Source organism: Nicotiana tomentosiformis, chromosome 6 (assembly GCF_000390325.3).
Source record: "Nicotiana tomentosiformis chromosome 6, ASM39032v3, whole genome shotgun sequence".
Classification (NCBI taxonomy): domain Eukaryota; kingdom Viridiplantae; phylum Streptophyta; class Magnoliopsida; order Solanales; family Solanaceae; genus Nicotiana; species Nicotiana tomentosiformis.
In genome coordinates this window covers 10531191-10603279 of record NC_090817.1, presented here as the reverse complement: position 1 = coordinate 10603279, position 72089 = coordinate 10531191, and the positions used below count along the sequence as shown (strand labels likewise).

The following is a 72089-nucleotide window of genomic DNA, read 5'->3' as shown; positions in this document are numbered from 1 at the left end:
TGGAATATACCTGTCCAAGAAGATATGGGTGAACATGTCCCAAGTCATGGGAGGAGAATCTGCTGGTCTGCCAAGAGCATAAGACTGCCACCATCTACGGGCTCTACCCTCTAGCTAAAAAGTAGCGAAATCAACCCCATGGGATTCCAATATCCTCATGTTGTACAGTCTATCCTTGCAACGATCAATGAAATCCTGTGGATCCTCATGTCGCTCACCCCCGAAGACAGGAGGATGTAGTCTAGTCCATTTGTCCAATAGTTTCTGAGGATCCGCAGATATAGCTGGCCTAGGCTCAGGTATAGCTGCTGCCACTGGCTGGACTCCACCCATAGGTAGTGCACCCTAGGTCTGATATACAACAACTACTTGTCCATGAGCCTGCGCAGTAGGGGTCTGTGCTCCCCCGCCCGCCTGAGATGTGGCTGGGTCTATCGGAAATAAACCGACATGAGTCATATTATCCACGAATCGCAGTATACGACCCATGACATCCTGAAACCCCGCTGCAGATGTAAAGTCCACCGGAGCTGGCTCTGCCACAGGCACCTCACCCTGCTCCTCAATAATGGGATTCTCTGCTGGATCCACTGGTGGCATAACCGGAATAGTCCTGGGACGTCCTCGCCCTCTACCACGGGCTGGAGCCCTCCCTCGTCCTCTAGCAACTGGGGGAGTAGCTCTTCCCTGGTCTGGAAACTCATTAGAGCGTGTTCTCACCATCTGTGAGAGAATAAGAGAAGGATATTTAGTACTACATCAATTGCACGATAAAATATGAAGAAAGGTAGTTTCCTAATACCATATAACCTCTCGAAGATAAGTACAGACGTCTCTGTACCGATCCACAAAACTCTATTAGGTCTACTCATAACTTGTGAGACTTACGTGAACCTAGTGCTCTGATACCATGTTGTCACGACCCAATTTCACCTATAGTTCGTGATGGCGCCCAACACTACAGTTAGGTAAGCCAACTAATAAGTCATACGTACATTGGTTAAACTTTTATTCCAAGAAAATAATAAAATACCAACTTCTACCAATGTGTGTGTGCCAAGACCCGGTGTCACAAGTGCATGAACATCTAGTAGATTATACAAAACTCCAAATACTGTCTGAAATGAAATAGACGGAAAATAAATATAAGAAGAGACACTGGTAGCTGCAGAACGGCTCAGAGAGGCAGCTCACCACTATGCCTCGGGATGACGTAGGTATGTGATGATAGGTCCTCCACTAGCACCTGTCTCAGATCCTTCACAAAAAGTGCAGCAAGTGTAGTATGAGTACGTAAACAACGTGTACCCAGTAAGCATCAAGACTAATCTCGAAGTGGTAGAGACGAGATGGCCGACTTTGACACTCACTATAGGTCAATAATAATAACTGAAATATATCTAGAATATTTAAATCAGCATGATTTACAGAATTTACAATAATTTGTTTAATCAGCAGAGATAATCAAATTCCTTCAAATGTAACAAATCTCAATATATTAATTAAATTCCTTCAATTTAGAAAAATTTCAATTTATCAATTTAAATCTCATTTATAGGAGTAACAATTAATTTCATAAACAAGCAAGAATAATAATTCATTAAATTCCAAAAATTTTCCAATTTATTAATTAGTTTCTCAAGCTGAAATAAATTATTAAAGTATCGTGTAATTATTATTATGAAGCACGATTTCTGCCGAGGACGTACGACCCGATACAGAGTGTCGTGTACACTGCCGAGAGACGTGCGGCACGATCCATATATGCATCTATCCTGCCAAGGCGTTCGGCCCGCTCCACAAGAAAGGAGGACATTTTTTTATGTGCCTCCGGAAGGACAGTATGTTTATTATATGATAAATTTGGGAGGAGAACAATTTCTTTTGACAATTAATTGATTTAAATAGAAATCAAGCCTATGAGATTTTCATCCTTTAATATCTTTATCAAACAATTCACAATATATTCATATATATATATATATATATATATATATATATATATATATATATATATCAATTAATATTAATTAATCAAAGAATACAATTTACACAAGTAATACATGCTATGAGTCCTAAACTACCCGGACTTTAGCATTAATAGTAGCTACGCACGGACTCTCGTCACCTCGTGCGTACGTAGCCCCTACAATTAGCAACAATTATTTAATCTTAATCACCTATGAGGTAATTTCTCCCTCACAAGATTAGACAAGAGACTTACCTCGTCTTGCTCCAATTTAATCCACTATAAGGCCTTTTCCACGATTATCCAATCCCGTCTAGCTCGAATCTAGCCAAAATAATTCGATACAATCACTAAATATTATACGAATCAATTCTATAAGAAAATACTACATTTTAAAGAAAAGATCCGAAATTAATTAAAATTTCGCCAGCGGGGCCCACATCTCGGGATCCAGCGAAAGTTATGAAATCCGACAACCCATTCAATTACGAGTCCAACCATACCAGTTTCACTCAAATCCGACTCCGAATCGATACCGAAATCTCAAAAATTCGTTTCTATGAGATTTCTAAACTTTTTCCAAATTTCAATCTCAAAACACTAATTAAATTGTGAAAACAATGATATATTCGTGTATATTGATCAAATCCGAGTTAGAATCACTTACCCCAAATGTCTTTCCTTGAAAATCTGTCAAAAGTCGCCTCTGCTCAAGATCAAGTTTGTTAAAAATGGCAAATGGGTTGAATGCCTCTGTTTTGCTTTATAACTTACAGATCTGCCCAGTTCGATCTTGGGAGCTCGATCGGTCCAGTTCGATCTCGGGAGCTCGTTCTTGGGAGCTCGATCTGTCCAGTTCGATCTTGGAAGGTCGATCTTGGGAGCTCGATCTCGAAAGCTCGTTCTTGGGAGCTCGATCTCGGGAGCTCAATTTCGGGAGCTCGATCTCGGGAGCTCGATTTTGACAGGGGTTTGATTTTTGTCAGGCAGCTCGATTTTGACAGGCAGTCCGATTTTGACATCATTTCCAGTAGAAAAATTGCAGCAGCTTTTGCAGCAGCTAAGTCCTACTTTTGATCCGTTAACCATCTGAAACTACCCGAGGCCCTCGGGACCTCAACCCAAAACACCAACAAGTCCTAAAACATCATACAAACTTATTTGAAACCTCAAATCACATCAAACAACGCTAAAATCATGAATCATGCTCCAATTTAAGCTTAATGAAACTTAGAATTTTTAACTTCTACATTCGATGTCGGAACCCATCAAATCAACTCCGATTGACCTCAAATTTTACAAAAAAGTCATAAATTACATAATGGAGCTATAAAAAATTTCGGAACTGGATTCCGACTCCGGTATCAAAAAGTCAACTCCTCGGTCAAACTTTCAAACTTTAAATTCCTATTTTAGCCATTTCAAGCCTAATTTCACTACGGACTTCCAAATAAAATTCTGATCACGTTCCTAAGTCCAAAATCACCATACGGAGCTGTTGGAATCATCAAAATTCTATTCCGGGATCGTTTTTTCAAAATGTTGACCGAAGTCAAACTTAGCACTTTAAGGCCAACTTAAGGAACCAAGTGTTCCAGTTTCACCTCAAACACTTCCAAATCCCGAACCAACCATCTCCGCAAGTCATAAATCATTAAAAGCACCTACAAAAAGTTTTATTTTAGGAAACGGGGTTCTAAAAGTTAAAATGACCGATTGGGTCATTACAGTCGTGGTTAACCTTGACTTGAGGGAATAGAACCCTTAAATGATTTGTTATGTGAATTGCATGTGAACGACGTATAGGCGAGGTGACGAGTGTCTATACGTCGTCAAAGTAATTGTTTGCCTGCTTACTTGAAAAATCATAAATTATTTTAAATCATAAATTAATTATTATAATAATTATTTCTCTCATATTTTTTGTCAAATATTAATTCTTGAATTCTTGCATTAATTGTTACGTGCTATTTGAATTATGTGTTTTAATTATTATTTAACATTTAGCATATTAAATATTAAACAGCTTATTTTCTCTGTGATTTTCATAATAATTTGCTATTTGACATTGTTTGTTTCATAATTAAATCATAATTATTGCATGTTTATTGTCTTATAATTTTATATCAATTGTTGTAATTATTTGGGAAATTTCTTCTATAAAAATTGGTAAATGAATATGTTGGAGGAGCGGGTTGCACGCCGCAACATAATTGATTATAATGAATATATTGGAGGATCGGGTTGCACGCCGCAACAGACTTATTAAAAGTCCATATTGGAGGATCGGGTTGCACTCCACAATAGACTTATTAAAAGTCCATATTGGAGGATCGGGTTGCACGCCGCAACAGACTTATTAAAAGTCCATATTGGAGGATCGGGTTGCACTCCACAATAGACTTATTAAAAGTCCATATTGGAGGATCGGGTTGCACGCCGCAACAGACTTATTAAAAGTCCATATTAGAGGATCGGGTTGCACTCCACAATAGACTTATTAAAAGTCCATATTGGAGGATCGGGTTGCACGCCGCAACAGACTTATTAAAAGTCCATATTGGAGGATCGGGTTATACGCCGCAACAGACTTATTAAAAGTCCATATTGGAGGATCGGGTTGCACGCCACAACAGACTTATTAAAAGTCCATATTGGAGGATCGGGTTGCACGCCGCAACAGACTTATTTAAAATGAATATATTGGAGGCGCGGGTTGCACGCCGCAACAGAACCGAATGTGAATATATTGTGAGAGCGGGTTGCACGCTGCAACATAACTGAATGTGAATATATTGTGAGAGCGGGTTGCACGTTGCAACAAAATTGATAGAAATGATAATTGATTATGACTGTTGCGTTGGCTTCAATTATAATAAATGAGTTACCTGATTTAATTGTATTCTTTGTGGTTATTATTAATACTGCGTACAGGTTAATGTAAGTGAACCGCCTTAGCCTCGTCACTACTTCGTCGAGGTTAGGCTCAGCACTTACCAGTACATGGGGTCAGTTGTACTTATACTACACTCTGCACTTTTTGTGCAGATTTTGGAGTTGGTCCCAGCGGCGTACCGTAGACTTGCTCGAATTTCAGCTATTCAAAGGAGACTTGAGGTATAACTGCACGACGTTCGCAGTTTTGAAGTCCCCATCTACTTTACTTTAGCTGTGTGTTTATTTCCAGACAGCTTTATTTTATTCAAACCTTTATTTGTATTTATTCTAGAAGCTCGTGCACTTGTGACACCAATTCTGAGATGGTATTTAGATACCGTTGTTTTTATGGATTATTTACTATATTTCAAACTTTGCTTCCGCATTTGTTTCTTTGGTTATTAATAATTTAAAAATTGTTTAAAAATCGGTTAATATTATTCTAACGTTGGCTTGCCTAGCAAGTGAAATGTTAGGCGCTATCACGGTCCGAATGTGGGAAATTCGGATCGTGACAATTAAACATCTTAACTCTCTAAAATAAACACTTTTGACTTCCAATCAATTTTGGACAAAAATACTAATAGCCTCAACTACTTTTGTTTAGGCGATGTTCGATTGGTAGGATTGAGAAAAGTAATCTCTAAGTAATATTTATTAGTATTCATTTATTGCTTGGGGTCTGGATTTTCTTCTTTTCTTAATAAATAAAAACATGCATTAGTCATGCTTAAATTTATGTATGATTTCATGCATGATATAAGTAAAATAATAATATGAGTACTAATAATAAATAGAATAAAAAAGCTTAAATGATAAAATAATCCCCAAATATTAATTTATTTCATTATATCTACCATATATATATATATATATATATATATATATATATATATTTCATTTTGTTGTACTTAATGTTTGATCCAGTGCGTGTAGTTAATACATACTCAACAAAATAGAATTCTTTAGAATATTTAGTCTTACTAGTCTTAAAGTACACATGTTGCGTGTGAATCTATAATAATGGAGATAAATTTTTTAAATCAAATATATTATTTTAAACAATGTATTTTAAAGTATAAAATTAAATTTAAAAGTATAAGCTCATGAAAATGATGAATATATTATCTGAAATGACTAATGATGAGTCAGTGTTCTATAACAAATTACTAAAAAATATTGATTAAATAAATTAAAGTATAAATACTATCTCCTTCAAGTTTCATTCGACTTCTCAATAAAAAAAAAGTCAAACTATTCAATTTTCATCTTAAGTTTAAAATAAAGTTTTTATTTATAAAATTTAGATATTATAAAATTAATGTTTCTATAATTACAAGTATTTAAAAGAAGCAATTGAAAAATCTTAGCGAAACACTATCAAATTCGTCATTTTTTAAAACTATAAAGTGCATAAAATAAGAATTAGTAAGAAATAAATAAACATTATAAAGTTTAAATTTCATTCCCCCCTCATTGTGGACGAAAGAACTTATTGGTAGATAACAAATAAATTAAAATTTCATAAAACTCAATTTAAATTAATAAAGGCAAGGTCAATTAATAATACGCAAATAAATTAATGTTTTAGCTTTCAAGGGGTTAGAATATCCATAATATTACAAAATTAAATAATTACAAAATATAATCGTTTGTATGATGCATTATATGAAAAATGAATCAAAACTCAAATTTGGTAGAATGATTTACAAAAATAATAGTTTTAGTTACATCAAGAAGCTGGATGCTAAATATAATAAAGTGAACGACAGTTATTAGAGTATGAAGGAGAAAATAAAATAATTTAACCTCTATCCAATAAATATGTATCAGAGAACTACCTCAAACTTACAAAAGCATTTCAATTTAGTTAGCGTTTAAGCTCAATAATCAATATCATAAAAACTATCTACATTAAGGGCCAACAAAGTAGTCGTCAAGTAAGCATAATCCACATAGATGAAGATGTAAAGGAAAGCGAGAGAAGTAACTAATTCAAATAATAAACAATAACCTATGTATACTTAAAAAACTAAACAAAAACCTTATCAGAAAGAAACCATTATATACCCTAAGGGGTACGTTTGGTTAAAAATATTAGGAAAACAATCTTTTTAACATTTGTATTGTGTTTATACTTTGTTTTGTTATCACTATAGTTAGTATGCATGTATCATTTGTTAGAATAATCATAGAATTATGTTTTAAACCTCAATGAATATGGTATTACAATACAATGATGGATTATTTAAACTTGGATAAAATAATCCAAATGACAAAATTGTTTTCTTTCAAAGATTTTTCTTTAAACCTTTGACTTTGAACATTTCCATGCTATAATTGATCCCCCCCTCCCCCCTCCCCCCTATTTTCTCAGTATTAATTGCGTATCAATAATAAAAGGGAAGTGAGTTAGCTAATATAAGTTGATTTGCTCTTTATCAATTTAGACATGAAAGTGGAGTTTGTTCATATTAATTAATAATCTATCTTCAAGTTTTCACACCAACCACTTCCTCAATATTCTTTTGAACATTTATGCTATAGTAGGTTTTAGCTATTTTTTTCTTAACTCTTATTCCAAATCTCTCTCTATATATATAGTGAAGTCCCGAAAGAAAATGTTTTGCTTCTTTTTCACTTATTACTAATTTATTAACACAATATAATTTCTAAAGTCGGAAGGAAAAAATATATTTTTCTTTATATTATTAAACTTTAACGTAATGCTTAAGTGAAGTTATGGAGAGAGAAGAAGGTTAGAACAAGAGACTTTTGATGATGCAAGTATCTTTAAGTCTTTTACAAATTTTTACATATATATTGTATTCTTTGCTTGTGTATTGTGCTTAAGAATTTTTGCATTCCTTTTTCTTGGAAAAGTTACTAAGAACCACAATTTTGTTTTGTCAGTTTTCTACTTAAATTATTCTGTGTCCCCGAAAACCTCCTGAACTATATTGTCCTTCATATTAAAACCCCCTCATTGCATTCTTCGAGGTGCATCTAGTACACACTCCTAATTGTCTAAAAAATATGCTATCTAGCACTATACGTGGCTATTTAACTCAACCTAAAACCAGCATAAACCATCATCTTTTTGTCAGTTACCTACTTAAACTATCCGGTGTCCCCAAAATCTCCCTAAACTATATTCCCCTACATATTAAAATCTCATGTTGGACTTTAATGGTACGCATGTCTAATTATATTAACTTATAGTTTGTACAAAGTTTTTATATAGTTTACTCATGATGTATTACTATCGAATGATTGATTAATTCTAGGAGTTTTGGCCAAAATAATATCTAATATACTGTGTTAATTTTAGGTTTAATTGTGGTTGTGCTTTATGCTAGACTCCAATTGATAAGTCATTATTTATATTCACTCTGTAGCACCGTTAAAATATAAATAAAGCCATATAGTGTTGTATTTCTTAAAAGTCATCTTATATTACATAAAAAAAATTACACAAAATAAAATTTTGCAAATAAAAAATTAATTGCCCAGCAATTACATTCTCTAATTCCATGGTAGATAAAGAAGGTTTAAGAAATTCAACTTTGTTCTTTACAAAGTGTTGAGTTTAATAAGAAGATTTAAATTGGTATTCTTTCAACAATATGTGTAAGACATGAAAGAAGACTAAAACAAGAAAGAGAAGAGAATAAATAATTTCAGAGGAAACAAGAGAGGGAGAAATTTTTCTAGAGGAAACCCATATGGATAACTGAAGAAAAAAGGTTAAAATTGAAGAAGAAGGTGAAAAACAAAGAAGAGAGGTGAAAAATAAGAAAAAATGGTAAAATGTGAGGAAGAAATATGGATATAACTGAAATAAGATGAATATTTATTAAAAAAATAAATTTGAAAGAGGGTTAGACTAATTAACTATTATTTTCTGTTAGGTGGGCCATTTTGATGGTTTTGTTTCGGCTACCATGCGCTCCCAAGCGAGTATCTACACATGTTTTGCCAGGTCAGTGACGAGGTTTTTTTAATATGAGCGACAATATTGTTCAGAAGGATCTTGGGGACACCGAATAGTTTAAATAAAAAACTGACAAAAATATAATAGTTTAAGGGGGATTTTTAGAGCATTAACTCTTGAACATGCGAGGCATCTAATTTTCCGTTTATGAATTGTAGACGTGCTTTGCAATTACAACCCAAAATTTTGTAATAGTTTCACGGGACAATACATAAAGTTTAACACAATTTTGTTTATATAAGGTACAAATTTAATTGATTTAAAGTTCTAAATATTTGGAGTTACTACATAGTAGTTCAAATATGGAAAATTTTAGTAGCAACATTTCTAATTGATTTTAAAATTTTAAATATTGAAAATATAATATTAAAGTTCTAAATATTGATTTTAAAGTTCTAAATGACTATGACTATTTTGTCCAATGTGAACTATATTTTTAAAGGGTAAAAAAGGCAAACGACATATCGCTAAGTGCCTTTGTGCTTTTAATATAGTACAAATAGATATAGATAGATAGATAGATATAGATAGATAATCCAATTTTTTTTGCCATTTATCTATTTTTCTGAAAAAACTATTTAGCAAATGACTCTCTTTTTTGTTTCTCTTGCAATTTGTAGACCTTTTGGAATACAGTTTAAAGATTCCTTTTTGAAAATCTTATGAGAAATTCATGGATCAGTTCAGATTCTCTCTTAATCACTGTTATAGAGAGGAAAATCAAGTCGCAGACAAGCTTGCATTTATCAGTCACTCTATCCCTCATTCCCAATTGTTTCAAGTGTTTTTTGACCTTCCTCCTCAAGTCAAGGGTTTCATGAACATGGATAGATGGGACTTGCCGGTATTTCGAAAGACTAGACTAAAGAGAACATGCATTACCTTTGATCCTCCTTGACCATGCAGTCTTGAACAGTAGGGATATATTTCCTGATAGTACTTTTTTTGAATAGGTTGGATCTCCTTCTTTCAAGCACATAGCTTGTGTAATGCTTCACATATGTATTTACTTCTCATTTGTAAAAAGTTGGCATTTGCTGTCTTACAAGGGTGATCTAGGGAGTTAGCTAGTTTATCTATACTCCCTCGGCTCAATGTATTGGAGATGAATGAAATGCGCAGTTTATTAAAAAACAAAAGAGAAATAATTAAACCACATTCTAAAATTATGCAAGTTATTGTTGTAAAGTTGTGCAATATGAGGACTTTCTGCATATGGCCCACGTTTCTTCTCCTAAGGCCCAAATTTCAACTCCGAAGCCCAGCACAGTTTCAGGCCTTAACAGCTCCACATTTATAATCCTTACTAATCTCCAAAAGCCCTAACCCTAGTATTTCTAACCTTCGCAGCTCCAAACACTCCAAATTTCTACGGCGACCGGCGACTCCCAAATCAGCCATGGGTAAGCTTAGTTGTTCTTCACTATTTCTCTCTTCATTTGCAATTTATTAAGGATTAATTTTGTAGCTTGGATTTATTGATTGTAGGTAAGGTACACGGATCATTAGCTCGTGCCGGGAAAGTGAGAGGGCAAACTCCTAAGGTTGCTAAGCAAGATAAGAAGAAGAAGCCACGCGGACGCGCTCACAAGCGCATGCAATACAACAGGCGATTTGTTACTGCCGGTACACATATGTTTTCGTTCTTTAATATCACTTTATGGATATAAATACTGTTTTCGTCTCTAACTATATTTGTAATTGAAAAAGTTAATACTCCCCTTGTTTCAATTTAGATGACACATTTTTTTATTGAGAGTCAATCTAACTAAACTTTAAAGCTAAATTGGATTAGTTCAACTCAGTATTTTAAAATTGCAATGTAGGTATTCAAAAACTATATGAAAAGTACTGTAAATTGCAACTTTCCTCGTGTCAATATGATAAAAAAATACATTTTAAAATGTTGGTCAAATTCATACAGTTTGACTCTTGATAAGCGATCATCTAAATTTAAATGGATGGAGTAATATATTTAAGCGTGCACAGTCCTAGTAATTTTGTCCCCAATGTAGTTTAGTTTCTCTGGTTTCATTTGCTTACGTAAATGTATATGAAATAGGTTAACATGAGTATATATTAGTAGGTACACACACGTCCATTAGTATGCAAATCATAAAACAGAATAAAACTGTTGATAACTGTAGATAAAGTGACAAATAATGATGCACAGAAAGTATGTATGTGTCAAATGTACAAATTTTATGTATGTCAGTAAGCACTTACTCGCACATGGTTTTCACATCACACCAGTAATAACATAACATGTGTATTCTGCATGCTCTTTTATCATCTAACCATGGTCAATAACACCTCGTTTATTACTTAACAATGATAGAATATTGTATTGGTGTGGTGCGGGTGAGATTTTACCATACACTGCTCATATTGATGTATGAACGTGCTAGTGAAATTTAACATAACATGTGATGCATACTCTTTAGTCATCTAACCATGGTCAATTAATGTCCATTTTCACCTCATTTATTACTTAACAATGATAAAGTAGTGTATTAGTGAGGTGTGTGGGGTTTTACATAAACTGCTCATGTTGGTGTATGGATGTGCTATTGAAATTTAACATACTTTAAATCTCCCCAATACCCATTAGCTTTTGTTCAGAATCCTGAATCTATGATCGTAAGCATTCTAGACAAGTTTTGGGGTTGTCAGATTTGATAAAGCATCTGTGGTGTAAATTGAGCTTGTCTATTTTTCTGTTCAGCATTTTATGATCTTAACACAGTAGATCTATTTCATTTCTATTAAAAGAAACAAGTGAATTAATTGTTCAAATATAACAGATTTTGCTAGTTTAAGTACCAGTGCAATGTGATATTTCTGGTGTGGTTACTTTTATTTGTTAGTGGTATATCCCTGTTTGATTGCTTGTATCTATGCTTCATTTTGCAAATGAACTTTTTTGAATCTTCTCTTTTGGACATTTAAATTATATTCTCACTGAATTCTGCTTCCGTCTCTGAGCCGAGGGTCTCCGGAAACAGCCTCTCTATCCCTCCGGGGTAGGGGTAAGGTCTGTGTACACTCTACCCTCCCCAGACCCCACTAGTGGGATTCTACTGTGTTATTATACTGAATTCTGCTTCTGTCTGCTTGCAGTGGTTGGTTTCGGGAAGAAACGAGGGCCTAACTCCTCAGAGAAGTAGATGAGGACGTCCATTGTGGTTTTTCAAGAATTTTGTCACCTTGTTTTGTTTGTAAATTTTAATTTTGGGACCTGATAATCGGAAAACTAGTTTATGACTTGTTTTTGCAGGACCAATGAATGTTTGGTGTTTTGAAAGAATTTGAATTTCAGCCATGCTATCTTTTATTGATTATATCATCTTATTCATGACTTGAATGTTGTGTTATAGCTATTGGGTTGCCACTTCTGATTCATAGGGAGTGATTCCCTTGATACTTGCCCTCTTGACTTGATGTGTGTTTCCTTACAGAGGTTGTGGCTCCTAGCAATGTTTTTTTTAGTTCAGTGAAGTAATTCTGAAATGCTGGATTGGGCTTCATTTGGAATCCTATTAACCACAATTTGTGCTTTAGAATTTCTTCTTCAGAATATCATTGCTATGCAATCTGACGCGCCTGCTGCCTTTGGTAAAGATAAACAAATCAAGCTAAATGTTTTCTTTCTATTATTGTTATACTGGTCGATATGCCAATTACCACACAACAAAGTAAAAACAATTCTGAAGTTACGTTAGTGAGAGTATCTTATACTAAGATTATGCCAAGGTACACATGAAGTCGGTGATGTAGTGCGAAATAACTTCCTTAAAAATTTATTTAGTTGATAATTTGCTTGATACCTTAGACTTCTTGAATCACATTTGCAAGAATTTATGTTGCACAAACGCTTATATGTTGACTTGGATTAGGGAAAGAGATGACTTCTTCAAACATTAAAAGCTAGAAGTTGATTTGATTAGATGTCGAAGTTATAGATGATAGTGCTCTCTCTCAGATGGGGCTAAAGAGAGAGTAGTATATTTAGTAGACCAAGTTCATATTACCAAGGCAAAGGAGGGCATCATGTCTTCCTACGCTTACCGTTGGAGGCATATTATAAATAAAGGATAACTTTACCAAACAGGCACAACATTCTATGTCAATTATACTGGCCTTGGCCATCATCACTTGTAATCTAATGGTGCGGCAGAGGTCTCTCAAAGGCTATCCCCATTCTTCCTTCCCCTATTCAACCAAAAAAGGAAAGAAACCAATAACTAATTATAGATGTCTTGGACTTGTTCTAGCCAACTATAGGGATCAACGCGATGAATTTTAACCAGCAACGAGCACACTTTTCAATCACATGTAACTAACTCTCTTCTAAGTGAAAGGAACTCTGATGGGATTCTGAAGAACATACCATACAACCATTTAGTACAAGTTCAACAAACTTCATATTGTCTTCAAATGCAACAGTGTTTTTAGGTGATCGCGAAGCCAGAAATTTTCGTCAGGATGTTCAAACTGGAAATAAGTGAAAAATAATTTCCGACAAAAGGTGTTCAGTATATGTTATACACCTCTAAAAGCTAATATTTTATCTACATCCATAGTGTACTTTTCGACGAAGGTGGTTATTGACCACCCTTCGGATAATGTAGCTTTCCCCCTGGTAATGGAGATGTTTCACCCTTTGCCATCAATAGCATAACAATACACTATGCAGGAAAGACAATTTATAAACAAAAACGACTAGTTTGCAGTTCAATTGTCTCTACGGGTAATGACAATGAAATCTAGAGAAAAACTTTTAACCTTACATAAGCAATGGAATTTCATATCAATCATATTTGGAAAAAGAAAAATACACCTCGCGCCAATAACGCCATTTGAGCGTTCCTTTTTGGAAGATCAACCAAACCAGCTCCAACACCTAACACCAACTTGAATTTAGAGCGAGTTTGCATATTAAGTAAAAGAAAAAGAAAAACCTATTCCGCTCAGCTGTGTCTAAAACCTATACCTGTTTCTGTAGCAGAAGTTCTTCTCGGTCCACGAGGTTATTACACTCTTTGGGGACCTTACAACTCGTCATGAACGTTTCGGTCGTGTGTCGTTGTTTTTAACTGACGTTCAAGAAGGTAAGTCGTGGCTAACGATGCATGTAAAGCAGCACCATATGGAAGTGCATCTTCATTGACTCTGTAGAAAGGGTTGTGACCTGACTCGAATCGTCCTTTAGTTTCATCCACCATTCCAAGTAAGTAGAAGTATCCAGGAAAAGCCTCAGCAAAGAATGAAAAATCTTCTGTGCCCATAGTGGGTTTCTTTTCTATGATCTTGTCGTTGCCCAGCATCTGTGCAGCTACATCTCGAAAATGTTCATGCAAAGCTTTATTATTTACTGTCACCGGGTAAAACGGCCTATTTTTGGTATCAAAGTCAACTGTTGCGTTGCACCTTTGTACGGCAGCTTGTCTTGTGATAACCTGTTAATTGTTTCCAGGAGAATTTCACTCAACAAATCGGGTTTTCCCATTCATTATGTTCTAGCATTTTTTTTGTGTGCGAAACATCCTTCAGCAATAATATGGTACTTTGGGCAATCAAATATACTAATATTAAAGATATACCTCTACGATTCTCTGTTTAAGTTGCGTGAAACTTTCTTTTGAGAATGCCCTGAAAGTTCCACCGATTGTGACAGAGTCAGGTATAACGTTAAATGCACCACCACCTTTGAACATACCAACCGTAACAACCTGCAAAATCATGCCTCTTTAGGGTAATCGGTGGATAAGTTGTAAAGGCCAAGGTGATCTCTTTGGAGAATGAAAAAGGCATGGTAATATTTGAAATAAATGGGCAATAACTTGTCAATTTGAAGGATGCGGATTGGTAAAGCAATTTTTCACACAATAAACTGGGAAGTCTTGACATTTTTCGTTCTTGACATGCCCCAAATTGTACTATTTGCCATGTATTTGAACATGACAAATGCATATGAATACAAAATTTATGCAAATGTTACCATTCCAAATATTCAAATGCACTGCAGATGTTCTAACTTCGAAAGGGGAGGCACCGCTTTGCCTGAACAATAGAACATTTTGCAAAATGGGAAGCAAAACTTCTACATAAATGCCAATCAGAGTGTATTCGGCTAATTTTTTACTACGACAACAAAGATAGGAAAGGAATTATGAACTTTCTTCAAATCAGCAGCAGTAAGAGCATACAAATAAGCTGCATAAATTTGTAAAATTGCTAGAACACGTGTTGGATTCACATATACTAGAGAAGGGGGAGAGAGAGCACCTGTGAATCCAAGGGATTGGCTTCCCGTGAAACAAGATGTTGCAAACTAACTATAATGTTAGAAGCTGCTAAGATTGGATCTATAGTGTGCTGAGGAATTGCGGCATGACCACCTTTCCCCTTTATTACCGCCTCAAAGAAGCCACTGCCAGCCATGATAGGGCCAGAATTGGCGGTAACAGTGCCAATAGGACAAGTGGCAGAAATATGCAGACCAAAGATGGCATCAACATTATCAAGTATCCCAGATTCAAGCATTTTCTTTGCTCCTCCACCTCCCTCCTCAGCTGGCTGAAAAACCAAAAGAATAGTTCCCTGCCATCAAAAAGTTCGGTCAATCCCTGACTCCTAACTCAACAATTTTTTCGATAACATCCATGATTATTCATATATGCTGATCCAACAGTGTAATCCCGGAACACAAAAAAACATGATTAACTACGGTCTACATTTTCCGATGAACAAAGGAGTTCGTGGTCCACTTAAAAGGACAGTTCAGTTTGAAATGCCACAGCAACAAGAGGGCTAAACCAATCGAATGAAGAAATTAAGGGCCAGAATGACCCTTACTAAATAACACAATATATGATGTATAGCTTCTTTTATATTTAAGAAACTATAAGGTAATTGAGGGCAACTACTGCTCTTTTGTTAGTCGAGCAGCTTACCCTCATTCCACTTATGCAGTCCCCTTTCACAAACTTGTACAGCCAACTCTACTATCACAGAAATAAAGAAATGGGGAACAATTTGGCACAAAATGTATGTAGGTGTGAAAGGACCAACTAAAATCGTGAGGGTCCAGGTTTCCTGTATCATAAAAAATAATTTGCCCAACAATGTATTTGACCCCTTTATGTTATTGGTTCCAAATTCCTTATTCGTGGCCACACAAAGCTAAGTTGTTAAGCCATAATCTTAGTATATCAGGAACCTACATAAATAACTACTCAAGTTGTAACCCTTAGTTCAGAATCTAGAACTAGAGATGTCAACTCTCGTAGTTTAGAGATTATAAATAAAAAAGATATGCCGCTCACAATACCATCTTTCTATTAAATAAGCATAGCTAAATAATCTCTTACCCCTATTTAGGTCTGTAAGCACACAAACAATTGTTTGTCCTAAAACTTACCTACTGAACTTACGCAATGTATCCACCTGAATCATGACATTGTTGGGTGTGTGTGAACATAGTCTCACATGGAAAATAGAAAAGAAAAATAAGCTACTTATAAGCGGTAATATACAACAAAATTTCCAATATAAGATAACTCCACAATCCTTAGAAATGTTACTTCATAAGAAGGACGGTAAATCCCTAGAAGTTTCTGTGAAACAAAAGGGTTTGGCGTACGAGCACCTGCCTTCGCACATTACGCAACACAACTATAAGAGTCTCTCGTGTCAAACTATCAATCTCCTCTATTCAAGCCAGAGATAATAAAAAAATTATAGCTTATTATATGGCTAGTCGCTTGTGGTTTAGAGAAAAGAACAAAAAACAAAAGGGGGTATTAAAATATTGATATGTATAGAAGGCATTTTAGAGGTAGTTACTTAAGTCAGGTGGAAATTAACATATAAGAATGATTATTCTTTACAAAGAACAATCATCTAAGGAAAAAGAAAGAGTCTCTAATCAATCCCAAGTAACCGCTACTCTATAAACAGAAAACAAGCCGAAAAAAGAATATCGACATTTTCCTTTCTAGCTGCACAATCACTAACGACTGCTAGAATTAGCCAGCAAATAGCAAATAGAATGACGACATAACACTCTTGAATCCAAGCTAATGGAGAGAACTACAGTATGAACCTGTAACTCAGTGCTCCGCTCTTGAAGAATTTTTGCAGCACCAAGAAGCATAGCAATGTGAGCATCATGTCCACACGCATGCATCTTGCCCGGTATTTTACTCTTGTGCTCCCATTCCACTTCCTCCTGCACGTGTAACACAAATAAATGACTCAATTTGCTCCATTTTATAAGACATTCTTTCCTTTTTAGTTTGTTCCAAAAAGAATTACACCTTCTATATCTATAAACGCTTTAACTTCAAACTTACTAATTTTCCCTTAATAAGATGCTCTTACAACCATAGAAATGCCATAACATGTTTAAAACTACAAGTTTTAAAGACACTTTTGGTATGTGTCACAACCACAAGTATTTCTTTCTTTTTAAATCTGTGCCTAGTAAAACAATATCATATAGGATGAAGCAGACGGAGCACATGTTAAAGTTGTGCATCTATAATCAGTGGCGGAGCAACATGTATTCAAGAATTGCATTGTGTAGCTAGGTAAAAAAATTTGTTTTATGATTTATATAGGATATATTGACTACTCTTGGCTTCTTCGGGGTTTACTTCTTTATATTTCGATCCCTCCTGATGAAAATTCTAGCTCCGCCGCTCTCTATAATTTCCCCCTCCCTTCAGGAAAAAAAAAAGGAAAAGCAAAAAATTGCATATCACTACAAACTTCTACCACAAATTATCAATAGATAAAATAAAGGCAGTACCTCATATTATCATTTGCCTAGACTATCTATAATTGACAATAAAGGAATAAATAAATGCATAATTGGTATAAAAACCTGCAAAGGAAGAGCATCCATATCAGCTCTAAGAGCTACAAAAGGTGATTTTCCAGTACCAATAAAACCAACTACACCAGTAACAGCTACAGGGTACTCGTAATAAATTCCCATTTTATCAAGCTCATTTCTGATAAGTTTACTAGTCTCAAATTCCTCAAACCCCAACTCAGGATTTTCATGTATAGTCCTCCTAATTTTCACCATCCAATCAAAAAGGTCTGTTCTTTTTGCCAAATTCAAGAAATTGGTTGAAATATTGGCCAACTCCTCTTTGTTCAATAAAGAATCTGATAAGGTGGGAGTTGCTAAATATGTGCATAGACTGAAAAAGGCAAGAACCCATTTCAAGAAACCCATGAAATGATTATTTGGATGAGTTTGAAAAATGTTGAGTTTCTTGAAATTGAGGGGCTTTGTCTAAGTTCGTTGAGATTACTTTCTGTGTGTTGGAAAAAGAATCTAGGAGTACTTTTGCCCCTTTTTACTTGCTATTTTGGGATTGAGAATCAGAATCTTGCCTTAAAGTTAAAATGAGAACTTTTATTTAATTTATTTAATTTTTGAGAGGTGCTAACGACCACACTAATGTGGCCCAACCGTGGTCACACGGGTGAAATTACATCAACGACCTCCTAATTATTTAGCCCTACAATTTTTCCTCCAAAACAAAAAATTAAATATGGAGAGGCTCTTCCTATTCCCAAGCATTGAGCTGCATGAAATCATCCTTGTTCACATACGGAGGAAGTAAAGTCTTTACATCATATTATATTTTCATTGTATTTTATGTGTATAGCAAATTATTGTATTTCCTTAAAAAATAATAATATGGTATACAATTTAGTAGGAGGAAGAAAATTTGAATTCACCAGATATAGTAGTATCAATACTTCCTCCTTATCAAACTAAGTCAAAGTGGACACTTCCTCCTTATCTAAAAATGAATTCAAACCAAGAAAATTTGACGGTGCAAGAAAATATGAATCCAATTGAACATAACACAAATACAACAACAACCATGAATATGAACCAAGACAATAGGTTTGATCGAGTTAGGGACGAGTTGTACAGATCTTTAAGGATGACATCGGACGACAATTTGTTGAATGAATATGAATGGGTCGATGTTGATTCTCGCGGCAGTTTCAACAATGCTGTGCACTTAGATGATGATGATGAAGAACCCGATGTAGAATATTATGGAGAAGCTGACGAAGATGAGGGGCAGATTTTAGGAAATGAGTTAGAGTTATATGCTGTTGATCAGGAAATTGAGAATGATTTCACTGAAGATAATGTGGTTGTAGGTCCAATCTCCAGAATGCGATATAGAGATAAAGATTCGTTGTTTGCAATCTACAAAGAACATGCACGATTGAAAGGATTCTCCGTCGTCAAAAGAAATTCCAACAAGAAGGGTGGTGACACTGCCAAGTACATAACTTACTGTTGTGATAAGGCTAGGATTCACAAAACTAAGTTTACCACCAAGAGTAACAATTATAAAGCTAGGCTCACTACTGTTTTGGATGATTCTGTTGTTGCCCCGTCTCTAAAGTCGTTCACGGTCACAATCATGATTTGCTCCCTTCCATATCGCGCATGATGGCCGGACAACGGTCCGTTTGTGATTCTTTGAAGAGGGATCTTGTAGCTCACGATCGATATGGCATTAGACCCTCCAAGAATATTAGACTTGCTGAGGTTCAACGTGGTGGATCGCAAAATTTGGGTTGCACTCCAAAAGATTGTAGAAATTTTATTTTAAAGAGTAGGATTTTTGAAATGAAAGAAAGGGGATGCACAGTCATTGCTCAATTTTTTTCGTGAAATGAAGATAAATGATATGGAAATTTTCTATTCAATAGATGTTGACAATATTGATAGGCTGCAAAATGTGATATGGGTGCATTTACACTGTAAGGTGGCATATGAGCAATTCCATGATGCGATATGATTTGATACGACGTACCTTGTGAATCGATATAATATGCCACGTGCTACATTTGTTGGCATCAATCACCATAGACAATCCATCTTACTGGGAAGTGCTCTCATGTCTCATGAAGATATCGATATTTATAAATTGGTTTTTAGAACTTGGCTTTAGGCCATGAGAAATATTCATCCAGATGCGTTCATAACTGACTAGTGTCCGAGTATTAAGCCAGCCATTACTGAAGTGATGCCACATACAATACATAAGTATTGTATTTTCAAAGTTGCCTCTTTACTTAAGTGGTGTTCGTCCTTCTAAAATTGCACGTGGAGAATTTAAATCCATGGTCCTTGATAGCATTACTGTTGAAGTTTTGAGAGAAAATGGACAGAATATATTGCAAAGTATAATTTGCATACAAGAAATTGGTTCAACAAGCTTTACTCTGAGAAGGAAAAATGGGTTCCTGTATACCTTGATGTGTATTTTTGGGCTGGTATGCTATCTACGCAAAGAAGTGAGGGGATGCATGCATTATTTGATGGATATATTACCCGTCAAAGCACTCTTAGGATGTTTGTTCACCAATATGAGTTAGCTATAAGAGCTAAGCATGAGAAAGAGTTGAAAGCGGAATATAGGTCAAAGGGCTTTCAAATTGTGTGTGAGTCATTGTTCAAGTGGGAGGAGCAGGTAATTCAGTGTTATACGCGTACAATGTATGAATTTAAAAGACACAACTAAGGAAATTATATCATTGTGAAGTCAACAGCCTCGACGATCATCAAGTTGTCCCTGGTGTTGAGAAATTCATCGTTTGTGATTATTCAGTTGTACAAAAAAATGGTAAAAATCCAGTAGAGTACACTGTTGAATATATACCTATCGGCAATTATTTTAGTTGCAGCTGCAAATGGTTCGAGTCTAGAGGGATACTTTGTTGCCATATACTCAAGATCTTGTCGTATAAGAAGATTGAAAAAAATTATGAAAGGTATATACTGACTTATTAGGCCACACTTGAATCGGTTCCATCAAGTTGGTTACCCAAACATGATTCTCGAGTACAAGACATACAAGAGCATGTTGAAGTATTTTGATATGGCTTGTGATATAGCACTGGGCACTAGCGTGAAGGTTCAATATGTTAAGCATAAATTGAAGATGTTGGTGCATGATCTTCAAAACTGGGACGACAAAATGATCGTGCCAAACCCCGACCAGGATGACTCAGATGAAACTTAAGGCACAACTCTACGAGATCCTCAGTACACTCGTTCACGTGGCAGGCCACGTTTAAATCGATTTAGAGGAAGAATTGAATACTATTTTACAAGTTCACAGCCGCGTGGTGTCTTTGGAGCTAGTAATGGTGGAAGAACTGGTGTTAGAGGGGGTGACATGGGTGGTGGCAGGATTGGTGGCAGTGGTAGCTGTAATCGTGGTGGTAGAGGTAGCGGTAGAAGTAGTGGACGCATGGGTAGGGGTAATGGGAAAGGCAGAGGTACAAACATTGAGCATGATGGTTCCCTAGGTGTGAATGAGGTATAATTTTGCAACTACATTTGATTTATTACTTAAACATATCATTTTTTTCTTATAGTGTTTGTTTGATTTTAATTGAAACAAATTGACGCCACACAATCGCAGTCAAGCTTGTTTGATCTCAATGCTGAACGAGACTTGAAACTATAATATTTGATAAAGAATATTGCTGAAACTTGGAGTTCTCAATACGCCTAATTGCATTATTATTTTATTTGGTCCAGGACTTTTTGCTTTTGAAGAAATTTTGCTTGTTTTGCATAAACTTAGTTGTTTAAATGTTACGACCCAAAATCCCAACCTGTCGTGATGACACCTATCTCTATACTAGGCAAGCTCATAATCTCAATAAATCAAAACTTCTCTTTAAGGTTGAAAATATAATATTTAAATACAATACAAACACTCCCCAAAACCTGGTGTCACTGAGTACATGAGCATCTAATATGAATACAAGTCTGAAAAATATAGTCTATAATAGTCTGAGTCCAAATACAGTGAACAAAGATATAGAGAAGGAAAGACAAGGTCTGCGGAACACGACAACTACATCAAAATCTCCTGAAAATCAAACGCGCGAAAGGATCAACACCCGCTATGTCCGGAAATACCTGGATATGCACACGAAGTGCAGGGTGTAGTATGAGTACAACCAACTCAACAAGTAACAATAATAAATAAGGAACTGAAGATAACGATCTACATAGTTATGGTTCATTTCCAGTAATTCCAGCAAAGAATAGACATGCTATCAAATCTGGCAGTTTAATGTCAAATCAATTTTTATACAGTTCATGTTCATGTAATCCGTATATCAACAATCTTTCAGATATTTCACAACAATGACAGATAAAAACTAAGTGCAACAACAAATGGAAATCAAGTACAACCTCTTAGGATAACAATCACTCACTGGGCTCCCATCCCTCATCACTCTCTGGGCTCCCAGCCCTCATCACTCACTCTCAATGGGTACCCGCGCTCACTGGGGGTGTACAGACTTCGGAGGGGCTCCTACAGCCCAAATGCTATAATTTGCACGGACAACTCACGTGCTGCACGGACAACTCACGTGCTGCACGGACAACTCACGTGCCATAATATAAATATCTGAATCCACATGGCCAACTCACGTGCCATAGTATAATATAAGGATCCACACGACCAACTCACGTGCTGCACGGCCAACTCACGTGCTATAGTATAATATAAGGATCTGCATGGCCAACTCACATGCTGCACGGCCAACTCACATGCTGCACGGACAACTCACGTGCTATGGTATCAATATCTCACAATCAGGCGCTCAACCTCACTCAGTCATAAATCTCTCCAGTCTCTCGGGCTCTCAATAATCATGAAATCAGCCCAAACAACAATAATATGATGTATCAATAATAATAACAGAGACTGAGATAAAATGTGCAAGTAAAAACTGAGACTGAGTACATATAGTATTTAGCAGGCAATTAAACAAGTACGCAACCTCTGTGGGTCCCAACAGTACTATCACATAGCCTTAGTATGATTTGTAACATGATTTACAGTCAGATTTTATCAACACATAGAGAGAATATAACTAACAACAAATTATTCAACTTTACAGTTTCCCAGGACGGACCAAGTCACAATCCCTTCGGTGTATGCCCACACGCCCGTCACCTAGCATGTGCGTCACCTCCAAAATAATCACATGATATCAAAATCCGGGGTTTCATACCCTCAGGACCAGATTTAAAACTGTTACTTACCTCAAGTCGTGAAATTCTTTATTCTGCTATGCCCTTGCCTCGTGAATTGGTCTCCAAACGCCTCGAATGTAGCCATAAATAATTCGTTTCACTCAATAAAATTCATTGGAATTAATTCCATAAGAAAATAATAATTTTCCATCAAAACCCGAAAATTAGCTCAAAATTCGCATGTAGGGCCCACATCTCGGAACTCGACAAAAGTTATAAAATCCGAAAGCCCATGCCACCACGAGTCTAACCATACCAATTTTACCAAAATCCGACCCCAACTCGACCCTCAAATCTTCAATTTAAACCTAGAGGGTTTTCAAACTTTTCCAAGTCAATTCACCAATTAAATGATAAAAACAACCATAAATTCGAGTAATTTAACCAATAATGAGTTAAGAACACTTACTCGTTGTTTCCTCTGAAAATCACCCAAAACTCGCCCCAATCCGAGCTCCAAATCGTCAAAAATGGTCCCATTTTCCGAACTTAAACTTTTTGTCCAGACCTCTTTTCTTCGCGAACGCGACAGGTCCCTCGCGTTCGCGAAGCACAAAATGTGCTGCCCAATATTTGCTCTTCGCGAACGCAAGACACTGCTCGCGAACACGATGCTTTAGAGATCCCTTCTTCGCGAACACGATGCTTTAGAGATCCCTTCTTCGCGAACGCGAGCTCCCCTTCGCGAACGCGAAGGCAAAAACCCATGCCCATTATTTTTCCCTTCGCGAACGCGATACCCAAACGCGAACGCGATGCACAACCCATCTCCTCTTCGCGAACGCGAGACCCCATCACGAACGCGAAGAGTAAATCTTGCCTGCCTGAAATTCCTCTTCGCGAACGCGAGGGCCCACTCGCGAACGCAAAAGAGAAAAATCGAAAAATGCAGCAACATATATCAGCAATCCCACCAAGGCCACAAATGATCCGTTAACCATCTCAAACTCACCCGAGCACCTCGGGACCTCAACCAAATATACCAACAAGTCCTAACACATCATACAGACTTAGTCGAACCCTCAAATCACCTCAAACAATGCTAAAACCATGAATTACACCCCAATTCAAGCCTAATGAACTTTGAAATTTCTAATTTCTACAAACGACCCAGGAACCTAATAAATCACGTCCGATTTATCTCAAATTTTGCGCACAAGTCATAAATGACATAATAGAGGTACTCAAATTTTCAGAATCGGATTTCGACCCCGATATCAAAAAGTCAACCCCCCGGTCAAACTTCCCAAAAAATCAACTTTCGGCATCTCAAGCCTAATTCCACTACGGACCTCCACATAATATTTCGGACATGCTCTTAAGCCCAAAATCACCATACAGAGCTATTGGAATTATCAGAATTCGAATCCGAGGTCATTTACACATAGGTCCATATATGGTCCACTTTTCTAACTTAATTATGTTTTTCAATTATGAGACTAAGTGTCTCATTTCACTCCGAATTCCTTCTGGACCCGAACCAACTAATCCGGTAAGTCTTAAAATGACTGTGAAGCATAAATTGAGCAGTAAATGAGGGAACGGGGTTGTAATACTCAAAATGACCTGTCGGATCGTTACATTCTCCCCCACTTAAACATACGTTCGTCCTAACATGCCAAGAGTTATTCTTAACCTTCAAATCTCTATTCCACCTTACCACGCACATACTCGGGGGTGATCTCATGTCCCCTATTCTATATAGGCCTGACCACACAACATAACTGAAAATCATTAATTTAACCTTAGCCCAAAAACCATGGAGCCAAATTTCTAACATCCAGAATTCTTTTCAAGGCTCGAACCTCACATCTACTCACTGTATAAGCCTGAACAAGCTGTATCCATCCATAACCATAATCCTCTCTTAAGCCGACTTTCAATATTATCCTCCCGAATATACCATAATCAAGCCTGATAGTACCCATTCTAGGTCCAATGACCTTATATTATTAAACACAACTATCCTACAGACACGCCACATCAATATAACTCAAGCCACAACTACGCAATCTGTGTACCTAAATATGGGAGGTGTCTCAAGGAAGAGAATCGTATTGCAAGTTCAACAAGCACCACCACAACCGCAATGTTACAACCAACTCCTCAAATTTCGTGAAGAGGATAACCGTAGGTACATGTGCACAATTGTAGAGGAAGGAAATTAATAGATCGGATAAATTATTATAGAAATAGAATTTCCACACACGGCACGGACAACTCACGTGCCAATAATATGAATTGCATGGCATGGTCACAGGCCTCCAATCCCAGCATATCATACATGAGAAATTAAACAAGTACACTTGTATATGATAATGAAATAAGATTCTCATTCACCTGGATTGGTAGAATTAGCACGCCATAGTGTAAGCACGTGCAAAGTCTGCTATCACACTTCAAATCAGAATTTTTTAAATGCAGAATTAGTAACTATCCCGTTTATTTAGGGGGCCATCTTCTTTGTAACCTCAAGTATAGCCCAGATGGTTCTCAACAAAGGTACGAATATATGATACATTATAACTTTATGCTTAACAGTCAACTCTAGGCATATAATAGCCTCAACATTCTTCCGAGTATGAATACTTGCTCTATTGACCGCACATGGGCTCAAACCTCACATATATGCGCACTCATAGCGCATAGCTAACACAAATAATTAACGCAACTAGTGCCTACACCAAGTTTTAAATAAAATAGTTACCTCAAATAGGGTCGCAACCCCAAAATAATATACTTCTGAGAACTCCAGTCTCCAAATTCATCGAACACATGAATCACCGTAACTGATCCTAACTCCAGCACTAAAATGACTAACACATCTTCCATTCACGATAATCCCATGAGGAATACTTTCATAATTCTTCTGTGCCACATAGCAATAATTCAAATATCAGTAGTCTATCAACCAGGTGAGTACTGCAATACCGATGAACATCCATAAGTCAAAACACAACGCGCCTTCTGAAATGCGCACTCTTATCAGGAATTACCGAGCAATTATAACATTAATCGAAATATTTGAAACTGACCATGTTGTCCAACATTCGTTACCTTCTTTTCAAGACTGAACTGTCACGTTGTACATGTAAATCCAAATCCCGCACAGCACACCACATCTATTATGCCATCATGTGACAAGCACAAGAATCCCATTATCAACTCTGAGTCACCAGCAAATTACATACCTGGTTAATTAGAAACCTTCCTCTTGCTTCCTTCTAGGAGGAAAATCACAATACACAACACATTTCCCATACCAGTAGAAAATATCCAGTTCAAACCATGGTAGAAACCATCAAGAATACTTTGAAATCTATCTGCACATAACAAAGCTATTAGAACTAAATTCCTCTAACTTGACCAAACCACGTAGGTCACCAAACCCAAGAATATTACCACCAAAACATCTGTAGAGTCTCACCATATCATAATTACCTCTATAAATACCACAACCGAAACACCCATTCTAAAAATAACTTATACGAATTTAAAAATTATTCCTCTTTCCTTTCTTATACTGAAATATAGAATCCTTAGTCAAACAGAATTACCGCACGTCCTGATACCATCCAATGTAAGTAATTGATTCTAGTGATATACAAGTTCGAAAAGTTTTCAATTTCCACATATACGTTTTGAATCCATTAGAACCCTCTCGAGAGTCATCCACTCTGCTCAAATCTAATTTACTCCGCCCCAAATGGGCCGAAATACATGTGCTCCTTTAGCACAATCAACACTCAAATAAGTAACCCTGCCTTATCACGACCAATCAAATTCATACTTCGTGTGCACTACATCCTTCAAAATAACATCATGTTTTTATAAAGTGCAATGTATCCCGTATCCAGGACCCGAGTCATCCTCGATCTCCTCCTCTGCAAGTCATAACTAAACCACAAATATGCCTCGTACCAAAACTAAAATTTAGCACATAACCATGAAATCAGATTGTCAATAGCAGGCTCCCCCACTTAGCCTTAAGCACTATTATATAAAATTAGAACTCGTAAAGATTTCTCCTTCTCAATTACCAAGATCTCGCACCGTTAACCCGCCAAATTTCTCGAAGTCTTTTGTTAAGTTTTTCATGAATATTTTGAATCGCCAGCCACAGTCACACACTCGACCTCTTACCGAGTAGTAAGTAATATTCCTCGCAGAAGCTTCATCAACATCACGCCACCTCTAACTGCTCATAAGAGATAACCCACCTGTGGAATTCTTTATCGACATCTCTCAATGACACTGCACTAGGTTCAACGACCACACAATCAGTAAATTCTCCCGAGCTCATGCTCGCCCACCATTTGTATAAGTATGAACTTTCCCTTTTGACATCAACTGGAAGTTCAACAATACCTTCTAAATTCAAGTCATATTGCGCCTGAAACGATAATCAAATCTTCACATCCCTCTTCATTTCAAACAAACTCATTTCTGCCATATTCAATCTTTCTCCATATAGTAACCATCATTCCAAATACAGTATGTAGACCAAAATCACATTCTATCGCGATTCCAAACCGTTTTACTCTTTCACAAGGTCCGCGACTACCCTACCACAGAATCCATAAGCTAATCTGCCACTCTTCCTTCGGTTAACCATTTCCTTTAAGCAACTTCTCAAACTCCACTTCCCCTACTTGATCTGCTAGTATTTCAACCACCGTAAAACGCTTCCCGTTATGTCTTCCCTCATACTTTGCTGCCCAACTGTTGCATCAAATCAAAATACATCTCTGTCGCACTTGAACTAATAAATTGTTACCGACTCTAAGCCTCTACTAAGATCATATCTATCGAGCAATCATTATTAGAAATACCCATTCGATTCTGAACCTCTACAGAAAACAATCTCCAGCAACCGCCCCGCATGCACCATTTCATAACACCCTGCCCCGAAGGAAAAATCCAAGAAGACCGTAACACCGGAGGACCATAATGCGTTCAAACAAGGACGGCAATACAACATCACAATGAAAATTCGACCATGCTCGCAAATACCAATTTTTATAACTTTAACAACCAACTTAGACATCTATAGTTTGACTGCCTTTCCTCCGCTTGAATTAATTGCTGAGCCCCTTAATCATGTACTGATAAATCCTCTCTTCGATCCATTCACCGCCTCAACACATAATGAGCACCTTACCATTACACCAATATTGTGCGATAACAACGCATAGCCATCGTAGCAACCCGTGCACAGTCTCAAAATCATGTACTGAGATGGAATAAAAGAACATTCAAATCGTCTTAACACATCCCGCAAGTACATCATACTCATCACAAAGCCATTCCATCGTTCATCGAGCCATAAATTCCACTCGTAGGGACATTACCGGACATATGAGTCCAAATGTACAGGTTACAACTGAATGTATCGAGCCTAAGTTGCGGTCTAAACCTGGCCTCAAGTCCTCCAGACTGGCCCATCATCAAAACACGAAATATACATCTCAAACATTGTTCGTAGAATCACACCCTGGCGATGCACAAAGGAATACAAAGAATTATGTTTCCAGCTGAATTGATTCCGCACGATAGAATACAAGAAGGGAAATTTTCCTAAGTGTTCTGTAGCCTCTCAAAGATAAGTACAGACATCTCTGTACCGATCTACAAGACTCTACTAAATATGCTCATGACTCGTGAGACCTATGTCACCTAAAGCTCTGATACCAACTTGTCACGAACCAAAATCCCAACCTGTCGTAATGGCGCCTATCTAGATACTAGGCAAGCCGATAATGTCAATAAACCAAAACTTCTCTTTAAGGTTGAAAATATAATATTTAAATACAATACAAACACTCCCCAAAACTTGGTGTCACTGAGTACATGAGCATCTAATATGAATACAAGTCTAGAAAATATAGTCTATAATAGTCTGTGACCAAATACAGTGAACAAAGAGATAGAGAAGGAGAGACAAGGTCTGCGGAACACGGCAGCTACCCTAAAATCACCTGAAAATCAACCGCGCGAAAGGATCAACATCCGCTTTGTCCGGGAACACCTGGATCTGCACACGAAGTACAGGGTGCAATATGAGTACAACCAACTTAGCAAGTAACAATAATAAATAAGGAAATGAAGATAGTAACGACCTACACAATTATGGTTCATTTCCAGTAATTCCAGCAAAGAATATATATGCTATCAAATCTGGCACTTTAATGTCAAATCAATTTTTACACAGTTCCTGTTCATGTAATCCGTATATCAACAATCTTCCAAAGATTTCACAACAATGACAGATAGCAACTAAGTGCAACAAAAAATAGAAATCAAGTACAACCTCTTAGGACAACAATCACTCACTAGGCTCCCATCCCTCATCACTCCCTGTGCTCCCAGCCCTCATCACTCACTCTCAAAGGGTACCCGCGCTCACTGGAGATGTACAGACTCCAGAAGGACTCCTACAGCCCAAGCGCTATAATCTGCACGGACAACTCACGTACTGTACGGACAACTCACATTCCATAATTTAAATATCTGGATCCACACGGCCAACTCATGTGCTGCACAGCCAACTCACGTGCCATAGTATAATATAAGGATCCGCACGACCAACTCACGTGCTGCACGTCCAACTCACGTGCTATAGTATAATATAAGGATCTGCACGGCCAACTCACGTGCTGCACGGACAACTCACGTGCTATGGTATCAATATCTCACAATCAGGCGCACATCCTCACTCAGTCATAAATCTCTCTAGTCTCTCGAGCTCTCAATAATCATGAAATCAGCCCAAACAACAATAATATGATGTATCAATAATAATAACAGAGACTGAGATAAAATGTGCAAGTAAAAACTGAGACTGAGTACATATAGCATTTAGCAGGCAATTAAACAAGTACGCAACCTCTGTGGGTCCCAACAATACTATCACATAGCCTTAGTATGATTTGTAACATGATTTACAGTCAGATTTTATCAACACATAGAGAGAATATAACTAACAACAAATTATTTAACTTTACAGTTTCCCGGGACAGACCAAGTCACAATCCCTTCGGTGTACGCCCACACGCCCGTCACCTAGCATGTGCGTCACCTCCAAAATAATCACATGATACCAAAATCCGGGGTTTCATAACCTCAGGACCAGATTTAAAACTGTTACTTACCTCAAGTCGTGAAATTCTTTATTCTGCTATGCCCTTGCCTCGTGAATTGGTCTCCAAACACCTCGAATGTAGCCATAAATAATTCGTTTCAGTCAATAAAATGCATTGGAATTCATTCCGTAAGAAATTAATAATATTCCATAAAAATCCGAAAATTAGCTCAAAAATCGCCTGTGGGGCCCACATCTCGGAACTCGACAAAAGTTACAAAGTTCGGAAGCCATGCAACCACGAGTCTAACCATACTAATTTTACCAAAATCTGACCCCAACTCGACCCTCAAATCTTCAATTTAAACTAAGAGAGTTTTCAAACTTTTCCAACTCAAATCACCAATTAAATGATAAAAACAACCATGGATTCAGGTAATTTAACCAATAATAAGTTAAGAACACTTACTCGTTGTTTCCTATGAAAATCACCCAAAACTCGCCTAAATCCGAGCTCCAAATTGTTAAAAATGAAAAATGGCTTAAACTTTCTGTCCAGACCTCTCTTCTTCGCGAACGCGACAGGTCCCTCGCGTTCACGAAGCACAAAATGTGCTGCCCAACATTTGCTCTTCACGAATGCGAGACACTGCTCGCGAACGCGATGCTTTAGATAGCCCTTCTTCGCGAACGCGAAGGCAAAAACCCATGCACACTATTTTTCCCTTTGCGAACGCGATACCCAAATGCGAACGCGATGTACAACCCCGATCCTCTTTGCGAACACGAGACCCCATCGCGAACATGAAGAGTAAATCCTGCTTGCCTGAAATTCCTCTTCGCGAACGCGAGGGCCCACTCGCGAACGCGAAAGAGAAAATCTGAAAAATACAGCAATAGATATCTACAATCCCACCAAGGCCACAAATGATCCGCTAACCATCCCAAACTCACCTGAACCCCTCGAGACCTCAACCAAATATATTAAAAAGTCCTAACACATCATACGGACTTAATCGAACCCTCAAACAATGGTAAAACCATGAATTACACCCCAATTCAAGCCTAATAAACTTGAAATTTCTAATTTCTACAAACGACTCAGGAACCTACCAAATCACGACTGATTTACCTAAAATTTTGCGCACAATTCATAAATGCCATAACATAAGTACTCAAATTTTCAGAATCGGATTTCGACCCCGATATCAAAAAGTTAACCCCCAGTCAAACTTCCTAAAAATTCAACTTTCGGCATTTCAAGCCTAATTCCACTACGGACCTCCACATAATATTCCGAACACGCTCCTAAGCCCAAAATCACCATACAGAGCTATTGGAATTATCAGAATTCGAATATGGGGTTGTTTACACATAGGTCAATATCCGGTCCACTTTTCTAACTTAATTGTTTTTTTCAATTATGAGACTAAGTGTCTCATTTCACTCCGAATTCCTTCCGGACCCAAACCAACTAACCCCGTAAGTCTTAAAACGACTGTGAAGCATAAATTGAGCAGTAAATGGGGGAACATGGCTATACTACTCAAAACTACCGGTCGGGTCGTTACATTAATGATTTATGAAACTTATTCATTACTTAGTTTGTTTTAATAGTTCAATCAAAATGAATTTTCCAACGTTTATGCTTTATGGATGGAATATTAGCTATTGCAAAGTGTTGCTATCTCTCTCCATGGATTTGGATTAGTTACTTTGTATTCTAACTTCAATATAACTATGAATCGCAACGATGTAATTAACATTAGCGTAGTATACAACCTTAGTCAATTAACTTATATTGTTGCTATGAATAACTAATGGCCGATACGTATGACCTTAATAAATGAAATTATATATTGGCTATTACATAAACGATCAATATAACTATGAATCGCAACGATGTAATTAATATAGGTTATATGACTAGAACCTTAGTCAATGTATCTATATGGTTACTATTAATACCTACTTATTATTATGGTTTGAATTAAATAATTTTACAATTGAGGTCAAAATGAACATTACACATGGACTATGAATAACTAGTGGCCGATATGTATGCCCTTAATGAATGAAATTATATATTGGCTATTACATAAACGATCAATATAACTATGAATCGTAACGATGTTATTAATATTAACGTAGTATATGACTACAACCTTAGTCAATGGACTTATATTGTTGCTATGAATAACTAGTGGCCGATACGTATGACATTATAGCTATTATATAAACTGTCAATATAACCATCACAACCCAAAATCTACTATAGGTCGTGATAGCGCCTAACGCTACCGCCAGGCAAGCCAACGTTAATTTATCAATTTATTTACTCATTTTATTAATTTCAAGATCATAATCTTCATTACTTAAATAGTATAGAATGTAATTTCCAGGGTAAAAGGATAATAACTACGTGAACTTCAATAACGAACAACCAGTACGAACCCGCAAAATTCGGTGTCACAAATGCATGCGCATTTTCTAAGGAGTACAATAATAATACAACACCTGTCCCAAATGTAGTAAGACAGAATAAAATAAATAGTACAATGGGGACTCAGTGGACTGTGATACATAGCCTGGAGTGTAGCTCACATAAATTCCCCTCAACAGGTGCGCCTACGCACCAGGGTGATCATCAAATGAACCTGTTAGATCCTACACATTTAGTGCAGAAGTGCATCATGAGTACGTAAATCAATGCGTACCTAGTAAATATCTAGCCTAACCCCAGAGAAGTAGTGACGAGGGGTCGACGTCGACACTTACTAAAGGTCCAATAAAACAATGTAATAAAACATAAGCAGATATGAGGCATACAACAATGATGGGGTAAATCTGTAAGTTATATAATCTTCCAATTTCTTCTTTCAAAGCATGAATTTCTAAATCGTGTATTCTACCTTAACAACATAGAAAAATGTCATGAGTCATTATCAAATAAATAAGGAATACCATATAAAATGCCGGGCACCAGTGGAGAGATTAGCTCGTGAATATTCGGACTACTAGCGATATAATGGACGATTCTGCCGAGGTCGTTCGACCCGATCCAGAATAATGTGTACATTGCCGAGAGTCGAGCGGCATGAACCATAGATGCATCTATATATTGCCGAGGCATTCAGTCCGCTCTACAAGAAAAAGGAAGAAAGCTACCGAATTATGAGACACATGTTTACAATACCGTACATGAGTACAAAATGGATTTAATCTTTACCATTTCTCAAATAACTCGCCAACAACTCAAAGTGTTAAGGCTTGGACTAGTATACATATATTTATTTCTAAATCAATTTCATTTATAATTTCAATTAATTAGTGTTAAACCGCAATGACTCTTCCGGAATCCAGTTACACAACAAGGCCATTTGAATCAAACACCTCCTAAATGAATCAAGTTATGGTGGCTGTCAAGCCCGCCCGTCCAACCACAAACCACATGTATGACTTCACACGCCGAAAGAACAAATCATTGCCACAATCATGACGACTCAACCATTACTAACTGACCCAACTTATTTTAATGTACTCTTGACCTGACTTAGAAATATAATAGTTCCATTCACAATATAACGAACTCAATCTGCACTCATCCCGAGTGACCCGAATCGTGAGACCACATAGTCTCAATACCCATGAATCATCTCATAGCCTTTTCAAGCACACAATAGCACCTCTAACTGGTACACCCATTTTGCAAGACCTTCCATGAATCCGAAGCTATTTCTTACTTTACTCCAATACTGCACCGCATACATGATGATAACATAGAAAATTCCAAGTCTCATTCGTAATCCACTGCAAAAACTCGATCCTTAACCACACAACGGACCCGAAATCCTTAGGCAATGCACTTTAGTTCTTGAACCTACTAGGACCATTGTTGAGAGTCACCCACTTTGACCTGATCCCGAATCTAACCAACTTCAACGCTCTGCGAGAACCTGAACAACCTCTCAAAGAAGCAACCAGCTGAATTCTTTTCCTTGTACATCACATCCACAAATCATACACTCTAATTCTTCCCAAAACCTGCACATGAATCTATAGGGCGGAATATAGCACACATTTTTCAATTTCTCTGCTCAAATTACCCTTGATGTTTCCCTTTCTTAGTCAAAAATAATCCACCAACGCACCGATAATCAGAATCTACATAAGTCGACAACTACGCGATCTAATCGTAGATGGTGGGGCTCCCCCACTTAGCTTTAAGCTAACATCACATAATGTAGAGCCCACAACGATTCATCCTTCTCATTTACCATAATCCCGCACTGTTAACCCGCCAAATTTCTCGAAGTCTTTTGTTAAGCTTTTCATGAACATTCCAAATCATCAGTCACAGTCACACACTCGACCTCTTACCGAGTAGCAAGTAATATTCTTCGGAGAAGCTTCATAAACATCACGCAACCGCTAACCTGATCACAGGAGATAACCCACATGTGGAATTCCTTATCGACATCTTCTAACGACGCTGCACTAGGTACAACTACCACGTAATCAGTAAATTCTCCCGAGGTCATGCTTGCTCACCAACTGTATAATATAACACCTGTCCCGAATATAGTAAGACATAATAAAATAAACAGTATAATGTGGACTCGATGGACTGCAATGCATAGCCAGGAGTGTAGCTCACATAAATTCCTGACAACAGGTGCGCTTACGCGCCAAAGTGATCATCAAATAAACCTGTCAGATCCTGCACATTTAGTGCAGAAGTGCAACATGAGTACGTAAATAAATGCGTACACAGTAAGTATCTAGCCTAACCCTGGAGAAGTAGTGATGAGGGGTCGATATCGACACTTACTAAAGGTCTAATAAAACAATGTAATAAAACATAAGCAGAAATGAGGCATACAATAATGATGGTCTAAATCTATAAGTTACATAATCTTTCAATTTCTTATTTCAATGCATGAATTTCTAAAGCTTGTATTCTACCTTAACAGTTCAGAAAAATGTCAAGTGTCATTATCAAATAAATAAGGAATACCATATAAAATGCCGAGCATCAGTGGAGAGATTAGATCGTGAATATTCAGACTACTAGCAATATAACGGATGATTTTGCCGAGGTCGTTCATCCCGATCTAGAATAATGTGTACACTACCGAGGGTTGAGCGACATGAAATATAGATGCATCTATATACTGCCGAGGCATTCGACCCGCTCAACAAGAAAATGAAGGAAACTACCGAATTACGAGATACATGTTTACAATACCGTACATGACTACAAAATGGATATAATCTTTACCGTTTCTCAAATAACTCGCCAACAACTCAAAGTGTTAAGGCTTGGCCTAGTATACATATATTTATTTCTAAATCAATTTCATTTATAACTTCAATTAATTAAGCCAGCAGAATGAGTTCAAATAATTCAAACATTTTATGATAAGATCCTAAGTCTACCCGGACATAAACATGCTTTAGCTACGTACTGACTCTTGTCACCTCGTGCGTAAGTAGCACCAAAAACTAGTAGCACATAACAATAAATATCACCTAGGGGTGGTTTCCCCCTCACAAGGTTAGACATGAGACTTATGTCGCTATGAAATTCCATAACCGGCTCCAAAGCCTCTCTAAAACCTCAAACCAAAGCCCGTCGATCCAAAACTATTCAAACAACGTGCAAACCAATCAAAAATATACCCTAATACCCATAATTAATCAATTTAAATAATTCCCAACTCCGCTCAAAAGCCAACAAAGACAACCCTCGGGCCCACGTGCCCGGATTCTGAAAATTTTTGAAGATAAACTTTATCCATAACACCACGAACTAAAATATATAATTTATTCCTTATTCTATGTCTAATTTCATGGTCAAAATTCAAAATACCAAATTTTAGGTTTTCTACCAAAATCCCAAATTTCTACCAATTTCTATGTTTAAACCCATATATAAACCATGTATTTAACTTATAATAGGTGGGAATCACGTACCTTGTGACACTTTATAAAAATTACCCCTTGAAACCCTCCAAAATCTCCCCAACAAAGTAAAAATAAGAGACAATGGGCCAAATCCCGCTTTTTAAAAGAACCTCTCTGCCCAGACGACTTCTCGCATCTGCAGAAAAGTAGCCGCTCTTGTGGCTCTGCTTCTGCGGAAACTTCCTCGCTCCTACGGAAGACCACTGTTAGCAGTCCATCGCACCTGCGAAAATTCTTCCGCTCCTGCACAACTATAGGTGCGACACAACCTAGCGCATCTACGCAAATTCCCGCACCTGCGACCCTGACCTCGCTTCTGTGCACACGCAGGTGCGCCGCTCGCCTCCGCTTCTGCGACTTCATGCCATGGCTTCCCAATCCACTTCTACGAGCCTCACCTTACTTCTGCGTGGTCGCTTCTGCGACCAAACTTCCGCAGAAGTGATCACACATTCACACCAACTGCTGCCCAGCTTCAATATCTCATAAGTCCAAAATAAATCCGTTAACCGTCCGAAATCCACACTCGGCCCTCGGGACCTTAACCAAATATACCAATACGTTCCATAAATCTATACGAACTTAGTCGAAGCCTTAAACCACGTCAAACAACATCAAAACCATAAATCTCGCCTCGAATCAAACTTATAAATTTTCAAATTTCTAAATTCTATATCCCGTGCCGAAACGTATCAAATTAATCCGGAATGACTTCAAACTTCGCATACGAGTCACAAATGACATAACAAAGCTATTTCAAGGCTCAGAACCGCAAACAGACATCGATAACACCAAACACCACTTTAAACCAAACTTATAATATTTTTAAACCTTCAAAATGCCAGCCTTCCATAATAAGTACCGAAGTGCTCCCGGGTGATCCGATACTCAACCCGAACACACGCCCAAGTCCGAAATCATCATACGAACCTATTGGAATCTTCAAATCCCAATTCCGAGGTTGTTTACTCAAAAGTCAAACCTTAGTTAATTCTTCTAACTTAAAGCTTCCAAAAATAGAATTTTCTTTCCAAATCAATCCCGAACTTCCCAAAATTCAAATTCCCATCACACGTACAATTCATAATACTTGAAGTAAAGCTACTCAAGGCCTCAAACTGCTGAATAATATGCTAGAGCTCAAAATGACCGTTCGAGTCGTTACAATAACTATGAAGCGCAACAATATAATTAACATAAGTTATATGGCTACAACCTTAGTCAATGGATTTATATGGTAACTATGAATAATTAATGGCTGATACGTATGATGTTAATGAATGAAATTATATATTATCTATTAAATAAATGGTCAATATAACTATGAAGCGCAACGATATAATTAACATAGGTTATATGACTACAACCTTAGTCTATGGATTTATATGCTTACTATTAATATCTACTTATTATTATGGTTAGAATTAAATAATTTAATAATTGATGTCAAAATGAACATTACATAGGGACACTTAATTCATTAATATTTCATAATTAAATTGCTAATTAGGTCCCAAATCTAACAACTGATGTCAAAATTAACATTACAAGGGGACTAAATATGCAAAATACACATTTTAATTAGGTTCCAAATATGCATTTTACTAAACTTTATAGTCAAATATGCCTTTTTGAACGGTTGGCCGTGTATATATACACATTCACCCACACAACCCTAAAGACATAAACACACACTCTTACCCAAACCCTAGAAAGCCAACTATGGACTCTTCTCCCAGCTCTACCAAACAATCCCTATCTTACTCCTCTTCTGGTGATAACAAGGAAGGGCATAATCCAACATTTGAAGTGCTTATGAAAGATTCATATATCAGTCACGACTATCTGGTAAATGAGTTTTTTTTATAAATAATTAAACCAAACCTCCGGCAGTGTGGCTTTTTTATGGAGGATTTGGGCTAAATGAGTTTCTTACTATTATTTTTGATGCCTTAACTCCAGATAAAATATATGCATCAATATGTGTTTGATGCCTCCGGTAGTGTGGCTTTGTGTTTTATAGTTTAGAATTAAAAATTATTACTAATGGTTTTTTCTTCTATTTGCAGCATATTCCAAAACGAATCTACGAGCATCTTCCTAAAACAAATAACACCGCGCTTCTTCAATATGGTGGCAAAATGTGATTTGTAGGATTGACCATTGGTGAACGAAGAAGGCTCAAAGAAGGCTGAAAAAGTTTTATGGTGGAGAATGATATCAAGCGAGGTTGGGTCGTTAAATTTGAGTTGGTTGAAATTGCACATTGTTTGTTGTCTTCAAAGTGAAAGTGAATGGACAAGGAACTTTTGAAGATCCGATTAAAATTAATTAGTTTCTAGGTTATGTTTGTGTTGATTTTTCCCTCTTTAGCTTTTATTTTTAAGTTCATCCAGTTATGGTATGTGTACTTTTATTTTCTATAGAACTATGAATGATATTAAATTTCTATCTTTATCCAGCTCGTGTTTTTTTTGTTATAACTGTATCTTTTTTTTTCTTCAAATTTTATATCATTTCTAAAGACTAAAACAGGATCTTGAATTCGAAAGAGTTAGGAAGAGTAAATACGAGGTGTAAATACTTCATTGAGAAGTTAAATTGTTGATATGTGAATAGTTTTTTTGGTAAATAGGATTCAATATCTACATGGGGATTCAAAAATTATAGTTATCAATACAATTTTGGTAATCTAAATAGTTAATACAATTCAACTAACATCATTAATTTCGAAAACAACTCTATTCAAACCAAACCAGATAGTCGCACTAGTAATAGGTTGTTCGTTCACTGACAAGATTCTTTAGGCTAACTAAAATGGAGGATTATTAGGCTAACTGGAATGTAAATAATTTGAGTGGTTAAATTATTAGGCTAATTAAGATTCTTTTTTCAGTGGTCTTACTATATCCCAAGATCGTGATTATTAGAATGGACCTTTCTATGCAAAATATATCTATATTTCATAATCGAAATTGCTACTTAGGATTCAAATTTAGGATGAAAAATGATGGAATTAGCATTAAAACACTATTTAATTAGCACTCAAACAATGGGATACAAAGCTATCAAGATTGAACGAAGAAAAAACTAAAGAGGGAAAATTAGCATTCAAAATTTTTGAGGAGGGTGTTTGAAATATGTTTTTGGACTGGGTTGGCCCCATATATATAGTCTCATATACTCAAACCTTAAAGACCTAAAACACACTCACCTACAAACCCTAACTATTGACGCCTTTCCCTCTACCAAACGAGCCCTATCTTACTCTTCTACTAGTGATACTAAAGAAGAGAATCATCCAACATTTGAAGTGGTTATGACTGATTCATACATCAACTATGACGATATGGTAAATTATTATGTCCTTTAAACTTTATTTCCTTGAATTTTACAATAACTTCTTGAGTTAATCCTAACAGATTTTTTTATATGTAAAATTCTTTTGTTTCTTAAACTGTCACGACCCAAAATCCAACTAGTCGTGATCGCACTTAACCCGACCCACTAGGTAATCCAATTAACAACTATCCAATTCTAATGAAATTTAATAAGACAAATACGTAAAGAAAATATCTGAATCTTATACATTTCCCAAGGACTGGTAGTACAAATCATGAGCTTCTATGATTAGAATTTACAAAGCTGGTATGAAATAAATACATCATCTATCCGAAATGTACATAAATAATTTTTTATAAATCTAAGGCTACCATGAATAAGAGGCAGCTACAACCGGAACACAAGTACGTCTTCACATCCAAATCCCGTCGATCACAACAATATCATCATCCGACATCTGCACACAAGGTGCAGAAGTGTAGTATGAGTATAACCGACCCCATGTACTCAATAAGTAATAAACCTAACCTTATGTTGAAAGTAGTGACGAGGTGGGATGAGGGTCAGAGTCCAACACCAATAGCCAACAATAGTTCATAACAACATAATGAAAGTAATAAAAGACGTAACTCAGAGATAAAATGCTTAGCTCGTCCACAGTTCCAGAAAATAGGTCTACTTTTCAAATATATCAGTGAAAACCCAAATCCTTTACCGAAATTGCCAAAAATATGAGTAAGTTTGAAAACTGTAATTTTTCCCAAAGGTTTCAACAGGTAAATGTTTTATTTTCAAATGGCATGAGGAAAATACATCTCTATACCTATATATATATCAATATGTGTGAGAAGTCATGAATGTTGTGATACCGTATAGCATGAGGAAAATGCATCTTTATGCCTGTATGCCAAGTGTGCATGTCAAATGCAATTTATCTCAGGGATGATCTCATGTACACACACTCTCAGAATACTCAATCTCAGTGTCTCACACTTTCCACTCATCATGCTCAAGAACTCAACACGCTCAGTCACTCAGAATTGTATATGGCCAATCCAGCCAAGAGAAGATCCATCCCAAATATATATAGCAATTGGCAGTCAGTCACTTAGTACTGTATAAGGCCAATCTAGCCCGGGGAAGATCCATCCCTCAATATAAATCAACTGTACTCACTGGGGTTGTGTACAAACTCCGGAGGGGCTCCTTCAGCTCAAGCGCCATAGTAAGCCAGATCCAAGCATAAATCACTTTAACATGCTGTCCGCCCCTTTTTCCCGCGAAAGCGGATTTCGACATGTGACAACTCTTTTAAATGGGTATTAAAAGAGAAGATTCGCCACCTAATGATTTTTAAGGTACGTTAGGGCACCTATTTGCAAATAACTCTAATTTAACTGGTCTGTGCTACCAAAGATCAGGTAAGGGCTCAAATTACCTCATAGAGAAGGTGTTAGGCACTCTTCGAGGTCCACGCCTATGGGTCCCGACCTAACTTTAAACTATGTGGATTATGTAGTTAGACTAGGTGAGCAAATAAATAAAAGGAAATTTTGAAGTCGGAAAGTCTTATTATAACTCATGAGAATCGATACAAAATCTTAATGACTACAAGGATACAACTACATTGATCAATGTTAAATGACTAAGTGTAAATAACGAGTTCATAAAGAAAGGAGGGAGGGGTCCAAATTTTTTTTGCCTAAAGGAACACCCCGTGCAACATAAATAATACTTCGTAACTCCCTTCAGGTAGGGGTTGCTCATATTATTCAGCGGGCACAGACTATCATCTCTTGCTACCCGATTACTATGTTAAAGTTGTTTACCTAAAGGCGCTCTAATTCAATTCTAGGTCCTACCCTATGCGTGCACTGCCCGTCCCATACCTAGTCAAGGAGCCTTTGGACCTCTATTAGGGTGGTTCTACCCTTCACTTAGGATGCTCAAAATGATAAAACTACCGCACATTCAAAAACACGTAGGACTACACATAAGTACAATTAAAGTCTCAAATTAACCTCCACACATAAACAACAAATGCACGCGAGTAGTTAGGAAGTAGACAATTTCAGACGCAGTAGAGTCATTAAGTCCTATAGGCATAGTTTCAATGTGATTCTGATTTCCAGCGTTGTACAGGCAGCGTTGCTTCTTTAAACTAATGAATTTTCAGATAAAAGGCGTCGCAAGTCCTATAGGCATAATTTCTAATTATTTGCGCAATAAGACAGTGGATCGATCTCAGAATTCTGAATTACCAGTGCTGATTTTATAGATATACTTCTTAGGCATGTGACATCATCCTATTTGCATGATTTCTAGTAGTTGAGGACTATTCTTGATTTTATAACACTTTACTCCTATAGGCATGTCATCTAGGCGGGGCAGTGTAATGAACACAACATAAGTAGTTGATTAAAAGATTAAGATCCTAGAGTCATGATATCTAGATGGGCAGTGCACTAAAAATAATAGAAGCAATAGACCGATTGATTATTTGAAGTCTTATAGGCATGGTTTCTAGGTTAACAAAGCATGTGTTATACATCCTATAGGCATGCTGTCTAAATGTATAGTAATAATATGGAAATCAAATATAGAAAATACTAACATGTTTGAGATAGTGTGCGAGTATTAGACAAATTAGGTGAGGTGTGTGCGATTCTTATAGACATGATTTCTACTAGCTTGCAAAAGTAGAGAAAGTTAAACAAGGTAGCAAATAAAACATGTAGACCCTATAGGCATGTTCTCTATTAGTGTGCAACACACTAAACGAAATCATATAAGGCATGTTGAGCGAAATAACAAATAGAACACATAGACCCTATAAGCATATTTTCTACCCTTTTAGGAATATAAGTGTAAATATTACATAAGGAACAACAACATGCCCAACAGTAGGCCCAAAAGAAGATAACCCAGTGCTGCCTGGGCCTTCAACAAACTCATTCTTTGCACTATCAGCAAACCCGGACCCAGACTCGACTCAAGTATCAGAGTATGCCAATTACAAGATTCAAGCTCATATATAGACCCATACCAGGCAGAAGTGGAGGATTCATCCACCCAGTAGTGGCAGATGAACAACATAGCCAAACAACTACTCACTGAATTAGTTAAGAAAACTTTAAGTCCACTTACTCAGTTCTTAAGACTATAGCTATCAACATCTATAAGCCAAAGGCACATAGATAAGATAGCATTAAAGTGGAAGGCGCATGAGACATATATGAGACAAGTTCATATTTGTATTTCCAAAAATGTTTGAAGTGACAATATTGAGCAACATGAGCTAGCAAGCCACTCCACATAGAGTTTCAAAGTAAAGCATGATTCAGGACCAACCTAAAGAACTTCAAATGACAATCCAGCATAATCATAGGTAGGAAGCAAGTAGAGTACAAATTTCACATAAAGGTTTTAACATGATGGTCTAATGAGGATATGGTTACAAATAACATAACAACAGTCTAGTGGCATAGTTTGGCCAACATGTCATTTGGTTGAACATGAAACGCAACATGATGAGCATTGATCATAGCACAAATATTCCAAGAAACTTATGGTATGTAAAAGAACATATCAACTATACATTAACATGACAAATAAACATTAAGACTCATATCAATCGATCACACGTAAGGGAAGGGGTGGAACATTTATCGTAGAAGTCTTGGGCAATGCTAAAGACTACATGATTGACAAGTTAAGGAATATAATCATTAGAGTTGCAGATAGCAGAGAAACATATTTAGGCTAGATATTAAGACAATGTTATAACATGGGATGGCCAGGGATCAATTGGTAAGGTAACAGTAAATTACACATAAACAGTTCAGAAGAAAGAGACTTATTAAGGCAAATTCTAGGCAGGTATTAATTCCATAAGAGTTTTAGTACAAATGTTCAAAGTGAGGTATGAGAAAGGTTTCGATACTAATCGGTCAATGTAGGAATTTAAGCATATATAAACACGACAACATCAAACAAATATTAGGCCAGACTTCTTCCAAATTGAGTAAACATGAATGAACATATGCAAACTTAAACAAGTTCTGATGAAGGATTGCAGAAGAAATTCAAAGCAAGGTTGCCCCAGTATCATATTGGCTTAGAAAGGTCCACATAACATAGATGTTCAGAAGCATGAACACAAACATGGAAGAAATATAGTTGCGAGGGTTTGAACACTTACTAGTTTGCAGATTTAACAACAAAATATAGGAGAATCACCAAGTTCTAATAGCAAAGTAAGAACAATAACAAAAAATCTAAACCCTAGTGCGTCAGAGTTCACAGGAGCTTCGAACGATCCCCGAGCAGTTCTCGCACTAGGGAGGTAGATAGAGAGGATTCTGGTGGCCTTGGCTTTCAGTCGGCCACGCACCCATGTTTCAGAATAATATAGAATAAGTGAGAGTAAGAGAATAACAGTGATTCAGGTTCCTCTCAAGGGAATCATGGGATGGGGTTTATATAGTAGTAGAAATTGAATGACCAAACATGAAAAATAGTCAATCAAGCACAAATAAGGAAAGAAAATATCACATGCAATCACTAATAGAACCAGTGAAGGAAAAATCGGAGTTCAAACCCTAATCGGAATCGACCTCAGGGAAAATTGTTCGCAGACCCTAATCATGACAGAATCAACGGAGATATGCCCCAAACAAGAAGAAATTTACTCTTTTCGAGTGTATAGAACCGCAATCACATCCATAATCATAGAATCAGAGCCAAATCTATGAGAATCGAGATTGCCATAAGTATAAAGGTATCAAAAGTTACCATAAGTGAATGATAATAGCAGAAAAGGTAAGTAGGATCCACATCTAACGCGTATGGGAAATGGGAAAAAGGGTCTTTTGGATTAGTTAGAGTTCGGTCTCTGAAGGAGAAAGAGCAGGTGAGGGCGGTTGTGGAAAGATAAGTGAGGGCTTAGGGTTTGGGTGAGAGTAATTAAAAATGGGGGAGGGGTTGTGGGCTGTTGATCATTTAAGATCAACGACCAGGATTAAAGAGAAGCGGGGGGGGGGGGGGGCAAATAAATGGGTATCGATCGGGTTAAGATTAAAGGGTCGTTTTGTTTGGGCTAAGGGATTGGGCCATGGATTTGGGTATGTTTGGTCTGAAAATTAACCCTTCATTGGGCTATAAAAATTAAATATATAAAATTTATGAAACAATAATTTATAAAAGTAATTAATAAAAAACAAAGAATACTATTTATTCAGTAAAATGCTGGAAAATAATATATTATCATTATAAAAATATAAAAATGTTATTCTAACATAAATAATATAATTATGTATAGAATGTAGGCTATTCTTGCAAAAATTGTGTAAATAGGTAAAATGCAAATGTAATCATATGCAATGAAGTAAAAAATGTTTTAAAACATATATGTGGGTGTAAATGATAAATTTGGATGATTAAGTCATCACAAAATAATTTAAGGTGTAATTAATGCATATTCAAGTAATTAAAATGCAAGAAAATTATTTTTAAAACTTTAAAAAATATAAAAATTATAGAAAATACATGTATAACTCTTGTAAATTAAGTAATGATGAAAAATAATATTTTGAAATTATATATACTATTAAAAAAATATGAGGGCAAAATTGGGTAACAACAACTGCCCCACTTTACCAGGGAATGATGAAAATATTATCGGGTAAACAAAATGATGACCAATTTTGTCTGAAGTGAGTGAGGAATGATGTATTTTGAAAAAATGTGGGCCGAACCCTAGTTCTTGAGTTGCCTACATATCCCCGGTGTTACGGGAATTAGGCAGTGTGTAGTTCTGGATCCAACGATGAACGAAATTGATGGAGTTGTTATAAGAGTGGTCATATGCATCGAAAAAGGATCTTTTGGGTAGGGTAGTGTCGTAAGTAACAGATAATTTAGGTGGATCTGTGAATGCGAATTTGAGCATTACGGATGTATAAGGCAAATATTTGAACGGTTATAGAACAAAGGGTAATCAATTGCTGATCATTGGTTACATTTAAAGGATGTGAACGAAAAACGGAGCGAGAATTGCTCCTGTTTGTAGAACGGTTACCACCCGAGTTACTGCAAAACACGATGCGCGTGAATATATGGGGTTATTTCATAATCTAAACATGATGCAAATTCCCTTTGGACCATGAGAGTTGTCCTTGGACTATGAGGATGATGTCCTTAGACAATGATGTCCTGGGCCATGAAGTATATGATAAGGGATTCGCCGGCCATGGAATGGTGTCCTCGGACCATGAAGATGGTGCCTATGGACTATGGCGCCTTTGAATAATGAGATGAAATTTTTAGAGATCCTCTGGCCATGGAATGATTTCTTCGGGTTATGAGGATGATACCCTCAGACTATGACGCCTTCGGAAAATATGGCAATGTTTCGGCCCATGAGCTACAAAGATGTGGCGATATCGATAGTTTGATAGAGGAAACATGTAATGCTTAGTCATAGGTGAGAACGAAACGAGACAAGGTTTAGTCTTGTATGAGATGAGGGCAGTGCTTAGACCGATGCAAAGGGCAGAGACAATGTTTAGTCTCATGCAAGGAAAGGCAATTCCTAGCCTTATGTAACAATGGAGGAAATGCTTAGACTCGTGCAAGGAATGGAGACAGTGCTTAGTCTCTAGCAAGGAAAGGTAATGCTTAGCCTTATGCAATAATGGAGGCAATGCTTAGCTTCATGCAAAAAATGCAGGCAGTGTTTAGTTTTATGAAAGGAAAGGCAATGCTTAGCCTCGTGCAAGGAATGGAGACAATGCTTAGTCTGTGGCAAGGAAAGGCAATGATTAGCCTTATGCAATAATGGAGGCAATGCTTAATCTCATGCAAGAAATTGAGACAATGTTTAGTCTCATGCAAGGAAATGCAATGCTTAACCTTATGCAATAATGGAGGCAATGCTTAGCCTCATGCAATAAATGGAGACAATGTTTAGTCTCATGCAAAGAAAGGCAATGCTTAGCCTTTTGCAATGTGGAGACAGTTCTTAGTCTCATACAAAGAACGGAGACAATATTTAGTCTCATGCAAAGAAACACAATGCTTAGCCTTATGCAATGTGGAGACAGTGTTTAGTCTCATGCAAAGAAAGGCACCGCTTAGCCTTATGCAATGTGGAGACAGTACTTAGTCTCATGCAAAGAATGGAGACAATGCTTAGTCTCGTGCAAGGAAAGGCAGTGCTTAGCCTTATGCAAGGAGTAGAGACAATGCTTAGTATTATGCAAAAGAAGGCAATGCTTAGCCTTATGTAATGATGAGGGCAATGCTTAGCCCTATGCAGGAAAAGCAACGACTGAATGTGAGAGAATAAACAATTTCTTAGCTTGATGTGTTTGCATTTGGCGACCTTTATCATTGTGAAGATAGTGATCTTACTGTGTGTATGTATTTGCGGACGTTCCTATTATGTTCGTTGTGCCTGCATCCAAAGTAAAATCGTGAGTTTTACGGGGGAAAGGTTGGTTCATGCTCTCGATTTCTTGCTTTGCCTTTGCTTTTGTATGAAGTCCCTGCTTGAGTTATCCCGAGTAACATCTGACTGCTATAGAAACAAAACTTTTGAAAGAAATGCGATTGATAAATTATTTATGAAAATGTAGTTGTCTGAAATATGTGATAATGCACGAGAGCAAATAATTTGTTGAATTGATGATTGTGACACGCTTTTCAGATATTGCAACCTCCTTATCTTGGAATTTTGAGGATCCTTCTCAAAATTCTTCCCCAGTTTAAATGTGTACTCCTTGCGGTACATTCCTTGGTGTTCCAAACATGATGAGATCGGGAAAACTCGAATTCTCGCCCCTGTTTCTGACCATAGGGGGAATGAAGATTTTATTATGATGTGAGCGAACCCATAGGGCTACCTACGTATCCCCTATTAAATGAGAATCAAGTCAAGCGTAGTCCAGTTATATCAAATAGAAAGTGCGAACATTAGTCTTAAACATAGTATCTCTTGACCGCGTCTGAATTGATAGGTTTTGGCCAAATCTCTCCATCCATTTCTGCAAGTACAAGTGCTCCTCCTATTAATACTCGGTGAACCATGTATGGGACTTTCCAGTTAGGTGAGAATTTTCCCTTTGCTTCATCCTGATGCGGGAAGATCCAATTTAGTACCAATTGCCCCGGTGTGAATTTCCTACACCTAACCTTTTTTTGAAAGCTCTTTCCATTCTATTCTAGTAGCATTGACCGTGACATACTACGTTCATTCTTTTTCCATCAATGAGAGCTAGTTGTTCATACCGGCTCCGTACCCATTCTACATCACTGAGCTAGACTTCATGTATGATTCTTAAGGAAGGGATTTCTACTTCGGCATGATTAACGGCTTCAGTACCATAAACCAGTAGATAGGGGGTTGCCCCAGTGGATATACAAACTATGGTGCGATACCCGAGCAAAGCAAACGGTAGCTTCTTATGCCATTGTTTGTAATTGTATACCATTTCCTCAATATCTTCTTGATGTGGCTTCAACCCACTTCGTGAAGTAGTCTATAGCCACCAGAATGAACCTATGTCCGTTTGAAGCAGCGGGTTCAATTAGTCAGATGAAATCCATTCCCCAAGCAGAGCCGCTAGGGCGAACTCGTTGCATTGAGTTCGTTGGGCGGCACTCATATCATATCAACATGTATCTAGCATTGGTGACACTTTTGAACATATTTGATGCAGTCTATTTTCATAGTCATCCAGAAATATCCTGCTCTTAATATCTTCTTGGCCAGAACGAAACCATTCATATGGGATCTGCAAGTTCCGGCATGTATTTCCTCAAGCAATCTAGATGCCTCCTTGGCATCGACGCATCGCAAGTCCTTCTATACAGAATTCCTCTGCTTTGAAAGAAATGGTTGGCCAATCTTTGAAGCGTGCGCTTCTGAGTATGTGTAGCGTGCTCTGGATATTCTCCCTTTTCCAAGTATTCCTTGATGTCGTGGAACCATAGATTTCCGTCAATCTCTTCTTCAACTTGAGCACAATAAGCTGGTTGCTTATGAATTCCTATTGGGATAGGATCGATGAAATTCTTGTCTCGGTGTTGTATCATAGAGGATAAAGTGGCTAATGCATATGCAAACTCATTCTGAATCCTTGGAACATGCTTGAACTCTATCTTTGTGAATCTCTTGATCAACTCTTGTACACAGTGCAAGTATGACAATATTTTGGTGTTCTTCGTAGCCCATTCTCCTAGAACCTGGTGCACCAATAGGTCTGAATCTCCGATTACCAGCAACTCCTAAACGTTCATGTCAATGGCTAACCTGAGTCACAGGATGCATGCCTCATATTCCGCCATATTGTTGGTGCACGAAAACCTGAGTTTTGCGGATACCAGATAGTGTTGACCGGTTTCTGACACTAAGACAACTTCGATACCCACTCCTTCGAAGTTTGCTTCTCCATCAAAGAACATCCTCCAACCATCGTATGCCTTGATAATTTCTTCTCCCACAAACGATACCTCCTCGTCGGGAAAATACGTTTTCAATGGTTCGTATTCTCCGTCTACGGGATTTTCTGGAAAGTGATCCGCTAATGCTTGCCCTTTGACTGCCTTCTGGGTTACATAGATGATATCGAACTCACTCATCAATATCTGCCACTTTGCTAGTTTGCTCGTAGGTATGGGTTTCTGAAAGATGTATTTTAGCGGATCCATCCTCGATATGAGATATGTAGTGTACGCACAGAAATAATGCCTCAACTTCTAGGCTATCCATGTCAGAGCACAACAAGTACATTCCAATAAAAATTATAGGGCTTCATAAGGCGTGAACTTCTTTCTCACATAATATATCACTTGCTCCTTCTTTCCAGTTTCATCATGTTGTCCTAGAACACAACCATTCCCCATTCAACACAGACAGACAAAGCAGTAGGGGTCTTCATGGTTCTGGTGGGACCAATATGGGTGATTTGGATAAATACTCTTTGATTTTGTCGAAGGCTTTCTGGCATTCTTCAGTCCAGCTTGTTGCAACATCTTTCCTCAGCATTATGAAGATTGGCTCACATATCACCGTCGATTGTGCTATGAAACAGCTGATATAATTGAGGCGCCCTAGAAAACTCATCACATCTTTTTTATTCTTTGGCGGTGGCAAGTCCTAGATAACTTTAATTTTTGACGGGTCTAAATCGATACCTCGACGACTGACGATGAAACCTAATAATTTTCTAGCAGGGACTCCGAAGGCACATTTTGCAGGGTTCAACTTCAAGTTGTATTTTTGAAGCTGATCAAAATATTTCTTCAGGTCTGCTATGTGATCCGAACTCCTTTTAGATTTTATGATAACATCGTCCACGTACACCTCTATTTCCTTATGTATCATGTCATGAAAGATAGTCGTCATGGCTCTCATGTAGGTGGACCAAGCATTCTTCAAACCAAAGTACATCATTTTATAGCAATATATTCCCCATGGTATGATAAAGGCGGTCTTTTCGGCATCCTCTTCATCCATCCAAATCTGGTGGTATCATGCAAAGCAATACACAAAGGATTGGAGTTCATGCTTAGTGCAGTTGTCAATCAATATGTGTATGTTAGGTAGCAAAAAATCATCTCTTAGGACTTGCTCTGTTCAGATTTCGGTAATCAATGCATACTCTAACCTTTCCATTTTTCTTTGGAATTGGCACAATGTTGGCTAACCGGGTCGGGTATTCGACCACTCAGAGAAACTTGGCTTTGATTTAATTAGTGACCTCCTCTTTTATCTTCAAACTCATATCTGGCTTGAACTTTCTGAGCTTCTGCTTTACTGGTGGACACATGGGATTGATGGGTAGTTTATGAGCTACTATAGATGTGCTCAAACCAGTCATATCGTAGTAGAACCATACAAAGATATCCTCATACTCCTTTAGGAATCTGATATACCCTTCTTTCTCTGACAGTGATAGATGAATGCTTATACGAGTTTCCTTGAATGTTTCAGAATCCCATAAGTTAACGGCCTCAGTTTCTTCCAGATTAGACTTCGGTTTGTTTTCAAAGTTCTCTACTTCTTTGACGATTTCCTCAGGTATTATATCATCTTCCAGATCTTTCGAATCACTGTCCTTATGTTGCGTTGTCTCATTGCATGTCACAGTTGTAGGTTCATTGGGATATGTAATAATTATGCCGAAAAGAATGTAGAAAGATAATAATAAATATGAAAAGCATTAATGTATTAAAACTTTAAAATGTCAGCAAGTACGACTCGATGGATCGAGTAATTATTTTAAAACAAAATACTGAAAATGTATTAAATGCTCAAAATGTTTGAAAGTAATTCATGCTAATTTTCCAGGCTAGCCAGGAACTCGGCAAGCCCAGGATGGTGTAGCGGTCCAGTTCCTCTTCCATCGTCTGAATGGTAAGGTCTTCCTCCTCCTCCTCCTCAATAATTGCATTGCAGTCCATGTCTTCTTCATCTAGAAATAGCTTCCTCATGCCGGTCAAAACCTCATCTTCCTCAGATCCCCACATCATGTCAGCCTGGTGGAATGTCTAGTGTAGCGGTGGTACGGGCTGTTCTAGTGGATATTAAGGAGTAAGCCATGGCGGTGTCCAATCCTGATATTCTTGCCCTGTATATTCATATCCGAGTCCATAGGTCATGCCATGATACTGTGGTTGTACGGGTTTGGTGATCCCCTGAAGCTTTTTGCCAAGACCTTTGCCTGGTTCATATTCTGTCCACAACAACAATATGTTTTCTATCTTCTTGCTCCACCATCGATTCTTTTCAATTGAATTCACCCGCTCAATGCGTTGATATGTTTCTCTGCCCAACTTTCTCATGTCTTTGATGACTGGAACGGTCGGATTGGTGTAGATGGGGTTGCTTCCATCTCCATGAATGATCACCTCCTGATGATTCCACTCAAACTTCACAACCTTGTGCAGAGTTGAAGCCACTGCCCCGACTGCATATATCCATGGCCGTCCAACAATAGATTGTAAGTAACAAATATATCTAGCACTTGGAACTCATCATCAAACCAAGTTTGACCCATCTGTAGATCGAGGTTGATCTCTTCGATAATGGCTCTTTGAGATCCATTGAACGCTTTCACATTCATGCTTCCTATTCGTATCTTGTGCAGACCTTTACCCAATCTCTTTAGAGTGGTAAGTGGGCATATGTTTAGACTCGAACCTCCATCTATCAAGACCCTGGCGATGAACTTATCTTCAAATTGCATTGTGATATGCAACGTCCTGTTGTGACTCAATCTTTTTGGTGGTAACTCGTCTTCGTGGAAAGTGATTTTGTGGCTCTCTAGTACCTATCCGACCATGTTAGTCATCTCTCCACTAGTGATGAGGGCGGGTACATAAGCTTCACTTAACACCTTCATCAAAGCATTCTTGTGCGCGTCTGAGTTTTGCAACAATGATAAGATGGATATCTGAGCAGGAGTCTTGTTCAGGTGGTCAACAATGGAGTAGTCCCTTGCTCGTATCTTTCTCCAGAGAACGTCAGTGCCAGTCTCAACAACAAGTATCTTAGGTGCATCTTCCTTGCTTATTCCTCCCAGATTCTTAGGTGTGTAACTCTGCTAGTCTTAGTCATACCTTGTGCGGCACATGTTGCTTCCATTTTGGTTTTTCCCTTTCTCCTTGATTCCGCAATATAATCCCACGGGATGGCATCAGACTCATAAGATGGTGTGGGAGCTACCATTACAATTAAGGGAATAGCTATCTCAACTTCAAATGATGCTTGGGTTTGTACCACAACGGCGTGCGGGTGACTGGAGATGTTTCAGGAGCGTCTTCCTCTCGAATTAGTCCAACTGACCCTTCCTGATCCCACTCTTCATCAGTTTCTATCATGTTCACTTCCTCACCTCTGTGATCCGGGAGATGGTTGTTGCGAACATTTGGTGCAATTTCCTTTGCTTGTATAACCTTAGTATCGATCAACATCTGAATCTTGTCTTTCAACGTGCTGCACTCCTCAATGGTATGGACCTTCATCCCTGAATGATAAGCACATGTTTTGCTGGGGTTGATCCATTGGGAGGTATTTTCCACAACAACAGTAGGAATAGGGGTGACGTAACCAACGACCTTCAGTCTCTCATATAGTTGGGTTATGGGTTAAGCAATTGGGGTGTATTGTCTAGGTGGTCTGTGGTCGAAATTTGGACGTGGCTTTGGGTAGTTTTGGCGGACGGGTGAAGGTGAATGGTAATATGCAGGTTTATTGTTGTAGGTATGGTAGGTGGTGGCAGGGTATTGGTATTTTGGTGGTGAGGATTGATATGTGGATGGAGGTGTTTGGTATGTGAGGGGAGACTTAAGGCCCTGGGCTACTATCACGACACCCACTTCTTTCTTCTTTGAGATACCTCTTGATTGCAAGGCTTTATTCGTAGCTTGCAGTGCCTCGAAATTAGTCACCATCCCGCTGTTGATTCCTTCTTCTATTCTTTCCCCTAACTTGATGATGTCTGAGAAATTGTGATTTTCGATGACCATCAACCTTTCGTAATACTGCGGATCTTGAGCCCTAACAAGGAACTTGTTCATTTGTTCTTCTTCAAGTGATGGCCTTACCTTTGCGGCCTCTTATCTCCAATGAGTAGCATACTCACAGAAGGTTTCTATCGGCTTCTTTTTGAGGTTTTGAATGTAGAAAAAACATGACGTGTTTTCTGTGTTGAACCTAAATCTATCCATGAAATCGGATGACATACTCACCTAATTAACCCATTTGTTTTGGGTTTTTACTGATATACCAAGACAAAGCATCTCCTGTAAGGCTTCGCATGGACAATTTCATGCGAATTTGTTAATTCTTACCCACTCCTACAAGCTTGTCGTAGTATGTTCTTAGATGCACCTTCGGATCACCAGTACCATCGAATATTTTGAACTTGGGAGATTTGTAACCCTCAGGCAGTTCCACATCCGGCTGAATACACATGTCCTCATAGTTTAGACCTTCAATGCCTTTCCTACCTTCAACACTCTAGACTCTTCCTGTGAGCTTCCTGAGTTCCTCTGCCATATTTCTGATGAGCAGGTCCTTCTCAGTTGGTTTGGGGTATATATAGGGTTTGCTGTGGGGTATGGGGTAAGGTTTCTACATATATCATATTTCTTTGATGAGTTCCTGGGACTTGGGTATACGGGTGGTCGTTGGTCGAGTTTCGAGAGTAGGTTGTGGTGCATTTTGGGGAGTGTGATAAGTGGTGGTTTGTGGGTATTGAGTTGGATGATGGTGTTGTTGTTGGAGGGTTGGCACTGGTGGCGGGTTAAGTTTCTGGAGAGGTGCGTGATTATGATACTAGTATTGTGCGGGAGGGTTCAGAACTATGAGTGGTGGATTTTGATTTTGTGCGTTTTGTGGTGGTGTTTGGTTCTGGATAGTAGGGTTTTTCTGGATGATGTCGGGAACGTTGAGAGTAAGAGAGAGGTTTACCAGATTTTGGACCTGTTCAAGCTCTCCTTGTAATTTCAAGATTTTCTTCTCTAAACGTAAAACCAACTCATTCTACCCCGAAGTGCTTCTACCATCTGTAGTTTCAATATTTTCTGCCATAGTAGTATTATCTTTCCGGATACAACTTAAATCATCCATTTTCCCTTTGCCCTTGATTTTGCCTTTCGGGTCGCTAGGTGGAGGAGGAGGTGGAGGACCTCTGGATCTAGTGTGGTATGTTGATGATGCGAATATGCATGTTTTGGGAATGGGAATAATCAGAAAGAAAGAAAAATAAAAGGTAACCAAGTCAGTAAGGTGAAATAAAAGAGTGTTCGCAATATTTAAACACGTTTCACAAAGTCATGCAATAATTCACGTCCAAATTTGGGGACCACATTGTGCCTGAGGTAGGCCTAAGCGACACATAGATTTGGAGAAAATTGGTGCCAACGTTTTCTTCATTTCATTAATGCGAAAATAAGCCAAAACAATCTTTTACCAAATCAACAATAATAAAATAAAGTTACTAATGACATTTAGCCTTATTACATCGTAATCTAAATCTAAGCTAGAAAGCAGTAAAGAACATCATATCCTAATCTACTTGGTCCCTGAGGGACCTTCTCCATGCTTGCTCTCTTGACCCCATCAATCGTATTTCCCAGATCGAGCATATCCAACAATAAGTAATCTTTTGCTAGCTTTCCTCCTTCATCGTCATCCATGTCTTGACAATCCAAAAGTCTTTTTCTCACCTTCCCTTCTAGCTCCATCAGTCCTTGTTCCAGGTATTTCAATCTTTCCATTGACTTAGTGGCAATCTACTTCCATTCCCTTATCGCCTCCATGTTCACTTTGTGCTACTCTAGATGTTTAGCTTCGGACTCGAACACCCTTTTGCATAGCCTTTTGTACTTCACCTGTGCCTCAGCCACTTCATCTATGATCCTATCCTTCAGGTTGACTCCTGGTTTGACGTCCCAATCTACATTGTCTTCCAGCCCTGATAGATAGTAGTACATATGACCGGCGTGATACTCGTCCAACTCAATAATTTCTCCTTCCACAATGATCTTTTAGTTCCACATGTGTATCGCTTCGAACTTAAACGGGATGACATCTCCCTTGAAATCTGCCTTGTACTGGACCATGTTGGAAACCCGAGGTATGACTTGTTTTCTTCCTGCTTGTCTCATTACCCTTATAGGAGCGTAAGGGTAGATACCTCGCAGCCCAATCAATACCAAATGAATAGTCCCCTTGACCTGGTGATGAATTCACTACTAGGAAACCATTCAAACATCCAATGCACTTGCTCGTCTGTCAGATTACTGAAGAAACACTCCCAATTTACAGCATTTCCAGACTTTGCAAACTTGTCTGGAATAAATGTCATTTTCTTTGGGTAATGGTTGGCTATGTAGTCATTTAGTGGCCTTCACATAAGCTGTTGACGATACTCACCCCTCTAAAAGTGTTCCAACAGCTAGACTTGTAGTAATAGATTGCAACCCTCAAAGTGACCGAACCCATGCTTACACCGATCTAGAGCATAATACATCTCACTAAGATCATTGGGATGATAGTATAAGTTTGTCCATATCTAAGCGAGTATGAATTCTTCCCCCTTTCATTGGAAAGATCAACAACCCCAGGAAGCAGACAATGAAAACATAAACTCGGCGATGCACTAATCCCAAAGAAGCAATGGATAGTTAATCATGATAAAGACGATATGACTTGCTATGCCCATAACGCTAGTAAAGAAACTCAAAAGGGATGTATGATTTCTTCAGACATAGCAGTTCATCATTCTTCTTGAAACCTAAAATTTTCAGAAAACCGCGGGGAGTGCTATTCTCTGGTACTAGCAGTCCCAAAATATCCCATGGTAACTTGGTGAAACCCCATATTTCTTCTAGGAGAGGAGTCATTTCTATATTGCCGAACCGAAAAATATCTTGTTTCTCATCCCAGAATATGGTAATGGCCTCGATCAATTCCCTATTTGGTTGAATGTTCAGCAAAGATGGCATGTTACCAAGTACTCTCCTCACATGATTCTTGTTACAAGGCGTAAGGTCTTTCCACCAGTCAAGTAGCAGAGGCGGGATATTTTGTACCATAATGAAGCTAGGGATTTCGTGCTTCATTTTCTGCAAACAAACAAAGGTTAGCCCTTTCCCCCTCAAAATTTGACTACTTACGCAATAATAATCAACATGTTGGCACATTTTTTCCAAGTAATGCACATAATATGATAGTGTCCATTGGGACTGTGGAAATCCCGTCAGACTTTGGACAAGGATCATCTTAGTTGGTTGTTACGTTAACAACGCTTCAACCCGTACTAGGTTTAGCATGATGTATGTACATTTCAAATTGGAGTAGGGTTTCTATAAGGGTATACATTGGTACTCCCAAGTGGACGACTCGATAGGGAAAGGCACGGGACCGTCGACTACACCGCTGATCGACTAGTCTACCACAAATAAGCCTTTCCGATTTAAAAAAGGGTGATTTCAGGAAAGTGCAGGCACTCATCAAACACCACTATGTTGATAATTGGCACGAGTTGAGTCTGATACAGAGCATGCTTTATGCAAAAATAATAACACATTGCCAAGTATTTGCATGATAAAAGTACGTAAAAGCATAAAATAACAAAAGTGAGCATGAAGAGAAAAGAAAAGAAATACAAAAGAGAGAAGTTAGTTTATCTCATAAAAAATGTGCAAGAAAGTAATGAAGAAGGTAGGGAAATAGGGATGGGAGAGTCATAATGTAGTAGTCTTAGACAAGATGAAGGGGGTGGAGAGAGGTCGTACATGTCATACCAAATAAAGGAGAGTAAGGGAAGGGATGTGTATGTCATAGAAAAATAAAGGTGAATGAGGAAAGGGAGGTACATGTAATAGCGTTTTAAAACAAATAAAGGCAAATATGGAAAGGGATGTGCATGTAATAGCAATTTTAAGATAGAGAAAGTAATACACATAAGTCAAGTTCATTATGGTAAGAGCCTAAGTATATCCCCAGCAGAGTCGCCATGCTGTTGCCCCCCGTTTTCTCACAAAACGGGGTTCGACATGTGATAACTCTTTTAAATGGGTATTAAAAGAGGAGAGTCGCCACCTAATAATTTTTAAGGTGCGTTAGGGCATCTATTTGTAAATAACTCTAATTTAACTAGTCTGTGCTACCAAAGATCGGGTAAGGTCTCAAATTACCTCAAAGAGAAAGTGTTAGGCACTCTTGGAGGTCCACAACTATGGGTCCTGGCTGAACTTTAAACTATGTGGATTATGTAATTAGACTAGGTGAGCAAATAAATAAAAGGAAATTTTGAAGTCGGGAAGTCTTATTATAACTCATGAGAATCGATACAAAATCTTAATGACTACAAGGATACAACTACATTGATCTATGTTTAATGACAAGTGTAAATAATAAGTTCATAAAGAAAGGAATGAGGGGTCCTAAGTTTTTTAGCCTAAAGGATCACCCCGTGCAACATAAATAATACTCCGCAACTCCCTTCAGGTAGGGGTTGCTCATATTATTCAGCGGGCACAGACTATCATCTCTTTCTACCCGATTACTATGTTAAAGTTGTTTACCTAAAGGCGCTCTAATTCAATTCTAGGTCCTACCCTATGCGTGCACTGCCCGTCCCATACCTAGTCAAGGAGCCTTTGGACCTCTATTAGGGTGGTTCTACCCTTCGCTTAGGATGCTCAAAATGATAAAACTACCGCACATTCAAAAACACGTAGGACTACACATAAGTACAATTCAAGTCTCAAATTAACCTCCACACATAAACAACAAATGCACGCGGGTAGTTAGGCAGTAGACAATTTCAGACGCAGTAGAGTCATTAAGTCCTATAGGCATAGTTTCTATGTGATTCTGATTTCCAGCGTTGTACAGGCAGCGTTGCGTCTTTAAACTAACGAATTTTCAGATTAAAGGCATCGCAAGTCCTATAGGTATGATTTCTAATTATTTGTGCAATAAGACAGTGAATCAATCTCAGAATTTCTAGTAGTTGAGGACTATTCTTGATTTTATCACACTTTACTCCTATAGGCATGTCATCTAGGCGGGGCAGTATAATGAACACAACATAAGTAGTTGATTAAAAGATTAAGGTCATATAGTCATGATATCTAGATGGGCAGTGCACTAAAAATAATAGAAGCAATAGACCGATTGATTATTTGAAGTCTTATAGGCATGGTTTCTAGGTTGACAAAACATGTGTTATACATCCTATAGGCATGCTGTCTAAATGTATAGTAATAATATGGAAATCAAATATAGCAAATACTAACATGTTTGAGATAGTGTGAGTGTATTAGACAAATTAGGTGAGGTGTGTGCGATTCTTATAGACATGATTTCTACTAGCGTGCAAAAGTAGAGCAAGTTCAACAAGGTAGCAAATAAAGCACGTAGACCTTATAGGAATATTCTCTAATAGTGTGAAACACACTAAACGAAATCATATAAGGCAGGCTGAACGAAATAACAAATAGAACACATAGACCCTATAGGCATGTTTTCTACCCTTTTATGCAAGCATTAGAATATATCCGTCTCCCCAACTTCATTATCACCCCAATTGTTCATTTACAAATTATTACAGGCCCAGATAATGAATATAAGTGTAAATATTACACAAGGAACAACAGCAGGGCCAACAATAGGCCCAAAAGGAGATAAGCCAGTACTGCCTAGGTCTTCAACAAACTCATTCTTCGCACCATCAGCAAACCCGGACCCAGACTCGACTCAAGTATCAGAGTATGCCAATTACAAGCTTCAAACTCATATGTAGACCCATACCAGTTCTATAAGCCAACTCTAAGTTCACATACTCAGTTGTTAAGACTATAGCTATCAGCTAACTCTAAGTTCAGATAAAAGGCGTCGCAAGTCCTATAGGCATAATTTCTAATTATTTGCGCAATAAGACAGTGGATCGATCTCAGAATTCTGAATTACCAGTGCTGATTTTATAGATATACTTCTTAGGCATGTGACATCATCCTATTTGCATGATTTCTAGTAGTTGAGGACTATTCTTGATTTTATAACACTTTACTCCTATAGGCATGTCATCTAGGCGGGGCAGTGTAATGAACACAACATAAGTAGTTGATTAAAAGATTAAGATCCTAGAGTCATGATATCTAGATGGGCAGTGCACTAAAAATAATAGAAGCAATAGACCGATTGATTATTTGAAGTCTTATAGGCATGGTTTCTAGGTTAACAAAGCATGTGTTATACATCCTATAGGCATGCTGTCTAAATGTATAGTAATAATATGGAAATCAAATATAGAAAATACTAACATGTTTGAGATAGTGTGCGAGTATTAGACAAATTAGGTGAGGTGTGTGCGATTCTTATAGACATGATTTCTACTAGCTTGCAAAAGTAGAGAAAGTTAAACAAGGTAGCAAATAAAACATGTAGACCCTATAGGCATGTTCTCTATTAGTGTGCAACACACTAAACGAAATCATATAAGGCATGTTGAGCGAAATAACAAATAGAACACATAGACCCTATAAGCATATTTTCTACCCTTTTAGGAATATAAGTGTAAATATTACATAAGGAACAACAACATGCCCAACAGTAGGCCCAAAAGAAGATAACCCAGTGCTGCCTGGGCCTTCAACAAACTCATTCTTTGCACTATCAGCAAACCCGGACCCAGACTCGACTCAAGTATCAGAGTATGCCAATTACAAGATTCAAGCTCATATATAGACCCATACCAGGCAGAAGTGGAGGATTCATCCACCCAGTAGTGGCAGATGAACAACATAGCCAAACAACTACTCACTGAATTAGTTAAGAAAACTTTAAGTCCACTTACTCAGTTCTTAAGACTATAGCTATCAACATCTATAAGCCAAAGGCACATAGATAAGATAGCATTAAAGTGGAAGGCGCATGAGACATATATGAGACAAGTTCATATTTGTATTTCCAAAAATGTTTGAAGTGACAATATTGAGCAACATGAGCTAGCAAGCCACTCCACATAGAGTTTCAAAGTAAAGCATGATTCAGGACCAACCTAAAGAACTTCAAATGACAATCCAGCATAATCATAGGTAGGAAGCAAGTAGAGTACAAATTTCACATAAAGGTTTTAACATGATGGTCTAATGAGGATATGGTTACAAATAACATAACAACAGTCTAGTGGCATAGTTTGGCCAACATGTCATTTGGTTGAACATGAAACGCAACATGATGAGCATTGATCATAGCACAAATATTCCAAGAAACTTATGGTATGTAAAAGAACATATCAACTATACATTAACATGACAAATAAACATCAAGACTCCTATCAGTCGATCATACGTAAGGGAAGAGGTGGAACATTTATCCTATAAGTCTTAGGCAATGCTAAAGACTACATGATTGACAAGTTAAGGGATATAATCATCATTGTTACAGATAGCACAGAAACATATTTAGACTAGATATTAAGACAATGTTGTAACATGGGATGGTCAGGGATCAATTGGTAAGGTAACAGTAAATTACACATAAACGGTTCAGTAGAAAGAGACTTATTAAGGTAAATTCTAGGCAAGTATTAATTCCATAAGAGTTTTAGTACAAATGTTCAAAGTGAGATATGAGAAAGGTTTCGATACTAAACGGTCAATGTAGGAATTTAAGCATACATAAACACGACAACATCAAACAAGCATAATAACCCATACTTCTTCCAAATTGACTAAACATGAATGAACATATGCAAACTTATACAAGTTCTGATGAAGGATTGGAGAAGAAATTCAAAGCAAGGTCGCCCCAGTATCATATTGGCTTAGAAAGGTCCACATAACATAGATGTTCAGAAGCATGAACACAAACATGGAAGAAATATAGTTGCGAGGGTCTGAACACTTACCAATTTGCAGATTGAACAACAAATACAAAAGAATCACCAAGTTCCAATAGCAAAGTAAGAACAATAGCAAAAACTCCAAACCCTAGTGCGTCAGAGTTCACAGGAGTTTCGAACGAACCCCGAGCAGTGCTCGCACTAGGGAGATAGATAAAGAGGATTCTGGTGGCCTTGGCTTTCAGCTGGCCATGAGCCCAAGTTTTAGAATAATATAGAATAAGTGAGAGTGAGAGAATAATAATGATTCGGGTTCCTCTTAAGGGAATCAGGGGATGGGGTTTATATAGTAGTAGAAATTGAACGAACAAACGTGGAAAATAGTCAATCAAGCACAAATATGGAAAGAAAATATCACATGCAATCACTAATAGAACCAGTGAAGGAGAAATCAGAGTTCAAACCCTAATCAGAATTAGACTCAGGGCAAATTGTTCGCAGACCCTAATCATGACAGAATCAACAGAGATATACCCCAAACAAGAAGAGATTTACTCTTTTTGAGTGTATAAAACCACAATAGCATCCAGAACTATAGATTCAGAGCCAAATATGTGAGAATAGAGATTGCCATAAGTATAAAGGTAACAAAAGTTACCATAAGTGAATGATAATAGCAGAAAAGGTAAGTAGGATCCGCGTCTAACGCGTTTGAGAAAGGGGAAAACATGGTCTTTTGGATTGGTTAGGGTTTGGTCTCTGAAGGAGAAGAGAGCAGGTGAGGGAGGTTATGGAAAGATAAGTGAGGGCTTAGGTTGGGTGAGTGTAATTAAAAATGGGGGACGGGTTGTGAGTCGTTGATCATTTAAGATCAACGGCCAGGATTAGAGGAGAAGCGGGGCGGGTCAGATAAACGGGTACCGACCGGGTTAAGATTAAAGGGTCGTTTGGTTTGGGCTAAGGGATTGGGCCATGTATTTGGGTCTCTTTGTGTAATGCCCTAACCTCGGTAAGCGCGACCGGCGCTTAACCGAGTTAACCCGGCCGAGCAAGCATGTTAGATACTTTCTACCTAATTAACCCATAATAAGAGAAGGCATATTTTTATTAGCTAAACAGTAGAAGGACCATATGCATAGACATTACTAAACCATTTCATTTTTGCTACTTCCTATTATGTTTCAAAAGGCATACATTTTGTGATTTAGTGGAACAAAAATCCAAATACATATTTCACAATTCACAATACCTCTGTATTCTTACACGGAGTCCGATCTCGGCCCGATCGGCTAGGCCATCTCATTTGAGACATTACCACAATATTATTATAATTTCCAGCACAGTGCCACCATGTATGCGGCATTGCGTCCAATCATGGCCCGATCGGCTAGGCCATCTCATTTGAGACATCAACCATTTTCTCAATTGCATCCACAATACCACTGTGTTCTTACACAGAGTCCGATCTTGGACCGATCGGCTAGACCATCTCATTTGAGACATCACCCATATTCAATAAGTCATCTCAATTCATATTTCTTTCCCATACTTTCAATATAATGGCACGAGTGGCCTAATTTATAAAGTTATTCTTGGCGCTAGGCCGTATTTCATAATTCAAGTTCTTTTACACATTCAAACATTATTATTATCAACAACAATAAGGCTTCCCATTCAAGGCGTTAAATTCACATATGAGCAATTTGGGAGTCTTAGTCACATAGAGGCTTTTCATACAATTTGGCATAACAACCTTTATTTTGATCTTGACATGAAGTATTAATATTGCTAGCACATATTCCACATTTTGAACGCATCCTCAAATAACAATATATCATGATGAAGCATTTAGAATAAAGATTGAACTTAAATTCTCCAACACAAACACATTAGAAATAGCCAATTCTATAAAGATCAAGGGCTTATTCCAATTACATGAATACCGTGGGGTTCGATTCTAAGAAGAAGGGGGTTTAGCCAACATACCTCAATTGAGATTTTCAAACTCTAAAATGATATGGAATTCTTAGCAACTTCAATCTATTTTAGAAATATAACAAGTTGGACCAAAATTAGGAAGATGAACATGGTTTTAGCTCATTTGAGCATATTATCAAACACTAGATGTGCATCAATGTTTTAAGGCCCTTTTTGTGAAAGACTCCACCAACCCACACCCCATTCTTTTCTATCTTTAACTCACAACCTTCCCACATACCATAGGAACACATGCATGCAAGGTAAGAACTCCTATCCCCATGAATTACCTTACTAATGGCCCATTCTAGTTACATTTTGAAATTAAGAGTTTGGGTGATAGAATCTTACCTCTTAGGAAGAAGACCTAGGTGCCTCTCTTGATAATATTCAAGATTTTAAGTGAGAATTGAAGATCAATTTGATGAAGATCACTTCTCCCTCTAGGACCCTCTCTCTCACTCTAAATATATCATAAAATATGATCAAAATAGTCCATGGGATGTGTTTTAACGAAATAAGGTCGGGTTTAAAAACCCCAAAATTGAAGCTCTGAAACGGGTTCTGCGGTCGCATATGCGACCGCATAATGGTTATGCAGCCCACGAAATGACCACGAAAATAGGTGCCAAAGCTGGAAAGAAACTGACTTGGTCTGCAGTCACTATGCGACTCACAGACTTGTTCTGCGGTCGCATAATGCACCGCAGAACAGTTCTGCTGTCGCATAGTGTACCTCAGAACCTCCCTCCGAAAAATATAAAGGCGGGATATGTGACAAGAATTCAGCCCGTGAAATGGTTATGCGGTCCCATATCGGTTATGCGGTCCCATAATGGCCGCGAAATTGGGCATAAAAAAATGCCTCAGAAATCTGCCTCAATCTGCGACAAGTCTGCAGTCCGTAGACTGGTTCTGCGGCCGCAGAAATGCGTACTTCATCCCAATAATTTTCTTCAACTCCCAGCGCACTGTTCAATCCAAAAAGTCCGAATCACAGCTCACAAGCTCGCCGCGAAGAATTTCTACTATTATTAATCTCTACGCCTACTTTGGCATCACAGAATCTGGGTTTTTAGGAAACATTTTACAGGGCCTTACATCCTCCCCCACTTAAGATCATTCGTCCTTGAAAGAGGTTCAGGGTCCATCATTAGTACCTTGTACAACTTAGTTTTGTTTTAATACCCTACACCAATAGTCCCAAATTTACTAACTCCTCAAATTTCCAAACAATTTCGCTAGAGTTTCCTTTGTAACTAGGCCTATCCACCTGTCAGAGAGCCCCATAATCACATCCTAACAACATTTATAGAATCTAACGATGTAACATAACTCATAACAACACCAAACATGGCGTCATGTAAACAACATATAATCAAAAGGAACACCTTTACATTAACTGAACATATAATCAAAAGGAACACCTTTACATTAACTGAACAAATGATACAAAATTCATAGGCGACAAGTTCATAAAAGGATTACACAACTATTCAAATAAGTAAGGATACTTCTTCTTCATCTCTTCCTCGGCCTCCCAAGTGGCCTCTTCAACCTGCTGGTTTCGCCATAACACTTTCACAGAGGCAATTTATTTATTCCTCAACTTTCGGACTTGCCTATCAAGAATGGGAACTGGAATTTCTTCATATGATAATTCTTAATTAACCTCAATGGTCTCAACCAGAAAAATATCTGACGGATCTCCAACTACCTTCTTCAACATAGACACATGGAATACCAGGTGCACTAATGACATCTCGGATGGTAGCTCAAGTTTGTGCGCCACCTGACCGATCCTCTGGATGATTTTGTATGGCCTGACATACCTCGGACTCAATTTCCCCTTTTTCCCAAACCGCATAATACCCTTCATGGGGGAAACCTTCAAGAATACCCAATCATCTTCTTTGAACTCTAAGTCTCTGCGACGAACATCCGAATAGGATTTTTGATGACTCTGAGCAGTTTTCAACCGCTCCTTTATGATCTTAACTTTTTCCATAGCCCGATATATAAGGTCTGGCCCTATAAACTCTGCTTCCCCAATCTCGAACCATCCAATGGGAGATCTACATCTCCTACCATATAATGCCTCAAATGGTGCCATATGAATACTTGCATGAAAGTTGTTGTTATAAGCAAACTCTATAAGTGGCAAATGATCATCCCAACTACCCTTGAAATCAAGAACACAAATACGAAACATGTCCTCAAGCGTCTGAATAGTCCGCTCTGCTTTTCCATCGGTTTGTGGATGGAAAGCTGTACTAAGATTCACCTGAGTACCCAAACCTTTATGAACTTTCTTCCAAAAATTGTCCGTGAACTGAGCCCCTCGATCGGAAATGATATAAAATGGAGTGCCATGTAGCCTAACTATTTTCTTGATATATAACTGAGCATACTGTTCCGCTATGTCGGTAGATTTAACTAGCAAGAAGTGTACTGATTTCTTGAGTCGGTCCACGATCACCCAAATTGAGTCAAACTTGCGCGGAGTGCGTGGTAATCCTACCACAAAATCCATATTAATCATATACCACTTCCACATTGGAATTTCTATGTTCTGTGCCAACCCACCAGGCCGTTGATGTTCGGCCTTCACTTGTTGATAGTTCGGACACCTTGCCACAAAGTCCGCCACATTCCTTTTCACGTCATTCCACCAATAGACTTCCTTGAGATCATGATACATCTTTGTAGAACCTGGATGTACGGAATACCTAGAAGCGTGAGCCTCGGTCATGATTCTTTCCCGGAGACCATCTACATTCGGAACACATAGTCACCCTTGGTACCTTAGTGTACCATCATCCATGCCAAGAGCAAAAACTATAGTTTTATGTTTTTGAATCCCCTCCTTCAATTGCACCAAAGATGGATCGTCGTATTGCTTCTCTTTGACTTCCACAACAATCGATGATTTGGCCCTATTTTGCAAAATTACCCTTCCTTTATTAGAGTCCGTAAGACGAACTCCCAAACTAGCCAATCGATGGACTTCCTTGGCCAATGGCCTTTGATATACCTCCAAGTGTGCTAAACTACGCATAAATTTCTGGCTAAGAGCATCCGCCACAACATTGGCTTTCCCCGGGTGATATAGAATATCGATGTCGTAATCCTTGAGTAACTCAAGCCATCTTCTTTGCCTAAGATTCATATCCTTTTTGTTTGAAAATATATTGAAGACTCTTGTGGTATGTGAATACCTCCACATGGACCCCATACAAATAGTGACGCCAAATTTTTAATGCAAAAACCACCGCCGCAAGTTCTAAGTCATGGGTTGGATAATTGTTTTCATGATTTTTGAGTTGCCTAGAAGCCTAGGCTATAACCTTGCTGTGTTGCATTAATACACACCCAAGCCCAATTCTTGCATCATCACAATATACCACAAACCCTTCTATACCGTATGGCATGGTCAACACCGATGCCATAGTCAATTTCGATTTCAACTCTTGGAAGCTCCTTTCACAAGCATCAGACCATTGGAACTTAACCTCTTTCTGAGTCAATTTAGTCAACGGAGAGGCAAGAGTAGAGAATCCCTCCACAAACTTCCTATAATACCCTGCTAAGCCCAAGAAACTATGAATCTCGGTGGGAGTTGTAGGCCTAGGCCAATTCTTTACTGCTAAAATAATTTGAGGATCAACCTTAATTACTTCTCTAGAGACAACATGACCCAAGAAAGTGACAGATTCGAGCCAAAATTCACACTATGAAAACTTCGCATACAATTGCTGCTGATGAAGAGTATGCAAAACTGCCCTGAGATGATCGGCATGGTCCTCTCGACTTTGTGAATACATAAGAATATCGTCAATGAACACTATCACAAAGGAGTCGAGGAAAGGCTTGAAAACCCAATTCATAAGATCCATGAAATCTGTCGGGGCATTTGTTAGCCCAAAATACATTACCAGAAATTCAAAATGCCCATACCGGGTTCTGAAAGCTGTTTTCGGAATATCCTGCTCCTAGATCTTCTATTGGTGATACCTGGATCGTAAATCAATTTTGGAGAAGTATCTAGCACCCTATAACTGATCAAACAAATCATCTATTCTTGGTAACAGGTACTTGTTTTTGATTGTGACTTTGTTGAGTTGCCGGTAGTTAATACACATCCTCAGTGATCCATCTTTATTCCTCACAAAGAGAACTGGTGCGCCCCATGGTGACACACTCGGTCGGATGAAACCCTTTTCTATGAAATCTTTCAATTGTTACTTTAGTTCCTTCAATTCTACTGGTGCCATTCTATAGGGTAGAATAAATATAGGCTGCGTGCTGGCATCACATCAATCCCAAAATCAATCTCCCTGTCTGGCGGAATCCTAGGGAGCTCATCAGGAAAGACCTCTGGAAATTCATTCACAACTGACACAAATTCGAGTGTAGGTGCCTCGGCAGTGGTGTCCGTAACTCGGACCAAATGGTAGATACACCCCTTGTTAATCATCTTCGTGGCCTTAAGGTATGAAATAAAACCTACCCTTCGGCACCACATTATCCCCCTTCCACTCAACAATTGGTTCATTTGGAAATTCAAACCTCACAGTTCTAGTCGATCTTAGCAAAACATAAATAAAGCCAATCCATTCCCATAATTACATCAAAATCAACCATCCCCAATTCAACGAGATCGGCCATGGTTTCCCGACCACGCACTATGATAACACAACCACTATAAACTCGTGCGACCACAATAGACTCGCCAACTAGAGTAGATACAAAGAACGACTCAGGAAGTTATTCTGGTTCTATCCCAAATTCCATAGCAACATAAGGGGTAACATAGGACAAGTTGGAACCGAGATCAATAAGAGCATATACATCATGAGTTTGGATAGTCAGTATACCTCTGACAACATCTGGAGAAGCCTCTGCATTCTGGAAACCGCTCATAGCATAGAAACCGTTGGGTCCTCCTGAACTCTGTGCACCACCCCTAGCTGCACCACGCCCTGTTGGTGCCGGAGTGCCTTGAGCTGGAAGGGGTGCTGAAGATGTAGCATCTGCAGAACTGGATGGCTGTGTTGTGCCCTTGCCCACACCCTGGCGGGATGAACAGTACTCCCTCTGCTGAAATCACACCATGCACCACATAAGTCGGTTGCCCATAATAACATCCACCGACCACAATAGCTGCAATTTTACGAATTCGATGCCTGCAATACACCCATAACACATATAAGCCCTATTCAAATTCTCACAATACTGCCAAGACGAAAGAGACGTGTAGAAACTCATAACCACCTGCCGAATCAATAAATCATAGAATCTCTCCTCCGAAAAAGAACCATTACCTCATTCTAAACTGAATAACGATATTTTCTATTTAATGTACCTTATACAAATCTGATTGCACTAATTTCAGGTCCAATAATCTCGTCTCACCCAATACAAACTGCTCAGGCAATGAATCACCTCAAACACTAACCAAGATCTTATCCAGTGCCAATATGCTACCACTCTTATATAACTCAAAAGGGAGAACAAACTCTGACAGGGAATTACCCAGCCTCTGTAACGAATAAAATGGCCGAATAGATACTATGAACCTTCCTCAGGGATGAAAAACAAGGCACACAAAATAAGTGTAAGTAAATATGCTCAACATCTCACTGTTGCGGCGTGCAACCCGATCCACACAACATGCCCATGGCGGCGTGCCACCCAATCCAGAAAATATACATGCGGCGGCGTGCCACCCGATCCACACATAACATCAACAAGAAAAACACACCCATCAAGCCTTAACGCTTATACTTACAAAATGCCTGAATACCAACCACAAGCACGCCAAGTGCATAATACAAATCCTGGGGAGACGGATAGCGCCATACACTACGAAATCCAAGCACAACTAAGGTGCAACAAATGACCTGCATCGCGAGAGCCATCCTGCTCACATAACACTACAAGCTACACGGGACCTCAACACGTGTGCGAATAATCAAGTTGTCTCACAACCCACATGGGAAAATAGGAATTTACATGGAATAGTTGATGACGGAAATAACATCCATTGCCCGACAACTCCTGCGTAAGTAATGCTATGACGAATGAACACGTCCAACCTGACGTATAACACACATTCATATTATACCCACCAACGAACCTCAAACCGATATCGATCATACCATACTGGGCCAATAACCTTCCAAAGATCCACAATGGTCCTATTCATGACACACAAGAACATCCATCAAATCTGAAACAAACTCACACGGTCCACAACCCAAGGAATAGAACGCCTCTTAGGCATAAACTCTCACATTTGCGATATTACCATAACCTGCATACTTGGTTTTAATCTTTAACAATCAAGTGACTAACATGCCACACTTATACAAATCTTCCCGTGGGGTACGCTCCCATGACCTTCCGCTCAAGTAGCAAAGTCCGCACATCCATACCACCAACCATTCTAATTCTGTAAAGCAAATTGAGAATCCGCCAATCAATACACAAAGCTTTTTACACAGAACGCCATTCTCAAGTTACATTAAAGAAAATGCCAGCTTACTCTGAACATCTGAATTCTCCCCTGCTCATTCGATCTCGTGACATTCTTGTCAACGTCGAACCGCAACCTTGATTCTCAACTTTCAAATTCATATGCCGCTCACTGCACCTACCATGCCGCTACGCGATAATACACGTATTCACCATAACCCTTGAACTACTAGTGGAATAAACACTTCATTGGCTAGAAACCTTTCACTTAGCTCATTCAAGAAGAACCAATGCAACACGCAACTGAATTCCCAAACCGCAGAAAAATACAAATCTCAAGTCGTGATCTTAACCGCCATGACTCTTCCGGTCCATTTACACAACAAGGCCATTTTAATCAAATACCTCCCAAATCAATCAAGTTATGGTGGTTGTCAAGCACGCACGTACGTCAACAAACCACATGTATAACTTCACACACCGAAGGAACTGTTCATTACCATAATCATGTCAATTCAACCATTACTGACCGGCCCCACCTCTTTCAATTTACTCTTGACCTGACTTATAAATAATAATAGCTCTATTCACAACATAACGAACTCAATCTGCACTCATCCGAGTGACATGAATCGTGAGACCACATCATCTCAATACCCATGAATCATCTCATACCTTTCTCAAGAGTACAATAGCATCTCCAACTGGTACACCCATTCTGCAAGACCTAACGCGAATCCGAAGAAATTTCTCATTTCCTATAATATTGCACCGCATAACCGATGGCAACATAAAACATTCCAAGTCTTGTTCGTCATCCACTGTAAAAACTCACTCCTTAACCACACAACAGAACCAAAATCCTTAGGCACTGCACTTTAATTCTTGAACCCACTAGGACTGTTGTCGAGGGTCACCCACTCTGACCTGGTCTTGAATATAACCAAACTCCAACACTCTACTAGAACATGAACACCCTCTCGAAGAAGCAACCGGGTGAACTCTTTTCCTTGTACATCACATCCACAAGAAGCATAAACTCGAAATCTTTCCAAAGCCTGAACATGAACCGTTAAGACAAAATATAGAACACATTCGACAAGTTCTTTGCTCGAATTACCCCTGATATTTTCTTTTCTTAGTCATAAATAATCCATCAATGCACCGATAACCAGAAACCGCACTAGCAGACAACCACGTGATCCAATTGTAGATGGTGGGGCTCCCCTACTTAGCTTTAAGCTACAATTATATAAACCTAGAACCCACAAAGATTTCTCCTTCTCAATTACCATGATCTCGCACCTTTAACACACCAAATTTTTCGAAGTCTTTTGTTAAGCCTTTCATGAACATTATGAATCATCCGTCATAATCACATATTCGACCTCTCACCAGGTAGCAAGTAGTATTCTTCGCAGAAGCTTCATCAACATCACGCAACCGCTAACTTGCTTAAAGGAGATAACCCACATGTGGAATTCCATGCCGACATCTTCCAACGACGCTGCACTGGGTACAACAACTACTAAATCAGTAGACCCTCCTGAACCCGTGCTCATCCACCAGTTGTACAAGTCTATTCATTCCCATTGACATCAACTAAAAGTCCGACAATACATTCCAAACTCGAAGTCATGTTTCATCCCAACGATAATCAAATTTTCACACCCCTCTTCATTTTAAGCAAACTCATTTCTTTCATATCCAATCTTCCTCGATACAGTAGCCACCATCCCAAATAAATTCCGTAGACCAAATCACCTTCCATCATGTTTCCTAAACAACTCTAAACTTTCTCAACGCACGCGGCTATCCTGCCACGGAATCCATATCCTAATCTACCACCCTTAACTCGGCTAAACCATCTCCTTTAAGCAACTTCTCGATATTTGTTTTTCATACTTGACCTGTTAGCAATTCAACCACCACGAGACACCTCCCATCATGTCCTTCCTCATCCTTTACTGCCCAAATGTTGCCTCAAATCAAAACCGATCTCTGTAGCGCCTGAACTAATAAATTGCTACCAACTCTAAACCTCCTGGAAGATCATCTTTCTCAAGCCATCAATATAAGAATTACCAATTCAATTTGGAACTGCTACACACCGCTATCTCTGACAATCGCTTCTTAGGTGCTATTCCACCACACTCTATCCGAATGCAAAAATCAAAGAAGACTATAACACCGGCGAACATTAATGCGTTCCAACAAGGACAACGATGCCAGATCATAAATGAGAATTCCACTTCATCAACCAAGGCCTGAACATCTATAGTCTGATTGCCATTCCTTTGCTGGAATTAAATGTTGAACCTCTAAATCACTCACTGAAAAAAAATCCTACTTTCAAGTCATTCATTGTCTTGACACATAGGCAAGCACCCTACCATTACACCAACACTATGCGATAATAACGCATGAATATCATAGACATCCATGCATAGCCTCAAAACCATAGGAAGTACAGATACTGAACTGAAATGACAGAACACCTTTCCGCAAGACGACGATAATAACATGCCCGAACACGCAGGGAAAAACATCCTACACCACGTTTGCAGTACCAATACAAATCCTCGATGCCCAATTGATAACAAGCGCCCCACATCGGGTAAGATTGAGTAGGAAGGAAATAAAGGCACAAGCCTCAATGGAATCAAACTGCACGATGACGAAATCAAGCAGGAAAGTGTTCCTAACAGTCCTGTAGCCTCTTGAAGATAAGTACAGACGTCTCTGTACCAATCCGTAAGACTCTACTAGAATTGCTCATGACTCGTGAGACCTAAATGAACCTAAAGCTCTGATACCAAGCTGTCACAACCCAAAACCCGTAAGGGTCGTGATGGCGC

At 38.1% G+C, this 72089-nt stretch overlaps 3 protein-coding genes across 4 annotated transcripts; 1 reads left to right on the top strand and 2 right to left on the bottom strand.

Annotated features, from left to right (window-relative positions):
- The first annotated feature begins 10148 nt into the window (after positions 1 to 10148).
- LOC104115423 (small ribosomal subunit protein eS30z/eS30y/eS30x) lies at positions 10149 to 12264 on the top strand. The gene is made up of 3 exons (XM_009626054.4): positions 10149 to 10303; positions 10389 to 10526; positions 12021 to 12264. Exons 1-3 carry the CDS (start codon positions 10300 to 10302, stop codon positions 12065 to 12067), a joined length of 189 nt encoding a protein of 62 aa, XP_009624349.1. The 5' UTR covers positions 10149 to 10299; the 3' UTR covers positions 12068 to 12264.
- A 1403-nt stretch (positions 12265 to 13667) lies between these two features.
- On the bottom strand, positions 13668 to 18308 carry LOC104115431 (IAA-amino acid hydrolase ILR1-like 4). 2 transcript variants are annotated; one of them, XR_690602.4, is made up of 6 exons: positions 17791 to 18295; positions 17008 to 17133; positions 15189 to 15503; positions 14504 to 14632; positions 13894 to 14359; positions 13668 to 13803 (listed from the first exon to the last, which is right to left on the bottom strand). XR_690602.4 is itself a non-coding variant. In XM_009626067.4 (5 exons), the coding sequence occupies exons 1-5, from the start codon at positions 18148 to 18150 to the stop codon at positions 13952 to 13954; spliced, it is 1338 nt and encodes a 445-aa protein (XP_009624362.1). In that variant the 5' UTR covers positions 18151 to 18308; the 3' UTR covers positions 13668 to 13951. The 2 variants fall into 2 exon arrangements, 1 of the variants encoding a protein (XP_009624362.1); XM_009626067.4 differs by having other exon boundaries at positions 13668 to 14359; positions 17791 to 18308.
- A 29885-nt stretch (positions 18309 to 48193) lies between these two features.
- Positions 48194 to 49120, bottom strand: LOC138893563 (uncharacterized). Its single transcript, XM_070178190.1, has 2 exons — positions 48794 to 49120; positions 48194 to 48583 (listed from the first exon to the last, which is right to left on the bottom strand). The coding sequence occupies exons 1-2, from the start codon at positions 49118 to 49120 to the stop codon at positions 48194 to 48196; spliced, it is 717 nt and encodes a 238-aa protein (XP_070034291.1).
- Positions 49121 to 72089: the final 22969 nt, after the last annotated feature.

Coding starts and splice junctions, on each gene's coding strand:
- LOC104115423 (XM_009626054.4), top strand. Junction 10,527..12,020: donor CAGGCGATTTGTTACTGCCG/GTACACATATGT, acceptor GTCTGCTTGCAG/TGGTTGGTTTCGGGAAGAAA.
- LOC104115431 (XM_009626067.4), bottom strand. CDS start 18,150: ATGGGTTTCTTGAAATGGGTTCTTGCCTTTTTCAGTCTATGCACATAT. Junction 17,134..17,790: donor TGGATGCTCTTCCTTTGCAG/GTTTTTATACCA, acceptor TTACACGTGCAG/GAGGAAGTGGAATGGGAGCA. Junction 15,504..17,007: donor AGCGGAGCACTGAGTTACAG/GTTCATACTGTA, acceptor TTTTGATGGCAG/GGAACTATTCTTTTGGTTTT.
- LOC138893563 (XM_070178190.1), bottom strand. CDS start 49,120: ATGGATCCGCTAAAATACATCTTTCAGAAACCCATACCTACGAGCAAA. Junction 48,584..48,793: donor AAACCGGTCAACACTATCTG/GTATCCGCAAAA, acceptor GAGTTGATCAAG/AGATTCACAAAGATAGAGTT.